Raw genomic sequence first — 69557 nt, forward strand, 5'->3', positions numbered from 1 at the left:
TAAAGTATTGTTTTTCACTCACTTACAACAGAAATGAAATTATTTTCCGTTGTACAATGAGGTGCCTTCCCACAGAGACTATAAGTTTATTTTTTAATATAGCGGGCAGAAATAGAAACATGGCGTATAGAAGTGAAAAGAATGTTGAAAGTTAAATAAATATATTAATAACTTATTATCTTAAATAACAGACTTAGGCAACATGTATGATTAATATTTATCTTAGCAAGTTATCCCAAAAAATTATCATTCATTTCTTGTCGATAGAAACGCGGCGTATAGAAGTGAAAAGAATGTTATAAATCAAATACGTCAAAATTATACATATTTATAATATTATGTATGAAATAAATTATATATATATATATATATATATATATATATATATATATATATATATATATATATATATATATATATATATATATAACCCCTCTATTTCTAGAGAAAATGTTTTGTGCTGTTCATGTAAATTGAAGATGATAAACATTTTTCTTCATATTGTTCAAAGTATGATCAATACAGATAGAAATGTTTAATGTGAACACATATATTAGTAATAATCCCATTAGGAAAATTGTCAATCCTACAAATATATCAGCTTCCAAAAGGATAAATTATGTTGTTTCTTGAAAAACTTCTTTGACCTCAGAAATTCAAAAGAAAGCCAACAATGACTACTTAGAAACATGTGAATATATTCTGCAGTTTTGTAGATTATGCTCATGTTTGATACTTTGTATATATTAATCTGTGTTTAGTTTTATGTTATTCATGATTTTTAAGTGAATTAATTTGAAATCAAATACATGTATTAATAACTTATTATGTTAAATAACAGAGGCAACTTTCATATTTTATATATGTATCTCAGCAAGTTATCCCAAAATTTATCTGTATTTCTTAACGATATATGTTTTAAATGTTTTGTTTAACAAATATCCTTAAAACATTTTTTTTTAAATTTAGAACGACAAGATAAATACATAAATATATGCACATGATAATGAATTACAATCACCGCTAAAAATATTCATATCCTTTCCGTATTGAGGAATTTGATTCCAAAATAAGCGAGCGTATTGACGTTTGTTTGACAACACTCAATATGATGACGTCAGAGAGACATATGTATGTGTTTTTGGATGATCTTTGTCCCGGGGCGCTAAGCCACCAAAAGTGCTGGAGATTCATTGACGTGTGTCTGTCAATCATTCATATATGACATTTAGAGAACGACCAATGAAACTTGGGTTCCGCCTTCTATCGCGTATATAAAAGAAAGGAGTAAAAATTGTTACAACACAAGAACCAATTAAGTTGGTTACAATTGACGAAAATATCAAACATGGTAAGAAAATTCTTTTTAAAAACTCAGATGAAAAGAAATAGGACAAAATACTTCGATTAAAATCATCTTCTTTCTTACTATTTCTAGTATATTTATTCATTTCAATGCACTAAAATAAAATTGCTTTTTGAAAACGTGAAAAATTTTCTAATTAAAAGAAATGTGTGTGGAATATGGTAAAAACCTATTAGTAAAGTAGCTAAATGATCATAACTACTTAATAAAATGTTTTATTAAGTTTACACTAGGAGTCTTCATTCGATAAAGTGGTTCCTCATCAACATAGACTGAGCATTAATACGGATATTTTTCTTTCAGATGTTTTACTTCTTTGTCCTTGCACTAGCTGCTACAGTGCAGTCCGTTATGTACGGCCCTGGAGCCCCTCTCTCTAGTGATCCACGACTGACAGGGGTCAACGCTAACCCTTTTGCAGATTTCATGAGGCTTCCCATCCAAATGAAGCAATGTAGAGCTACCACTCATTTCAACGCCGACGCCATTTTTGACCAGAGTTTTGTGTGTCCTAAGAACATTAAACGTCCACAGAACTGGCCAATCACAAGCACCGACAGATTCTTTATTCCAGATCCAGAACTTCAAGGTTACGCACAGTGAGTATGATATTCTATTACTTGTACCTACAATAAACATGTAGTAAATGAAATCAATTTATAAAGATTCATGAGAAAAATGATAAAATATCGAATATTAACCTATTTAAGAATGTTAAATTAATATTTATAATGAACTTAATGTTCAAAGCATTTATTTGATCAGGGAAATCCCTTTTTATCAGAATATCCTGCTTTTGTATTTTTGTCATTGTTATAAAAGATTTATACACCTTATATATATGTGCTTAAAACATTAGTTGTTTTCGTTAAGCAATTTGGTTCTCAATGTTGACACTAGTAATTTTTTGAAATTCAATCTTTTTAACTTGTATCGCAGACAACCCCTCTACAGAGCTTTTGCTAATCCACAAAACAATCCAGATGCCATGGCTTACTACAAACAGACATATGACGCCTTGGAGACATGGAAATACTCCGGACTGGAGCAGGAGTTCTCTCAGTGTTTCTCCGATCTCTACAGATACGAGTAAGTTTTTTTTCATTGCTTCATAACTATTTATACTCATTTTTTTTCACTGCTTCATAACTATTTATACTCACTGCATTAAGTCTCGATATAAAATTTCATATATATTTATATGAAAAAAGAAATTCAATTACAATTTTAATGATTAATCTTTTTTTTTACCAGAGATGCCGTCCAAATCACTAAATACAAGCTTGACCCTGTCTGTAAGACAACACTGGTCAATCTGACCGATGAGGCTATCTGGCACACTTATAACGGCAGAGATTACAAATGTTTCATCCCCTTCCCCCAGCAACTCACAGCCGTCAAGTGTACTCACCCGTAAGTAGACATACCCCATAAATTTCTTATTTCAAGGTTCGTTTATGAAAACTAATTGCGGAGCAATAACTACAGTTTTTCTAGTACAATGTTCAAAGCAGTCTGTAATTTGCATAAATATCAGTTTACTTACAAAGAAAAGTGACTTGGAAGTACAATGTGGTTATCTTTTTACAGGCGATACTCGAACATGGATAAGTGCCGACTTGGATATGGTGTCAGAAATGAATACAGATGCGCTCCAACCAACTTTGTCCGCAGGAAGGTCAATCTTGTTTGTCCAGAAATCCAGATGGTCTTTGTCCGATCCTTCGACGTCCCAACCGCCTGCAGCTGTAAACTTTGTTACGAATGTGATAATGTCATCCCTGACCCAAGAGCCTACTTGGGGTTTCCTAATGTTGGAAAAAAGTAAACCAATAAATCCGCCAAAAATTGTGATAACAGATGATGTAATGAAGAAAATGAAAACGGCTGAAGATACTTATTTGAGATAAGATGTATTGTAAGCCAGTTTCTATTTCTTTATTTTGTCATCTGTCTGATTTATAACAAATCTACACCAAGTGCCATAGTGTGCATAAATGAAATTGAAATATTGCGAGAAAGTGAATGCATATTACCACGTTCGGGCACGTGAAATGTTATGATTGTTTTTGTTTGGGTTATGATGTGTGCTTTGTACTCTTGTTATTATTGTATATGCCAAAATTTTGTTTTGCTATTTTGTATATCATCATCCTGTTGTTATTTGAAGTCCCTATTATGTTTTTGAGATATTTTTGCATTAAAAGTTTAAAAATTTACTCAACATCTTTTTATTACTCAAGTTGAGTTGCACTTTGTTTCTCTATAAGGTGTAATAACGAAAAATGGAGTTACAGTAATAATGCTAGTTGAATGAGGAGCAAAGTGTAAATATGTGTTATGACTTAATAGGTTTATATATATATATATATATATATATATATATATATATATATATATATATATATATATATATATATATATACAATTATGTCGACAATATCGATAAAACATTATGAAATGGACATACCTCTTTCTCGGAGAATAATATATACTCTACATTATGTAGAATAACATTAATGGGGAACTTAAAAAAACGACTATTTTTTTACCCTGAAGCAGGGCAGAAAAACGACAAAACGTAAAGGGTCTTTCCCTAGCCTAAAAATAAACCAATTATCTTGTCATATTGGTAACAATAAGATGAACAACCATGGAAGCGTTATCTTTATCTCTTGTCAGACTTCGTTTATAGTCATTTTTTTTTCCAGAGACCTTAGGCATTTTATCAAAATAAATGTCGAAGACAATTCATGATTCCAGAATAAAATATCTGTCCCATTTTGTGGAAATCTATAAAGATCACCGTAATTCCTTTAAATCAGACCAAACCTAATACATATTTGACATATCCTTTTTAAATATTTTGGTCTTGTGTTATCCCCTGTATAGACTGAGCATTTTTACTGACAGTTTACTATTTTTATGTACACAATTGTTATTTTATTTAGATTTCAACTCAAATGTTGAAAATGCTTTCATCGTCCTTGTGGACCAGGTCTTCAAATAATCTGTTGAGAATTCAGCCGACTTATTTATATATTCCTATGATGCAAAATTTATTAAACTATTTCTATATGCGTACCCATGTATGATGTTTCCGTGTCTGTGTCCGGGACACGGGGTCTGAATTTTTGCCCTGTTCACGATTCCTAATCTTTACTAGATATAGGAAATTGTCAACTGTTCGTTATCCTCACCTATTACATTAACACCACCTTCAATTCGACATTCAGGTATATCGAGGACATTTTATCTATCAAAAAATAATTTCATCCACATGATATCGACTTATATCGAAAATAAAGGATATCGCAGGATCTGCCACATCTGTTTCCCATTTGAATGTTTTACTGATTTTAGACGTTAATTGCCGTATGACAACTAACTATTTGACAACGAAATGATTTTCAATCGTCAACTTCTGCTATTCATGTAGTTATATTTCAAAATCGTATATGGTGTTTTGTCTTCAAACTAATTCGGTTCCGAGTACCCTGAAAAATAAGTTACTTACAAGGCTTTCAACAACCACAATTCAAAAGTTTAAATTTTGCTAATTGTTTGATCGTCATAATTTCCTTCTTTCAAAACGCAACTTATCTTGGGGACTATTTTGTCTGACATTTTTCATATCAATAATAAGTCCAATGTTTTCTTCTGATTTTAGAAACTGACTATTCTGTTCAATTGATCGATACATAGGGTTTGCTGCGATTGTGACCGGTCAAAATGGGATGTTATCATAGGCATTTAATCCCAACTCTGATGTTTTTCAGGAGTTCTTGTGTTTGCGATTTCTATGATTCGCAGTGTTTTCAGAATTTAGAAGATTGATCCCTATATGTTATCCTCGCCTTTTTCATGGTTAATTTTTGAAGAATTAATATAATTTGTCTTTGAATGAAAAAAGTCTCCTATGACTTTCACAATACATATTATTTTGTGTAAAGTCCCTTTAAACGATACAAATTATAAGAAGTGCCAAAACAGACCATTTAAAACAGAGATGGGATCAGATGCAATGAAAAAAATAAGCATCCTCTACTGACAGGTCAAACTCTTTGTCATTATCGGGTTAAGGGAAAAAGCATGAAAATATTGACCTAACAATAACTACAAAAAACATCAGTGTACATTCGACCTAACGACAGATAGTGAGTAACATTAAGGTTTATCGACCATAGAGTTTGCAAAAATAAAAAAATATAAATCTACAACTTTCACTTTTTTGCATGAAATTATCAAAGGTAGGCATTGTATTTTTTTTATAAGTAAATAATATTGAAATGAAAATATGCCTCAAGTGATGAATTGATAACGAAAAAATTATTACGAATTGATAACAAATTACTCCTCATTTCATGTGCTAGGAACAAATCAAAGGAATAAGTCAATCATAACACACTTGTTTCGTTCTTTGCGTCAAAATTAGATAGTTGAGGAAATGAGTTTAAAAATACATATGATATACGAATATGTATTTAGAGTGTTCTCTGCTCTTGATGAATAACAAGTGACAAAACACTTTCATTTTAAATGCAAATTGATAATAAAAAAATGACAAAACAGTCCATCAAGAAAAAATTATACATGTATTTAGATTCTGAAAACTCCCTACTTAATTTTGTTGACTATACTCCATCAAAGTTCCGTAGATTTACCAACAAAAATATTGCAAGCTATTTTTTACTATACAGTTAAACACGCTTATAACGAAGTGCTACGGGCGGAGATTTTGCTTCGTTATAAACATTATTCGTTAAATCCGTTAAGTTCACAATATATTTTAAAGCAGTGGAATAAAAATACTTTGCTATAAGCATCAATTCATTAAAAGCATGTTTTACTGTAATACGATGAAGTATATACAAAAGATGCTTTGCATGTTCTTCATGGAAATATCAGAGAGTGGTTCTTTTCTATACTGTAATGCAACTAAACAACTTTTTCTTGCATCTCTCCATCAAATAGATTATTGCAAGTAGTAATGATGCTAATTATCAAATCAAAAAATAAATACATGTACATGTAACATCATATCTAGCACCTATTTTGAGCACTAATTGTGCACCTTTAACTGTCGACCTGTTTTTATATTTCTCTGAAGCAAAATTCATTCAAAAAACTCTACATGAGAAACCATTGTTGTGGCCTTCAACTCGACATTCAGATATATCAATTAACAATAGTTACTTCCATTGATATGTCGACTCGATGTATCTCAGTGAGCTCGAAATAAGAGACACAGAATCTTTCACAACTGTTTCATATTTGAATGTTTACTGACTACAGACGATAAATGCCAATTAAAAACGTAGTAACATTTCGCTACCCCCAACATAGTTAGTTTATGTCTCCCAGCTTATACCATACTCAAGAGCCTGCTCAGGGTACGATAAGTTTTTAAACCGAGGCAGGCTACTGACAGATAGGTTGATGTTACAGGGATTCAACAATCTAGTTTAAACTCAACATTTCGTACATTCTATGGTATTTATAATGACTTTGTTAGTAAATATAGCCATTGGGTGCATTAAGACTGACATATTTCATACCTACTTGCTAGGCCTTTGTTTATATATACTAAATACGACATCGAAATATTCCGTCCACCGCGTCGATGCATAGGGCTCACGGCGTGTGCTTATACTCTTCCTAGGCATCTGATGCTATCTCTGGAATTGCCAGGGGTCCATGTTTTATACCCTTTTCACAGATTTGTATTGTTTGTATATATTTTTTTTTTTAGATCAATCACTCTTCGAACCCTTCTTTTTTTCATAAGTTTCGTGTTGTTGTTGTTGTTTTTTTTTTTTTTAAATATTATTATTTCCTATAGACAAATATTATTATATGCTTTATTACATATTTAATTTGTGCTTATTTACAATGTATTACACATTTAGGCATTCCCATAATAAATAGTGCTTAAAAGGAATTAAAAGAAATAAAATTTAAATGTTCAAATTGAGTATTGTTAAATAATTTCAAATGCCAAAATGCTATGTAAAACATTGCTTCGTTTAAAAGAAATCAATTTCTAAAGACAGATAGACCTCATTGCATTTGAATATTGTTTATTTTGTTATTTAAAAAAAAACCCAAAATGATCTGGTAGAGGGGACATTGTCTACGTATTTTTTTAAAAAGAGCCTCGTACAACGTTAAACAAAGATTGAACATTTGAGGATAATAAGTTTATAAATACTAATATAAAATAATTATAAAGTTTACATATGCATACTGTTAACCAAATTTTATTCGCGTGCTCGAAATATCGGTAAATTTGACCACCTCCTTTTACTTGCGAATGTTCTATAGTCGAGAACTAACAATTGATGTTACCTCAGTGGCGGAAAACAATAGTGGCGGATGGAATTCAGATGAATAGCGAATAAAAAGTGTCGGTTATAATGCATATAGTTAGCTAACAGTATCATAGTAAAATTTATGCATGCACATGAATTCATACATAGAGAAAGATATCTGAGATCTAGATATGTTTATATCGACTGAATATTTTCACCCTTTATATCTATGAAAATCACTCTCCTGAATCAATCCATGTACGTTTACTAGTTCATGGCAACTTAAGGTCACATGTGTGAAAGATTAAGCATTGCATGGGTTATTACAATAATGTACGGATAAGTAATATGATACATTGGGTACTTAAACCTTATTTATATGAAAAATTTATATAGTCATAAATAAAAAAAAAATGAAATGTCTATTTTTAATGCGGGATTAAGAGTTGCAACCATTTCAGAAAAAAAATTAATATAACTCGCATGAATAACCCGTGTACGTGGATTGTGTATTTTTCTGCAGTAGTTGCAACCATTAATTCCCATACTAACCAAAAAAGAAAGCATTTTATTTTTAAAAGACTTATCTTATTTCTGTATATTTCAGATTCCATTCTAAATAGGAACAACAAACACGGATTTCATTTCAAAGCAAAAACGTTTATTGCATAAAAATATTGCACATTAGAAATAACTCTCTCACGTCGGGCACTTGCATACAAATAACACAAATTGGATGATTGATGATGTACATATATAGGCAATGATTTGGCAACCTTGGATTTTGAAAGTCTGAGGTAGAATTTATAAGATATCATTTCCGATAAAACAATATACATAGCGAAATGTAAATATAATTTCTACCCCAGCAACAGACTTAACAACATAAACAAATTATAAACGTACAAAAATTATTTGAAATCCCTATTATCACAGATAAACACATCAAAAAATTGATGCTAGAATGTATGATTTCAACATTAAGAGATATCGATAAAAATAGCCTCAGATTCATTTCTAAAATAAAACAAAATTAACCTTATTTTTAAATGTCAAAATGCAAAACTTAGAAAACAATCAATTCTTATTCAATTTTTACATATGGATACAATTTCAGGATTTAAACAATTTGGGTTTTTGTCCAAAGAAAGAGGACTTCAGAATTTTTTTTTTTTTTTGAAATTGGATAAATTAGGAATGTTCTATTGTCACTGAAAGGCTTTATCCTTGTCTGAGGAGGAATGGGTTACGCTTGGGGATGGTGCTGACACACTTGACCTCCTGTAGACTACATGTTTGGGGGAGAGCGAAGGTCCGGGTCCGGCACTGGGGGACGATATCTGGGCAGTACATGATGACCTCTCTCTCCTGGATCATCTCTGGGAGGCACTGGTAGGCGGGACTCATCTTCACTGTCAGGGCAGGCAGTTTTCTGAGGAAACAAAGCATTGTTTTAAAAAAAATATTTGAAAAGTAAAATATCTTGGTGAAACTTTTTCTACTAGAGTATTCGATAAAAGGTTTTTTGACAAACTTCAAGGAATAACAAATGATTACTTGAATCTCATAGATGCCATTAACAGGAGCTTTAAATGATAACCGATGTTAATAAAAATTGCGAGGAACAAGCAAGAAAACAAAATAATATTTATTAATATAAACTTACTCTCCACAGGTGGTGTACCAGAGTCTCTGGGTGGGAGCCACGTAACAGCGGTAGGTACCGTTCATTCCATTGTGGTCCTCAATAGTGAGATAGGCCCCCAGTACTGGCACTCTCTTCTGGATGCATACATCCTTACATCCAAACTCATACTTATCGTGTTTAAAGTACCTGTTGAACAAAATGCATTGGTTATGATTCGGTTAAATTGTCATTTCTAAAACCTTCTTTGTCAATCAACATCATTCCTTAAAAATGCATACTCTTAGAAGAATTCTTAATATTAAAGTTGTAAGATATATCTATCTAGGTGGTAACTTTTGCACTCTCGAATTCAACTATTCTTACCCATATTCACTGTAGTCCAGTGGATTGTAGTATTGATTAAAGGCCTGAAGCCTGTTCCATTCTTCTGCGTTTGTTCTGACACTTTCCATAACTCTTCTTTCTTGTCTAAGTATAACAAATGATTGAATTAGATCTTTAAATAAGTAAACTAGGTAGTAAAGAAATAACAGTTAATTGATTGGAGGTACATGTGGGGGAAAATTGTAGTCAATTAACCTATTCACCTTATTACATATGACATACTTCAATGAAAATACAAGAAATTTGATTATTGTTTTATTTTTTTTTTTTTTTATTTTTTTATTTTTGGAAATAATAAAATTAAAAGGAGAAGGAAGAATTTAATACTTACTCTGGGTTCCATTCAGGGGTGATAAAATCCTCAGGTTTTACAATCTCAGCGTGACCAGAAGCCTCACATTGTTTTGGGGTAACAGGTCTACGCCCCCTGCCCCTCCCACGTCTCAGACTTTGGGTCAAAAACTGACTTCCGAAGGACTTGGGTTTGGAGATTGCGGCCTCAGCCAGAAGGGCCGCGAAACAAATGGCTGAGATTGATATCAAAAGCTTTGCAAGCTGGAAAAAAATTAAGAAGTGAGTATTTTTCTAGCTAACATCTATGACAGGAGATATTTAAAATTCATAGACATTCATGCAGTTCTGTAAAAACTTAAATAAAGAGTAATGGATATTATCAACCTATAATATTTTATTTTTACCAAATAGAATCAAAAAGAGTCAGTGTTTTTCATTCTATTTAACTATTGTCTAAATTTCAAGTCTTACCATTGTGTTTTCTGTGCTATTTCTGTTTGCTATAACTTTCCCTTGCAGGTATATTATTCAAGGTAAGCCACTCAAGCTTATATACCAGAATATCGCGGAAAAGACGTCCCAATCATAACCACTTCGACCAATCAAAATCATCGGGCTTGTACGCACGAGGAATGACGTATTCATGTCTTAATTTAGTGAATGATTACATTTACAAGTTCAAAGATTAAAGATGAATTTTGATTAGCAACTTAAGACACACCACAATATTAAATTTTCTATGTTTATATTTTATTAATTATACCTGATATTAATTAACTCTTGAAAACATGGAGGTGTAAAATTTCCATTTTGGCATTTTTGTTTTGTTAGATTGAAGACCACAGGGTAATGGTTGAAAATTTTAGAAAAATGTCTAAAATTTTAGAAAGATATTTACTGGGGAAAAACTCATTTATTTTCTGTCTCAGAAGCTTACTTTTTTTTTTTAATTTTGCACATATTTTTCTCTATTACATAGTACACTATTTCATACAAAATCTGCACATTCTGCACTTTCAAAGAAAATATTTTTTGTGTTCCACTTCCCTTGGGTATGACGTCAAACAGAGCTATTCCTGTTTTCTGAAACGAGCATTGTCCCTAGGTGGTTAGACACAGAGAATCGTAGATTTAATGACGTGTGTCTGTCACTCAGCCATGCATGAAATGACAAATGAACCGTTATTTCCACCTTCGAGAAGTATAAAAGCCGAGAATACACACTGTGTTGACATAAAATCCCAGCAAGTCATTACACGTGGTCAAAATTGCAAACATGGTAAGAAAAAAATATGTTTTAGAATCTGAAAAAAAAAATTAATTTAAATTTATACATACCTTTTTCTTGATTTTTCATTTAATGAAATATTATAATGATTCGGAACTTCAATTTAACAGGAATTGTAACAGGAATTGTTCTGAACAACTTTCTATTTAACGAATGAAAACTTACAAAGAATGAATCTTTTATTTTTAAATCATAATCTTTTGGAAACATAAAAATACAAAAAAAAAAAAAAAAAAAAAAAAAAAAAGGAAATAAAAACATTCACTATCTATACCTCAGGAAAATGTATATTTAAAATGGTGAGCACTAACCAAAATTGTTTATGCTTTCAGATGTTTTACTTCTTTGTCCTTGCACTAGCTGCTACAGTGCAGTCCGTTATGTACGGCCCTGGAGCTCCTCTCTCTAGCGACCCAAGACTGATAGGGGTCAACGCTAACCCCTTTGCAGATTTCATGAGACTTCCCATCCAAATGAAGCAATGTAGGGCCACCACTCATTTCAGCGCCGATGCCATTTTTGACCAGAGTTTTGTTTGTCCAAAGAACATTGAACGTCCTCAGAACTGGCCAATCACAAATACCGACAGATTCTTTATTCCAGATCCAGAACTTCAGGGTTATAATCAGTAAGTCTGAGATATGTATAATTTAGAATTAAAAAGATACACTTTTAAGCGGATTATTTGTTAGTAGATATACATGAAATAAGCAATAATTATTTATGGTTTTCTTTTATGGCATTATAGGCAACCCCATTATTTCTGAATTCTCTTTTTATTCACTAATAGGCAACCTCTCTACAAAGCTTTTGCTAATCCACAAAACAATCCAGATGCCATGGCTTACTACAAACAGACATATGACGCCTTGGAGACATGGAAATACTCCGGACTGGAGCAGGAGTTCTCTCAGTGTTTCTCCGATCTCTACAGATACGAGTAAGTTTTTATTTCATATATACCACTGCTTCCTGAGTATTAATATTCACTGCAACGAAGTCTTCCTATAAAATTTCATATATCTTTATATGAAACAATAAATTCAATAAAATTTTTATGATTAATCATTTTTCTTCACCAGAGATGCCGTCCAAATCACAAAATATAAACTTGATCCTGTCTGTAAGACAACACTGGTCAATCTGACCGATGAGGCTATCTGGCACAACTATAACGGGAGGGACTACAAGTGTTTCATCCCCTTCCCCCAGCAACTCACAGCCGTCAAGTGTACTCACCCGTAAGTAACTTTTCAAACAAGTTTATTTAGATTTTCATTGTAATGGTGCAAAAGATTTGTAGAAAATAGTCAGGAAAGATCAAAGGAGGAATTTGTTAGTGGTTTTAATACGTAATGAGCTAAAGGACATTTTATAACTTGAATGCAAATCTGATATTGTCATTTCTTCTTCTAGACGATACTCGAATATGGATAAGTGCCGACTTGGATATGGTGTCAGAAATGAATACAGATGCGCTCCAACCAACTTTGTCCGCAGGAAGGTTAATCTTGTTTGTCCAGAAATCCAGATGGTCTTTGTCCGATCCTTCGATGTCCCAACCGCCTGCAGCTGTAAACTGTGTTACGAATGTGATAATGTCATCCCTGATCCAAGAGCCTACTTGGGGTTTCCTAATGTTGGAAAAAAGTAAACTGAAGGCAATGCAGAACCAAATTAACTTAAGATGATCTTTACTAAGGGTTATCTTCTGTTAATAACTGTCTCTTTTCATTGCTATGAAACTGAAACAACCAAAGTGCCATAATGTGCGCATCTGAATTAAGGTCTTTCGAGAGTGAGTTTGTGTGTGTGTGTGTGTGTGTGTGTTTGTGTGTGTATAAATCACGTTCGGGCATGTGCAATTTCCTTATTTGGTATGTGATGTGTAATTTATTTTGTCTTTTTTGTAATTGTAAATGCCGAATTTTGTATTATCATCTTGTATATTATCATCCTTCGATTATTTGAAGTCCCTATTATACTGTTGAGATTTTTGGTGCAATAAAAACTTAAACCTTACTCCACGTCTTCTCTGATTATTTACATGTAGGACAAAGGATCATTATTTGTGGGCCTTTCACTGGTTAATGGTGACGTCTCTATATGAGTGAAAAATTCTCGAACAGGACGTAAAACAACATACAATCAATCAATCAATCATTATTTGTGGACTTTTCTAGATAAGTGAACACTGAACTTTAAAAAAATATATGAACTAAGAGGAAGTCCTGTATGGTCCATGTAAATATTTAATCAAAATTCTCAACTGATTTAATAACCTAGATTTTTTTCGTCTTCAAAATGATAATCTGGGCCTTTTTAAGAACTTTAAATTGATATGTATATCGATGATGTTTCAAAAATCACACTTGGTTGGAAGTTTGAATTTCTTTAATCCTTGAAATTAAATACTACGAACATCAAAACGCTAACCCTAACCCTGACGTTTTGGCCCATTCAAGATTTGATTGTTTGTATTAGATTCTAAATTTTAATATCTACCATGTTTAAACGTTGAAAAATTAAAGTTTAAAGTCAGTTCGGAAATATTAAAAGAGGAAAATTAAATTTGTTCATAGTAAAGTAAAAAAGTAAATTTTCTATCGAGAGATGGATTAAAAGCTCGAAATATAAATAAAGTGGTTTATGAAATTTTCAATTTACTACACTTTAAATACGAGTATAATATTATGATGATTTTGAAAAATGTATAGAAGTAAAAAAAAAAAAAAAAAAAGAAAAAGAAAAGATTTGTGACCAAAAATTTTGAATTATAAATAATAAAAGTCAAAAGTTTTCGTTCTTCAAAGATAAAATTTCGAACAAAAGTATCTAAATTCTAAAACTTTGAACAACTCTAGAAATTTTAAGTGTAAATGATACAAAGAATCCTCATCTTTTAAGTTTAAAACAAATTTTTGAAGTCTTTAAGGCTGCTTGGAATTGAAGCATTCAAACAATAACTGACATTTGAAAAAAAAAAAAAAAAAAAAAAAAAAAAAAAAAAAAAAACTTTACATAGACAAGATTTGATGTTTATAAAACATCCGTGAAAAATCACTACCTATGAGGACTTTTTTCTTGCTTAATTTTGTGTCGGTCAGAAAGACAGCGCAACGTTGCCTTTGCATAAAAAATATTTTAGTGTCCGGAACATATTACTTGTAGAAAATATACGGAGTTATCAGAACGTACCTGATAGAATAGGTCATCTTTTTGTTTTTGTAAAGGTCCTAAGAGCTACATATGTACGTTTTTTAAGTTCTTTTAAATCACATTATTGAATGATGTGTCAATTGATTTAAGAACAGGGCATATTTTTTCCACATCTTTTTCTCTGTAACTCACATATTATAGCCATTTGGCTATCTCTTTGAAGATGATAAGTCTCAAATGACAGCTTTAAGAATTTTTTTTTTTTTTGGTACAGGGAACTTTGATGATGAATAGTCATCTCTTATAAACATAGGAATAGATTATGATTTAATTTTTTTTTTCTGTGTCAAAAGCAATCTGAATCGTAATTTTTCATATGTAAATGCAGAAATCAAACAGCTTTAAAACCCTTTATAAGGAACATAAATGCTCTCATGACTTCAGTCGAATTTCTTTTGTCTACAACGTTTTCGACTTAAAATAACATATGTCGATGACCTTCATAGAGTTATAAATTGTACATGCATAAGTCTTTCAGTTTACAACTCATCACATGTTGGTATTTCTAAAATACAAAATAAAGAACACATAATCATGCAAAGAGTCTGATATTCAGTTCAAATGATATGATTTACAGAACATATTCTTTATAAACTGGGAAAGAGGAACTGATAAATAATGTCACTTATTGATTGAACAAAAATGATCTATCAAAGAATTAGTCATAAATCAACATGAGTGAGACGTGAGCAGCATATTTATTTTCCATATATACACATGTATAAAATCGAGTTGGTCTGTCTTACAAAACTACATATGTGTAATTCTCTTTCTTGAAATTTTCTTCATCGAATCATAAAATCAATTATATTAGCTTAAATGTTTATATATAATCTTACTAAGGCATAGTAAGAAATCCTGCACAGAATTAAGAGATTTTCATCATAATGACTAATATTTAGACGACATTCACTCATAAAGCAGAAAATTAACAGAGAATTTTAAAGGGCTTTCAGTTGCCTATAATTAAGACTGGTGATCAGTTTTAAATTAGGTTTCAATTTGAAACTCTTTAAAAGTTAAATTTTCTGTTATTTTTTAGTTTTCCAAACATGTGTTGCTACTTGAACTGATTTTCTGCAACTTGGAAAATCAAACATTGTACATGTAATATTCGATTTTGTAAATTTGTTTTATATTAATTTTCATTTGTATTGTATAATTATCCATTTTTATGGCATATCTTTTTTTCCATTTCTATTCTCCAACTTTTCATTTGTATTATATAAATTTCCATTTGTATAATTTTCCATTTTTATTGTATAATTTTCCATTTGTATTATATAATTTTCTAGATAGAAAAAATACAATACAAAATGGAAAATTACAGAATAAAAATTATAAAATACAAATATAAATTATACTATACAAATAAAAGTTATATATACAAATGAAATATTTTACATTGTAAATGTGAAATTATACAGAACAAATGGAGAAGATCAAATATTGCCATGTTTATCATACCTTTTATAGTTAGTTTTCATCAAAAGTAGAAATTCTCTCAATACACTTCGTGAAATTTTCAACATTGAAAATAAATGTCGAAATCTGACTTATATATAGATGACATTATGAAAAAATTAGAATTTCTTTTAATGAAACATGATATTAAATGAGTTTTTCGAGCAGATGGATTATAAAATTTTAATTATTTTATTAAATAAATGCCGTTGCTGAGCTCTTCCAGGTACATGTAATTATTTTGATTTTCACTGACGTCGGTGGTTTTTACCGTCAAAGGCCCAGCAAGACTATAATTATTCTAGTTCTTGTCAAATCAGGACACGGTTCATGTCTACTTCTATAGCTACACAAGGCAATCACTCGGCACACCTCGGCCGTTTCGTACCTCATCTCATTGATGAAGGCGATGGAATCATCCGAGGTTTGCCGAATGATAAGACAATGTCAATTTTCCTTGGTAAAAGACATAAACAGTTCTTTCTAATCTAGTTTACGGCGGACTGATTTGTTATTTGAATGACAACAATATTAAGTCAGAATAACATACAATTATAAGAGATTTACATTAATTTATACACCAAGAAGCGGTATTAACATAATTTATCTTTTAGTGTATTGAAGAAAGGCAATGATCTCGCTATTCCTGTTCAGTTCATTACTGAATGTTGAGCATGGCAACTTAATGTTTTCGAGGGTTTTTTTTATGTTTTAGAGATTTTATTGACAATATGGCAAAGGGATTGGACACAAATTTCAAAAACCAAGGTAGTCCTCATATATAAAATCTAAATAGCACTAAATAGTACAACATTTTAATTATTGAAAGACGCTTCGTTTTTTTTTTCCTTAAAGAGTAATGTACAATTTAAAAGTGTACTTAAAGTCAACATCTAGACAGTTTTTAAAGTAAACAAGAGTCTCCGGTCTTCATGTGTGACATGTGTCACATATTAAGTTAAAAAAAGTCCTTTTCATTTGTAAACTTCCAATCAGGGATTTTTTGGTTTCAATTAAAAGAAAAAAAGTGTTTTTATAAGCAAAATATTTATTGCATAAAAATATTGCACATTAGAAATAACTCTCTCACGTCGGGCACTCACATACAGGTTACATATTGGATGATGGGCGATGTACAGATATGGGCAATATGTATACACATATAGGCGAAGAATTTGGCACTTTGGATTTTTGCATATTTGAAGTAGGATTTTAAAAACACCCTTTCATGTTTACATTGTATGAACTGTGTTAAAAAATCCTATCTCAATAACAACATAAATTTTAAACATCAATAAATTACAAACATATATTAAATTACAAACATATAACAGTTATTTGAAGTCCCTATTATCACAGTCAATAATATCAACATATATTTATACTGATATACAGATCGTAGATCATTGAGATATATTGGCAACATTCAATACAGAACCGAAACAAATGAAAAATTCCAGTTCAAAACAACACAAAAGATTTTTAAAAAAATTAAGTTTGAATTACCGGTGGACAAAATTTCTCTTTAAGTATTACAAGAAAAAGAATATCTTAATACAGTAATTTTTTTTAAAAAATCAAAAAATTAGAAAGAAAAAAATCCGTGGTAAAAAACGTATTTTAACTAGTTCTGTAAATTAAAATTGGTAAATTATTTCACATGGTCATTTGAACGGTTTAGCCTCGTAGGAAAGGGTTACGTTTGGGTATGGTGCTGACACACTTGACCTCCTGTAGACTACATGTCTGTGGGAGAGCGAAGGTCCGGGTCCGGCACTGGGGGACGATATCTGGGCAGTACATGATGACCTCTCTCTCCTGGATCATCTCTGGGAGGCACTGGTAGGCGGGGCTCATCTTCACAGTCAGGGCAGGTAGTTTTCTATAGACAGGGACAAAACATAATTAACTTCTGATAATGCAATGATATGATATGAATATTTTTTGAGAAATAAAAATATGAATCTGCGACCAAATGCACTGTTCCTAGGTCGATAATGTTTAAAATTAATTATGAATGCAATCCATTCTTGTTTTAATGAAATGGATTTTTCGGAATACAATTTGAGGTAGGTTTAAAAATTCCCTCTTCATCATTAAATTGTACTTTATTTGAGCACCATTGAGACTGTTTAGCTCAGAAAACATGTTGAAGGGAAATAAAAATAAGCACAAAAACTTACTCTCCACAGGTGGTGTACCAGAGTCTCTGGGTGGGGGCCACGTAACAGCGGTAGGTACCGTTCATTCCATTGTGGTCCTCAATAGTGAGATAGGCTCCCAGAACTGGCACTCTCTTCTGGATGCACACGTCCTTACAACCAAACTCGTACTTATCGTGCTTAAAGTACCTGTATAACAACATACATTGGATTTAACTAAAGCTCAAGCAGAGTTACATGGTTGGTGAGCTAAGAGAATCAATTAAATCAGCTTTTATGGAAAAAAAATTAAACAGAAATATATTTATATTTGCCAAGCTTTGTAAACATAGAAGGCTACACCCTCATAACTAACCCTCATGTAGTCAATTTTGATATTCAACAGAAAGCTTTAAAATGTACATTTGAGGAATAGTATACTTCTATGTACTTATGTGGCTTATAATGATGTTGGAAACAGTGTTCATAATTCTTTCATTGTTCTTTTTTATATTTGTTTCATAAAAAGAGTTTCTGGTGCGTTTTCTTTGCTATATTCATAACAAGAACAAGAAGTATTATGTATCCTTATACAGAAAATATTCAAGATTAATAATCAATTTGGATTTTTATTGACGCATGCCATTATCTGGAAATGAGAACCCATGCTACAGTGCATTATTTACTTCTACCGTATTTTTAAGGAGAGAACCCTTACCCGTATTCACTGTAGTCCAGTGGGTTGTAGTATTGATTAAAGGCCTGAAGCCTGTTCCATTCTTCTGCGTTGGTTCTGACGCTTTCCATAACTCTTCTCTCTTGTCTAGATAAGAAAAAAAATCATTTAAATCTCATACATGTTAATAATGCTAGTGTGTCGTACATGAAGTAAATGTACCCATTACGATTAAGAATGAGGAATACTTTCATGTTAATTACCTTATCGGTTTTAAAAAATAAAATATTCCCAATAAAATCATTTTTTGTAACAGGAGTGAAATTTTACAATACCTTAAATAAAGACTTTCTAATGAAACTTTGTCTTATTAATTTATAGATTCTTTTAGTACGCTCTTTCAAATCATTCACTATTTATCAGAGTTACAACTATATGAGAAAAAATTTAAAACGTGAGAAAAATCCTAAATCCTTACTCTTCATTCCATTCTGGGGTGATGAAGTCCTCGGGTTTTACAATCTCAGCGTGGCCGGAAGCCTCACATTGTTTTGGGGTAACAGGTTTACGCCCCCTGCCCCTCCCACGTCTCAGACTCTGGGTCAAAAACTGACTTCCGAAGGACTTGGGTTTAGAGATGGCGGCCTCAGCTAGAAGGGCCGCGAGACAAACTACCCCTAGGGAAATAACAAGCTTGGCAAGCTGCAAGAGAAAAGGCCATGTATTTAAAATACAAAAAAATCTTTGAATTTTCAACATTTAAATCTATCGAATAATGAATTATAATTGAACGATTTAACAAATCTTAACATGCACATAACAACATTTTTTTTCAAATTACAAAAAAATTATTAAAAGAAAAAAAAGTAAATGTAGATTAATTTCATTCCAATTGTACGATGTAAATGTTGTCTTACCATTTTCTTGTCGTATTTTTTTTATTGCTATGGCTGTCTCAAGCCTGGATATGTTTGACGGAATCCTGTCTATACTTATATACAGACGTACCGCGGTAAGGACGTCCCACTTTATTCCGCCCCGCCCATTTCACACTCAGGGGCTGGTTCGTTCCAGGGGATGACGTATTCCTGTCTCGTTCTGCTTCGAGGGTCATAAAAGCCAAGAGTTCGCGCGACGTCACGCTTTGACGAATGGCTGACGTTTTTACTACCATGCTAATTACTACCCATTGTTTCAACTTGGCAAGGTCAAATAAAACGACACGATGACGTAAATAAAAATATACCAACATAAAAACAAATAGATTAAAATAAATTGTTAATTAATACCAATAGATTTGTAATAGATCCGTTTCCTTGTATAGGATTGCTAATCTGTCATTGGTATCCATGTTTTGATTTGTTGTGTTTGAATTGAGAGGGAATTCCCTAAAATGCATGCGTGTATCCGTTTCATGCTTTGTTCATAATGACAGAATTCTTACCAAAAGTGTTTCGATCTTGTCCCCGAGAATACAGCGATGCAAGAACAAGGTTTGGGGGTGGGGTAAAAACTGATAATGGCACACCAAATGAAAAATTGACCAACAACTAAATAATGTTTTTTTCGTATATATGGATATTTTACTTTGTAGTTATTCTAATGGACCCCCCCCCCCCCCCCCCAAAAAAAAGTTTATTTTATTCAATGCTTACGAATTAAACAAAATTGAAAAATGATTAATATTGACTTTAGAATTAATATTTACAATGTAAACACAAAAATCCATTATAAACATGTTTAGAAAAATTGTGAAATGTGAAGGACATTTCTCATTTCTGAAAATGCAAAAAATTAACATATCAGTCATGTTTGTTTTATTCTGTTTTAATGTGTTTTCAGCAAACATCTGAAAATGAAATAAAGTTAATGTTAATGTAATCTGATGGAAGAGAGGGCTTGTGAATAGACGGGCTGTAATTCACCTGAATATATCATCCATGATGGATCTATCTGTTAAGTGATTTGTACGCTTAATCATTGGAATTCCCGTAACTATAAAAGTTTATTCGAATACTAATTAAAAATTACGTAATTTAAATGCTTAAGATGTCAAATATTATTTACTTTTTTTGTGTTGAAACTGCATCTAGTCCGTATTAATTAATGAAGATCTGAAAAAGTGTCCTAAACTGAACTCAGCTGTAACATTTCTAATGACCAATATTTGACTTTGAATAAAAATATACTTTCTCTCGATAAAAGGTTTCTTATTTAAACAAATATATACACTTCATGCTCAGTCAATATGCTTTTCTGTGAAGTCGATATATTTATAAATCGACCTCATAAAAAGGCTTTATTTGTATAACATATAATAACCACTGATTATAAGTCAATCATAATTAGATATTGTGAGATGGTTAATGTTCACATTACTAACGCATGCGCTTTCTCGTTCAAATGTGTTGACACTACTTATTTTTTAATTTAAGTTAAAAAAATTATAAAATTCCCGAGTTCAAATATTCAACCAAGAAGGAGCTCAAGTTTAAAATATAAAATCAATATAGAAATTTATTACAAAATTTGATTATGTGGCTTAGTGATTAGTGCCCCCTTTTACAAAAAATCTTACGATTAATACAAAAATATTCCCATTCCTCAAGAGGTATCCAAGTTTTTGTAGGACACAAAAAAATCTTATATATCTATTATATTTAATTACATTATAGAAAATATTCAAGAAAATATAAATATTTATTTATTACAGAAAAAATACAGAGTTGTCAATTTTTTATCTTAATCGTAAGCTAGATGTTTTGAGAAAAGGGCCACTGGTCACCTAATTAGTCAGATAGCTGAAATATCGGCGATGTACTAAAGATGTTGATTTTGTTCTGTGAATCTATTACACCGGTGTCAGGAAGTCAGGGAGAGATTTTGACTCTCATTTAACTTCACTAAATGTAAGAAATTTGCTTATGAAGGAAAAAAGTACACTTATTTTCATTAAATCGCGTTTGGTGAACACACACACACACACACACACACACACAGATGTGTATCATACTCGTACAAAATAAAATGGAACAGTCCATAAAACATCATTTTTGATTCCGAACAGTTGACAGGCATAAATGTGCAATGTACAGATCCAGTTAAATGTGGAGGATATGTGCGGGGGGGGGGGGGAGATGGGGGTGGGGATGGGGTGGATAACATCCTTTTAACCCATACCTCACATAGCCTTTACACAAAATATTATGATGTGAACATAACATCATATGGCTAGCACTTGCGATAAAATAGTAGGATGAAATCAAGAATAAGGTAACAGGAGTTATTTTTCTTGACGAAAATTAGACACATTGGAAATGAAGGTAATGTTCTGAAGGGATTGTGGTACGTCACACAATTAAAAACATCAGTATAATTTACAAATTATGTCCACGAAATCTTTCTACCTGACCCCCTTTTTTACATTCAATAAAGTGCTACTCCTACAATTATAGAAATAAAGAAATTGTTTGAGAAAATCTGTTCAGTGTATCAGCTAATTTTTAATCATTATATTTATATAGATTTACATGTAGATACTTTTATAAATTCTCCAACTTAGTAATAAAATTGTGTATACAGGTATAGACATATTTTTGGTCTGTCTATTAAAAAATTAATATGAAAAATGTATAAATGAGAAAAAAATTAATTAATTAAATCTTTCACTTATTCAAAGTGTACCTACCGTCACTCATTTCCAATTTGGGCGACAAATACAAAATAGAGTTGACAGAGTTATCGTTCATTATCACTCCTCGCTTAACGTTTCACACAAAAGCAGGTCTCTCTCTTATGATGAATACATATCATAAAGTCGTTTTGATCTAATACGAAAAATGAAAAAGAACAAAAAAGATGTCTTTGATATTATACGGTAGAAATCAGCGTTGAAAAATAGTGTCCAAGATCTGATTGTCGACAAGCATAAATTCTGTTAAGTTTGATATTGCTCAGAATGAGCAGTGCTAAGATCAAGTAATATACTACTGAAATGTTCATTTAAAATCAGGAAAGATATATAAATCAAGAGAAAAAGGGAAGGGGGTGGGGGTACATTCTTACTGCAAAATGTTTTGCAATTGTCATAAATTACTAGTATCGATGTAGGTCGTTTATTATTTATAGCTTACACAAGTAATTATTTTACCTTATTTTTCAAAGTCATGTCTAATCTTGGCGTCCACGTATATTCTTCAATTTTTAATTCCAGTACTTTAAAATTACAATAAGCTGCAATGAAAAAAAAAAAAAACGTACTGAGAAAACAGTCTAGACAATGACGTCAGATGTAAAATTGATTATATTGTTAGGAGTTACATTTGATCTTTTATAATTTTATTTTTACTTTAATTACTTATTTTCAAATTAAGAATTACAAAAATATATGCACATAACATTTAGATTTACTTTTCAGTATACTAGACTTTGACCCGTGCATGCACGGGTTGACATTGTTATGAATGCATCCATGTGCATATCGGACATTTACAAAATAGATACATCGACACATTCATATTGTAAGGTACTTTTGAAATAAACAATGAATGTGAATATAATTCTGTTTGTTGTTGTTGTTTTTTTTTTTTTTTTGGTTCTTAAAATTGGTGCGTAACGGCGTAGCGCAGAATGGGTTTGACCCCAAGTTTAGCTATAAATCAAGCCATGAGTTCGAATGACGCCGGAGCTTACATAAATTTCACCTTTCCAAACAAATTTAATAAAAGAAATTATGGATATTTATTGAAAATATAACAACAAAGAGTTGAGCACTGCTGATACATATCAAGCAAAGTAATGAAAATGAAGAAATGTGCTAAGCTCACACCTTTTAGCTATTGAAACTGGGAGATATAATAAAACTAACAGAGCCCAGAGGAAATGTTTTTCGTGTCATACTTGTGTTGAGGATGAATATCATTTTATACTAGAATGTCCTGTTTATGCAGATTATCGAAACAAATTTATTAAAAAATATTTCTTTAAAAAACCATCCATGTTTAAATTATTGCAATTGTTCAATACAGAGAACTATAAGGATATGTGTAACCTTGGTAAATATATTTATTATAGTATGAGGCGAAGAGATCTTGTAATCCAATAATTGTAATATTTTACTTCTTTTTATTTTATTATTATTTATGTACGTACACATTGTTCTCCTGTAAATCATCCACTTCTGTACTGTATCCGATTGTACATTGTATTATATTGTATATACTGATAAGCTGTAAAGCTTAAAGTAATAATAAAGAAAGAAAGAAGCTGGTATTTTTACACAATCAGTTATTAAACTAAAGGTGTAATAAATTTTGTAACAATTTTAACACTGCAGGTCTCAACTTGTTCAAAATATGACCTCAACAATAAAAGAGTTATTAAGCACTGCTACTACATATACTTTATATATACACAGGTAATAGACATGTATATAATCTGTAAAAGCAGAAATGAAAATGGACACATGTGCTATACTGGTATTTCTACACAATTTAGCAGATGTGAAGCAGAACAGATTATCTTGCAACAAATACCCCCCCCCCCCCGAAAAAAAAAAAAAAAAAAAAAAAAAAAAAAAAAAAAAAAAACAAACAAACAAACAAACAAACAAACATACTGGTTGTTCAAGAGATCATAATAAAAATTAAGAATATCAAATGTACTTTATCAAATATATGATATAAGAAAATGCTCTCATGACTGTCTGTTTTGATAAAAATTAATGTAATATCCTTGAATTAGTAATATTTTGAATTGATTCGATTAAACCCAAACCTCGGTTTTTGAATAATTTTGATTCGATTTTTGGAAACAATATGTTTGCTTCAGTTGTGTTTAAACCTGTTATAGTTATTGAAAATTCGAAATAAATAGTAACCAATTTGAAAGTTTTTTTCATCTTTTATGATTCAACAAATGTAATGTGTTTTACTTTTTAGCTCACCTGAGCTGAAAGCTCAAGTAAGCTTTTCTGATCACATTTTGTCTGTCGTCAGTCTGTTCGTCTGTCTGTCCGTCTATCTGTAAACTTTTCACATTTTCGACTTCTTCTCCAAAACCACTGGGCCAATTTCAACCAAACTTGGCACAAAGCATCCTTGGGTGAAGGAGATTCAAAATTGCTAAAATGAACTACCATGCCCTTTTTCAAGGGGAGATAATTAAGAAATATTGAAATTTTTTGGTAAATCTTTAAAAATATTCTTCTCAAGAACCATTTGGCCAGGGAAGTTGAAACTAATGTGGAAGTATCCTCAGGTAGTGTAGATTCTAAATTGTAAATTTCATGACCCCAAGGGGTAGGGTGGGGCCTCAATGGGGGTTGAAATTTTTACATAGTAATATATAGGGAAAAACTTTAAAAATCTTCTCCTCAAGAACCTTTTGGCCAGGAATGTTGAAACTTATGTGGAAGCATTCTCAATTTTGTTTAAATCTTATCATGACCTTTCATGACCCTTGGGGATACGGTGGGGCCACAATGGGGGAGGGGTATCCATGGGAGTATTTATAGGAAATTTTTTTTATGAATTTTCTTTTTCAAACCTATTCGACCAGAGAGGTTTTCTGAAATGTAAATTCATATAATGTACATTCAGATTTGATGATGACGATCACAGGGGTCATGATAGGGTACAACCACACAGGGAGAGGGGAGAACAAAATATTTACTGTAAATTTTACATTTGAAAATCTTTGGAGAAAAAAGTTAGAATATGTTTCAAAAAATTAATATAAAAAACTAAATTTGTACAGATATTAATTTTCTGATTTGTTAAAGCTGTTTGGGTTAGAGTAATTGACCATTAAAATTAGTTGCTCAAGTGAGCGGCGTGGCCCATGGGCCTCTTGTTTATGCTAAGTATAAAATATATGGGATACAAAAATTATCATTATCTTAGATAAGCCAAGCAAGGGTATCCTAAGTAGGAAAGTAGGAACTTGAAAGTACTTCTTGTTGTAATAGTGAAGCCTTGTCCTGGGGGTGGGGTACAACTCTTTTTGGATCATACAGTATCATTTCCATTTTTTAATTGAAATCATACAATGTAATCAGAAACATTTTAAAATAAATGTTTCTGATTTAATTATTCAGAGCATAAATTTTTTCAAAATATTTAGTAAAGTCTGAGTTTAGCGCAAACTTAAAAGTTTACTGACCTTGACCGATTTTATTTTGGGACAGCCACTGAGAATGCATGGTTAACTCACCCTATATTTTACAAACGATCGATATTTTAGCAGCATTGATAGAATGAACTGTACGGGCCGCAAGGGCTGACTTCAGACTACCTATCAAGCGTAGTTACCATGACAACCTTTACATATTTTGAAGATCTAGCCTAGAACAGACTGTCCCTTCTATATAACATACTGAAGATCAATAACAATAATTTACATATTCCACCCACTTTTTTTTAAGTTAAAGAAATTTTTGGAGGTGAAGTTATAAATCTCAGCAGTGAAGGTAATAGTAAACATGGCGAACAAATTCAAGTTGCAATCATTTAGACACATTTCAAATTGAAAACATCGGTTGTATTGACGTTATTTAATTATTTCGATTTATTTCAAAGTTAAGAAATGAAAATAATGTTATTGTAATTTTTGGCGGAAAAAGAATGCCTACTTCACCAAAATGTGATTCTAGCTGCAGTTGTAACACACACACACACACACACACACCCTCACACACACACACACACACCCTTTTCCCCTCAAAAAAGCACAAAAGAAAGGAAGGATAAAATAAAATCGGGTAGTTACATTAATATTGCTTCTACGATCATGAGCTTTTTGCCTCCGTTGAGATGGCCAGAGACATAAATAACATAATTATAATAAATGTGTCTCCGAGATGGCGAATGAATACCCACGTGGCCACAATATCACATTTGCATGGATAAACTCAGAAACAATAATACAAATATGTGTAAATTTTCATTGGAAATTTGCTGTATATTTTGTTCATATATATTTATGATTTCTTATTAGAGAAATTATAAAATAACAAATATATATCTACTTAGTACAAATTACTTTTGTCTTCTCTGATTTGAACATGTTGAACACCGTGATTTATTGTGAATGTAATGCGCACGCGCAAGATTGTAAAATCCAAAAAATCCAGATGATTTCCGGAATTTTTTGAGGAATTTTCGTTGATTATTAATTAACGAAGCTTAATTGAGAAAAAAATAAAACAAATTGGTAATCTTCAAGTACCAATGATGTTTAAAATATATAAAACAAAAGACCGTACTCTTCCGATTTATCGGTATTAAAGGCCAAAAATTCGAGTCTATTATTTTAATATAGTAGTATAGATATAGTTACATTTGCCCCTTGTTAATTTGATTTTCACTTTAATTACTTATTTGCAAATTAAGAATTACAAAAATATATGCACATAACATTTAGATTTACCTTTCAGTATATATACTGTAATTAGAAATTGTTAATCCTTAGAATAGGCGCAATTAACCAGTTGGAATAATTATTTCTTTTTAAAATGTCACTTAAATAAAAACACTTTCAAGTATTCGTGAACTTTAAAAGATCATTTGGATATACATGTGATTTGATTTGTACATATTTTATTGTCTATAAACTTTACAAATGAGATTGGGCAAAAGTTCTTAAAAGTTAATAAGCCCTTTCCCTACATATGAATGTATATTATACCAAACATATTTACATAATATATGGGTTTCAGCTTGAAATGAACAAAGAAAGAAAGCATAATAATCAGAGGAACAAACATTCAATAGAATACATTCATTATATATTCTACTACGATTATTGCCGAGATCAAAGAAATGCCGCGGACATTATTCTCCAATAAATCACGAACGTCATCAAAAAAAAAAAAAAAATCAAATCAGAAACACATGTCAAATCTGTACAGTTATAATAAATATTTCACTGTATAATCTAATACTTATTTACACCACATCGGAGTGTAGTCTTCCGCAGTCTAAACGTGTGTATTGCCTGAAACAGCTGATAAATATCCGTTTTTATAGCCAAGTGGGGCTGTTCTACGGACCTCCCGAAAACATTTTCACTACCGTGATTTTACTGATAAATCAATGAAATAGACAACTGGTTTTGTTATTTTCCATTCATAAAATTTAATCAATATATGTAACAAGCAAATTTATAAATGATTAAAGGATATTTTTAATCCAACAAAAGCTGAAATCGTCTGCATTTTATGCAATCGATTGACCCTCTGGTGTTAAATGGAACAGCGAAATGCGACACGGTGACCTAATTCGTTTCTCTATAGAGAAAACGATCAACTGTTTTTTGAACCGTTAGTAGAATAGAAATAAAGTCCTTGTTGTCGTGAATGATGCAGGATAACCTCCTCGGTCTCGAAATGTTGTCTGAAATATAAAAGCCTCGGCTTTTATATTTCAGACAACATTTCTCGACCTCGGAGGTTATCCTGTAACATTCACGATAACGCAGACTTTATTTCTTAAGGTATGTCACTCGTCAGCCTTTTAGAAAATTTCAGTCAGAACCTCTTACTTAAAAACTATTTATTACAATTCAATCTTTATAACATATTTAAATTAAACAATGTAAAATGTTCAACATTCAATTAAAAAACTGCTCAAAAATTCACATAGAAGCAAGATTTATAAAGGACTATTTCTTCTGGCGGAAGGATATTTAGCAGAAAATTCTGCAAATCCACACATTTATTAAATTTAGTATCTTGGAACTTTAGCCTCACATACTTTTACTCAGAGAATATTTTCCGTTATGATATGCCTAGAATATTAAATTTAGGTCTCAATTTATATTTTTATAACAAAATTTACACCTTCGCTCAACAAACATTGCCAAGAAATGAAGATATATTAAGGAAGTCGAGAAAAATTTTACACAGTTTTTTGCCTGAAAATCGCATATTTTGACCAAAATATCAAAATTTACATCACTGACCCCAACTTTTTCTTTCATTATTTTAAACTACTCGATACTTTTGACCGATCAGCACTTAAGTCGTAAAAAGCTTGATACAAGAAAATATTTTATTGCCTATTTAGATTTTTAATACCCCAAATATGAAACTTTTTTAGTGCAAAAAGGTCACACAATTATTTACGCGCATTAATTTGCATGATTTGTTCAATGATAAATATTATTCAAACTATTTTACTTAAAATAAGATTATGTTTATTGCCATGGTTACATCTTATAAATTAGGAATGACTCTAATTCTTGGCCAAATTATTCGAGTATAACCTGGTTTGGGTCAGTTTACGCTTTATAATCCGCGAAGCGGATTATAAAACAGCGTAAACAGACCCAAACCAGGTTATACTCGAATAATTTGGCCAAGAATTAGAGTCATTCCTTATAATTTAATTTTAAAATCATTAAATAAATATGGGTGTAAAATTTCGTTGCTTTTTATTACTTCAAATTTGCCGCTCAATAATACAACCGTAGTAACGGAAGTAACGGAAGTGATGGGAAGCGAGGGGAGGTAAAAACTGATACATAGGCCTAGCAGCTTGTTTACATGTGGTAAGATCGAATTATTGTTTGAAGTTAAAGGTATATTTATTAAATCTGGAATTTTCCATGAATCCCGAGGACTGGAAATGAGAGGATTGTATGCATACAGATGATTCAGCTGGTTGTCAGGGGGGTGTGTCCCCATACCAAACCAGGTTATACAGAAATAATTTGTGTTCCTTTTTGGATATTAACCAATCAGAGGCTAGAATACAAACAAAATTAAATTATAATATGATAACGGTTAAAGTGATTAACCAAAGAGTTACAATTTAAGTGCAAAAAGGTCAACTTAATTGTACCGTAGCTCAGTTAGATGCACACTGATCCCCCATTTTCTCTGCGATTTTGAGTCATACTATATGAGTACTTGTCCAAAATATACTTCTCAAAAAATCCTTGATATGACAAATTTCACGAGTGACATACCTTAAATACACAAGCAAGAATAGAATTCGCAAGAAGTAATTATTGCTTCAACCAAAACGACCTAACTTTTTAATAAACGTTTGTACAATGGAAAATAGGTATTCATTTTCAACATCATTTAACGTTTCATCTCCCCAGAGTAATGTGTGAGTAACAATAATATGTAATTTTCCCATAAGCAGAATTATCGAAAAATTCTACATGTATCATATTCACAATTATTTCTAAGACCACTTTTATACTGGTCAAAGGACATCGTTACAGATACATGTTTCTATATACATGTACACTACAATACTGTGTCGCACACAATGCAGAGTGAAGACGGGTCACTTTTTCGTTTCCCAGTCTGTACGTGTCTTTCTAGCTGTCTGTACCTTATTCTCTATTTTTCAAAATGTACTCGATTTTTATCTCTGACCTTGAGAAATAGAGGTTTAAAATATATTTTGTGCAATTATTGCCTTTTTGACCACATTTGCGACTTTAACCTCCATCATTTTCAATCATTTTGTTCCATATCTTTTTTGGTTGTTTGTACTTTTTTTCAAAATATCTAAATTACACTCGATACCTCCATGTATCTCGGACCTTGAGAGAAGCAAAACGATTGTTTAAACGATTTGATCAATGGTAACATTATCAAAGAAGACTTGTATGAAAAGAAAAGTTTATACAAACAAAAATTTAAATTTGCACGAAATTAATTGTCGTAGGAAAGATATGAAAAAGAGATAACAATATCTAAGATCATATAATCCAAAACAATACTGAGAATACTATAAATTTCGACACACTAATAATGCTGTATTAGCTGTAATAATTGCTGTAATGTAGAATTGTCTGAATTATATATTTTTTATAAAGATTGTTGCAACATAAGAATAGACGGTGAAATTGACCTTGTTTAACTTGAAGTAGAATTAAAAATATTATCAATTTTAGAACTTTATAACAGTATAAATCATTCAATCACGCATGAAGAAATTACTAAATGTATATGTGCTCTGAAAAATAATAAGTCAAGTGACCATGGAACCATAGTTAACGAATACATAAAATCCACTGTAGGTACTATGTCTAGCTTTTATATCATATTATCTAAGAATTTTGTTTTACTCAGGAGTTGTACCTTCTCATTGGACATTTGGTAATATTATTCCATTATATAAAAACAAGGTGAGACTACAGATCCTAAAAATTAGAGGACCTGTTACTTTTAAAGGTTGCTTGGGTAAATTGTTCACATCCTTTCTGAGTGAGAGTCTGAACCAGCATGTAGATACAATCTAACTTATTTTAGAAAATCAAGCTCGTTTTAGAAAACAAAGAATTCTATTTTGGACCACATCTTTACTTTGTATGAATTGATTGAAATATCAAAATATCACGGAAAAGGATTGTACTGTGATTTTATTGATTTTTTTATAAATCTTTTGACTCTGTTTGGCGTTTATGATTTTGAACAAAATACCATTAAATAACAAAGATGGTAAATGCTTCAAAGTTATTTACACAGTTCTATAAAAGCTTTGAGTAAAGAGTCGTCTTAAATGGTCTATATTCGGACCTTTTTCCTTGTAGTGTTGGTATCAGATAAGGGGAAAATCTATCTCCATTTCTGTTTGCAATATAGCTAATGAACTTGAAGATTTTATCTACTCAAATAATGTAAAAGGTTTATCATTTATACCTTATATGCTGATGGCACAATTAACTATACATGTAACCTTTCTCTACACCGTACTTACATTGTAATGTCAGTTCATGAGAATAAATTGTGATCGTCATCGTCGAGGGAGACAAATGTTATCTGAAACACCGTAGCTTATGCTAGACACCTCTCTACAAATAAAATTATTAATTTTCATATTTGGATTTATCCTGATCGATTCCTTCTGAAATTACATTCAGGCATTTAAACAATAGGTAAGACCTACACCATCTTGTTGTTTGTCAGTCATAAATAGAAAATCCAAGCTATCGGCTGAAATATACTAAAGCCGCTGCTCACTCGAAAAGAAAGTAGACAACTGTTACAAAGGTAGTTCGTTTGAAAGGTAAATTACAGTCATGTAATTAATTATAGATCTGATCAGAAAAAAGGCCATCAAGTAATTGTGTAAAATATTTGTCGTCTGAAAATGTTTAAATTGTGCAGCTAAAAACTATTATTTCCTTAAGATTAATGTACTGATGCTTGGTCATTGAGTCAATCTACGTTTCGAAGAATGTGACTGATACAGAAATTACGTGTCGTTACACATAATGTACATTTTCGTATGTTTTCCTTGGTTTTCAATTGACATTGGTCAAATAAAAGACACTTTCTATGCCTTTTAAACAATTAATAACTTAATAAACATTTGAGGAAGAAATTAAACATCCTGGCGTTTATTGGAGACATCTGTTTTAGATTAGTGGTGGTCTCGGTATCTTCAAATGTCATGCCACGATTACATTAACACTATCTTTTATTTATGAACACAATGTGATATATTACACAAATCAACATTGTTTCTGAAATATATTGATTTCATAAACATGCAATATTTCTCGGACAAATTAGCATATTTTCAGATAAACTCGGTTAAATATCATCCCACATAATCTATTGGGAGAAATTTTCCAATAATCTATCATTTCAAACTAAAATGTTCACAAATGCAAAATGAAACAGGAACGAGGTCGAAGATCACGTGAAGCTGACAGATCGTTGTTTGTCACGTCTCTTCCGGTCGCCCTCATCTTCCTCACACGAAAGTTCAGTAATTGGATCAAATGTCCATCCAGGAAGCGGGGAATACCCCACAGAGGAGGATATCCTACGCGGCAGACTGCACGTGCTGGCGTAAACAAAGTCACTCCTGTCCGTGGCTGTGGATCGCCTACGTTCGTCCTCCTCCTGAAGCTCCGATAATCCGGGTTCTTTTGAGCAACACGTACCCGGCTCTGAAATTGTAGTTCACACATTAGAACAACGTAACACTCCTTTACTATAATTTCATTGGAAAACATGGACTTATGGAGTATGATTTGATTTACAAGTACTTATCTAACAGGCTCAAATAAAACATTGGCTACACTGCCTTTGAATGAATTCTTAGGATAGGTAATATTTCACAGGAGCGGCTAGAAAATCCAGGGGGGGGGGCTTTCTGAAAAGTTTAAGGACAACAGAAACCAATTGCAAGGACAGATTCACATATTTTTTTCCGACAGAATGGGGTGGGATGGGTGGGGTGTCTCTACCAAGTAAAAAAAAAAAATAAAAGATCAGGACAGAGGGTGGTGCGCCCTGATTCAAGAACAAAGGAGTCCGAGTCTTAGAATCATTTTCTATTTTGAAAATCTGTCTGTTTTTGCTCCAAAGTGAACGTCTTTAAAATATAAATTTTATAATTATAATAATTAAAATGAACACGAATAGAGGAATTCTGAGTTAAAATCTACACATCTTTCAAGAAAATTTTGATGATTTTGATACTTAAAAATACTATGCATGCAAAAGGAATTGAGAGTCCTAGAGCTCCCAGTTTCTTTTCCTGTATCAACATGATAACTATAGCATAGCAACCAGGGGTGAATACAGATATTTTTCCCAGGGATTGATAGTGGGGTCCCTACCATTAAAAAAATCTACTAAGAAAGAAATTGCACAAACAATAATATCATATCATATTAAATGAGGGAGGAAGGAGGTGTAGTTGGACACTTAGAAAATAGGTCCTTTGATCTTAGTAGATTTGAAAGGACATTAAAAGTTCAATATGCTAAAACGTGCCCAAATTGAAGAGTTAACAACCACGGTTGAAAAATTAAAACCAATACTGAAGTTTTCGCAGATGGAAGGACAAATAGGACTGCAAGCATTACCACCCCCCCCCCCCCCCCGCCCAATCGAGGGGGAAAAAGAACTTTATGAATTTTCTCTGGCACACAACTTTATTCTTTCGTCAGCACATCAATTATTTTTTTTTGGTGTTTGCTAATTGTCGATTTGTCAGAGAAATATCCGAGAGGACCTGAGTCTTCCGAGTTACTGGGGGTCCTCAAAGTTAAAGAAAACTGAATGCGTAAAAAAATGACATTTAGACAAAATGTAAGGTCAGCTACAAAAGTTTATTAAAAATAATTTTAGCAATATGGAAAATGAAATGATGATCCATATTAACTGAGAGTTGTAGAATGTATTATTAACTTTTATGTATTGGCCCTATCTATTTCGGCGTTTGTTATAAAACCACAATGCAACTTGTCAAATATACTTTGGTAGTTGTGGACAGGTGGTCTGGTGGAAGATGAATTGGAATTCCCCATTAGCTAATTTAACTTTTTTCTAGTTCTAAATCAATCCTTTAATTGGAAAGGGCGTAAAGAAATGCTAAAGCTAGCACTATGAACATTTTAGAACTGACTGAAAACATTCAAACAGAATCTGCACGTTGTGTTCCAGTTCCCAGAATTCCGAAATCAGATAGCACATTACCTTGCCATTATCGAAAAATGACCAAATTTGACTTGTCAAGAGCTAAAAGGAGGGAAAAAATTGCGGTTTCACATAAGAAAATTATTTCAATGATTAAAAAAAAACTTACACGTCTTACCCTCCTTTTACAAAAGGAGCCTTATTACAATGTAGATCGAAATTAAAAGGTATATAAAGATTTTTAAGGGTACGTACACTTCTATAAGAAATCTAACTGTGTTAGCCACCCAAGGCATTACCTCAAACTCTAATAACGGATGGAGATAGCAGGTCAATTAGGAATCAGTTCAAGTAAAGCATTAGTTTTTATTTTATTTGATTACTCAGTCTTTTAGATGTTATTTGATTAATCCTACCTGTGATGAGTACTTTACAATATGGCGTCACCTTACGCACATTCTTCCGTCTCTGTACTTCTCCAGAGGAATGTCGTCTGCTAAATAAAGGAAACAGGAAGTGTACTTCTAAGGCAAAAAACTAGACATGACCACTTTTCCTTAAACCGGAAATATCTGACATCAATCTCTTCCATATAATGATTTTTCCTAACGAGATAGGGAGTTTAAATTTATATTTTTTCAATGAAATGTAATTATATCAATTATATCACATATATATGGTGGCGATTTTCGATCTTAAATCATATTTCGATGTGGGACGGTAATAATATGAAGGAAGTCCATAGGTTGGGTAGCACGCATTGTACTCTCTTTTGAGAAGGGAACAGGCATAGCCTACATCAACACAGACCCTTATGTTCTGATTGGGGTAAACGTGTAAATGTCGACCCGGTGACGGTATACACTATAACTGACATTTCGACTGAATTTACTTAAGAATACTTAACACAAACAAAATTTTTAAGGCTGGGTTGATGTATATTTTTTGACCAATTTTGATTAGAAATGACACAAGTAATAAATCCCTAAAATATAAGATATCGTAAGTTTTCTTTGGTGCTTAGAAATGTGACTTTGTGTCGGTTTCTATGTAACTCCATATAAAATTTTGCACAACTTTTTGACCTTATGGCAAAATCTTATATAATTCTCCCACTATACCTGGCAAACATTATTCGGGCTACCAATTTAAAAATAAATTTATATATGAGAAAAATTGTTGATTTCTGAAAAAAGAGTTTGTGTTATTTATCCTTAACAGACATGTTGTTTCTATGACTTCTACATAAATTCACACAAAGCATGTCATAAGATGACCAGCCACTCACTCGTTGTTAATCCATTTTCTCAAGTATTCCATTTATACATCTATTTTTATCTGCCACAACTTATTAGAAAATATCGGAAATTCGGAAAAAAAAAAAATTGAACCCGCTTTTTGTTGTTAAAAAAATAATTTTTTGTCATTTACTTTTGATATATACATATAATTCTAAGTTGACGATAACAATTATATTCATTTCTTTTACTATTTCAATAAAATTTAAACGTAGAATCGAGCTTGATAATATACAACACATATTACTTCAGTCCGTTCTTTCAATTTTTTTCTTTATTCGTACACGATAATTTACTTATACCTTTCTAAAGAAAGGAGAAAAAGAATATTAAAACAAAGATCAAATGAATTTGAACGAAATTTAAAGAAATTCCCCCAATTAATCAGTAAAGATTTTGTCTCTTTTGTCTCTTTTTTAATTATTACTTTGTAAACTTTTTCCAGTTTATCGAAATTAGAGAAATTTTAATTTTTCAAGAGTTACTTGTTCATAATTTAAGTCCGGAATCGATGGAGTACATTAAAAGTGGATTAACAACGAGTATAGATGTGATTATAGATGTAAGTGTTGGTTTTCCTGTGACTGTTAAGTTCATTTATGTATAAGTTGTAGATATAACATGTCTATTGCATTGCGTAATTAATGGCATTTGAGTCAAAATATCAGTTGGAGCTCAGATCGTCAAACGGCCGGTTCGAAAAAAAGCGTGAAGATTTGCCAAGAGAAGTGGATGTAGGGTAAAAACCTATCGACTTCTTAAAGAGAAAACAGACATTGCAATCAACTGAAAAATGTTTGTGCCTACCTCAAGTAGTAAAAATTGTTTACTTTAAAGATTCTCCTTAATTATTTTTTTTTTTGATGTTGTATAAGGATGAAAGGGAAATAAAGGCGATACAAACAAAGACTGATATTTGTGCGAGTGGGAAATACTGAAGGCGAAATCAATATCAACAACATTTCATAATTACGTGAAAATGAGGTAGATGTAAGTATTCTCGAAATGAATTTCCATCACCTTGAATAATCCAAAACTAGACTAAATGAATACGGAGAAGGAATGCGAGAATGTAATTCAAACAGAGGCATTGATCTTAAACACATTTGCTTATAAATATACCAGTAATGCTAGTAATCATATTTAAAAATACCCATGGAAGCCAAAATGACGTAATAACCTGTAATTTTCTTCTTTAGAATTTTTCCTTTTCTTTTCCTCCCTCGACTTTTTCTTTTCATCGCACGAGTGCCGCCGCTGTTTTTCACTTTTTAACGATGACCTTCGCCGATCCCCGGACGTACATTCAGGTGGAGTGGTCCGAATTTTCTCTTCCTTTGTTGCAGATGACATTTTTCTTTCTTTATCTGAATATTTAAGAACTTTTTCTTCAAACGATAATTTCCTGACAATTTCTTTTCTTTCCTTTCCCCCCTTGTAGCCATCGTCTGCTAGGTAAGCGGATATGAGGCGCGAGCTTCTGGAATCGGTGTCGGGATCTTTCGAAGCTTGTTCTTCGCTCGAATTCCAGACTTCTCCAGTAATCGACACTTTCCTAATTGTTGAACTTTCTGAAAAAGGCAACAAATGATTATTAGCATCTTTTTAGTTATTTTATGTTAAATGATGACCGGAAGTGTAGAATATACTGTTTCTGCTTACTTTTTGAACTTCCAGTATTTTCCGCCTGTAAATATATAAAATCAAAAATCTTATTTTTGCATTTCTAGATATATAATAAGATTGTACAAAACAATTTTTATAAAGGAAATAGTGTTATTCAATTCAAATTAGAAATATTAATGTTAAAACACATACCATGAAGCATTTAAACATGTCTGTGACGTCACGCAGGGAGTATTCTTTGTCATCCTGGATATCTGTCGTCAGCGATATCTTTGAATAAAAAAAGACATATAAAAAATATCTCCCTCCAAAAAATCAGGATATCCAAATTCATTTCATTGTTCTCTTTTAAATCTCTAGTTCGCTCTCATTCCACTTGAAGTTCTATTTTGAATTTTCACGAGAAAGAGGTGAAGAAAAGTATAGTGTGGTTTTATGTATGCATGTGACCCAGAAAGTTTTTATCGAGGTACTGAAAGTCAGGCTCATTTTCTGAGCAGCGACCAAGAACCCTTTTACAGAAGCATAATAAAATGTAACAGCTCCTAGGAGAAGTTCCGAAACTGAAACAGTATATTACGAAAAAAAAAGAAAAATCAGGAGTCTAAAAGGCTTCAGTTGCATCTAACATTGCATTCAAACCATTTCTAAAGTTTAGAAATGAAATTCAAAATATAAGACGGTAAACAAGACGCCATATTTATTGTTTTTGACCTTATAACACGGTTCGAATTAATCTCACTCTGTCAAAATGACTAAAAAGTTCATGCAAACAGGCCCAGTCTAAAATTGATGATAAAACCTTACACATCTTTTTTTTTTTTTAAATAATCAATCAATCGACAAAATTATAAGGAATGTTTAGAAAAGCCCTTCAAGTATTTTCTATAGTTGTGTTGATTGCCCCAACACCAGTTGAAAGCATGAGGATGCTCTAAGACTTTGAGTACAAAATCATCTATAGCTAGAGTGACTGTAGACCAAAGAATTTTTTGTATATAGGTACATTAACTTCAAATGTTCAGTCATTTAATTTTCAAAATAACTATTATCATTTAACATTGTGAGAACCTAAATATTATTTTAACGACATGGGTCACGTTGTGTTTATAAATTCAATCATATTTATTATCATCGATTGTAAGAATGCTGACATTGGAGTGTTCCTACGCTTGTGACGTATTACCTGATCTTTGTAATGTAAGTTTACATGACATTCCTGAACTCTGAATCTTTTCGAACGTGCTAAAATTGTTGGCCCCTGTGTGATGATGTTTTGTTTACACATAAAGACCCTCCGTTAAATGTCTACGGATAATATATCTTATAAAAAGTAATCTACAAGATTTTTTTTTCATACATAAGATTATTTTGTTTTGCAAAAGGCTTTACCTTTTTTTGACCCAGCAGAAGTGCGTTAAGCGTGACCTTTTCGTTTTCTATCTGGCAGTTGAAGGACCTAGAGAGCACACCGTAGACCCGGGCTGTGCCATCAGATAGAGAAACTCGCCGAGGTACTGAAACAAGAAGTGTACAGGTTACCTAATTATAGATATAGACCCGGACCGTGCCATGAGATAGAGAAACTCGCCGAGGTACTGAAACATTAACTTAAGCAGATAATTTATAGATAAAGGGGGAAATATGCCGAGGTACTGACCAAGGAAGCGTACAAATTATGTAATTATAGAAATAGGAGGAAAAATGCAGAGGGACTGACACAGGAAGTATACAGATTATCTAATTATAGAAATATGAGGAACACGCTGAGGTACTGAAACAGGAAGTATATGGATAATCTAATTATAGACACGCGTCAAGACAGATTAAATCGGCTACGGAAATTAGCACTTGATTAAATAATACCACTTTGTTTCACCTTGTTGTGTAATATCCAAGCCGTCCCAGTCAATTTCCGGATCCATGATAACTTTTCGTGGTCCACGAGACTTTGCTGCCTTATCCACCACTACGCCTATCTCTACCATGATGACGGGTTTGTCCAGAATGAAGTCCACCAGCTGGGGACAGTCCCGGGGGTTAAGGAGGACAGCGGACAGGTGAATCAGATACACCTGGTGGGGGTTCTCGTCTGACGTCACAGACAGCTCGCTCCGGCGCTTGAACCTTGAGGTTTTTCGTGGCTAATTAAAATAAATTGAAATAATATCTAATAATCAAACTATATTCTCTCATCAACTGCTTATAAAAAGACCAATGATGTCAGTTGATGAAACTTAGCAATGTTTTTTTGTTTTTACTAGTAGCAGTTTGATAGAACTTCTTTCATCATTCTTTATTACCTTAAACTATGCACTGATGATATGCTGTTTAATCCGAGTATGAAATGATAATATTTTTTTCCCCACATTAAGTTTCAGGTGTGTAAAACATAATCACCATCATTCTGGGGAAAATTAAATCACTGGAAAAACCAAAATGTTAATGTACTATTAAAATACGACAGCATTGAATTGATCTTTAGAAATTCTAAAGGGTACTTTTTGTCTTTTGATGCCATTCATTCTGGAATTCAACAAATTAATTACCGATCTTTAATTTTAAATGTTACATCAATGCAGGTGGTATCATAATCTTAATTATGAATTCTCTTTTTTACCTAAAAAAAAATTACGTCAATTTTGAATAAAAATAGAATAAAATAGACTGAGATAATTGATTTAAACCTTGTCAATGGGCTAATGTAACATGTACTGTTAATCTCCCAGGGTCTGATATGTATTCGCTTATTTGTTGTATGAAATTCATGAACAATACTGCTGAGGGAGAATTACTATGTATAGATATGTTTATAATTCAGTATATTTGACGTGTTATAAAAGATTCGACTATGCTTAGGGTATATGAACAGTTTAAGTATTTGATACGCTTTTCTAATAGGGAAATGAGATTCATTTTTTTTTTAAATCACAAAATCGAATGTAGATTATAAGGCCAAATTAGTATTAAATTCTTGAGAAGAGGGTACAATCAGAAAAAAAATAAACAATCCCTCGAATGAAACATCAAAAACCGTAATCCCCAAGAGTCTTAGTAGTGACCTCCTAAAGAAAGCTACAGTAAGAAAGGACTGGTCGTGTAACTACACATAGTATAACAGCTGTCGTCTTGTAAAACTTTCTACAATGTAATACTTATCTTCCTACTGAAACGTCTTCTTATCGAATACATCAATGAAATATGGATGTTGACTTTAACCTTGGCCATAACTTTTGAAGGAGCTAGAGCTTTCAGATATATCACATTGGTATTCCTTGTGACAAGACAGTTCTTTGAGTACCAAACTTTGAGACCTTATGATCTTGATCTTTGAGTTTTACCAACATTTGTAAATTTTTAACCTTGCCTGTAACTTTTGCACGGTTGGCGCTAGGGCTTTTATATTTCAATTATGTGTTCTTTATGACAAGAATTTCCCTTTGGTACCAAAATTTTTCACCCCATGACCTTGACTTAGGAGCATGACCTACTTTTGAAAAACTTTAGCCATTACCATATTTTCTGAATGTTTTATGCTAGGGCTTTCATATTTCTCACGTGTATTCCTTGTGAAAAGCCCTTTCTTTGGATACCAGCATTTTTGAACTCCTGACCTCGACCTTGGAGTTTGACCTACATTTGCAAAACTTTAATCTTGGCATTGAGCTGCCATACGGGAGCATCCAAGTTTCACAAACACACCTTGTTTATCTTTTCTTTTCAACCTGTGATAAAAAGCTTATACTGATAGAAATTTAATTGTAATCGCTTGCAATACAGTTGATGACAATGTAACAATTTGCATGCAAAACACACAGGACTACGTGTATAGTTTGTTTGATGTGGGGGCTGGCAGCTTAAAATTTTCATCGTATGTTATGCAAAGAACTTATACAATTATAAGGTGGCGTGGTGTGTAAAAGCACGTTTTCTCAATGGAATTTGGTCCATTTTCTGAAACGAAATCACACTATTTGTAGTTTTGGGGAGAACAATTTAGCCTTTAGTGTTTCGAGTACATTAACTAATTAACAAAAACCTCCAATACTCTAAAAGATAGTATGATTTTTGATTGATTAATTGATTGTTTGTTGTTTAACGTCCCTCTTGAGATTTTTTCACTCATATGGAGACGCCACCACTTGCCGGTGGAGGGCTGCAAATTCTGACCTATACTCGACACTTACGGCCATTGAGCAGTGAGGGATCTTTTTCGTGCCAGCACCTACTGCGACACGGGACCTCGGTTTATACGGTCTCATCCGAAGGACCGGTCTCCACGTCCCACAGTGGGATTCGAACCCGCGACATAAGGATCAAGTATGATTTTTGAGGGTCGAATTCTAAACTACATTGAAGTCTGAAAGTTTCTTCCAGTTTCAAGCAACAACACAGACTTGGCCACTGTAAGAATTTATTTCCTCACATCAATACAGTCCTGGACAATTGTAAAAATTTAGTGCCCCACAGTATATAAACCAGTGTCTTAGGTCCCCTCCTCTTCCATCGTAACAAATTTGTCCCTTACTGTATTAATTTAGACCCCAAGCAATACACACCTGAACCTTTGTTGTTTGTTCCTCTATTTCTGGAGATCCCTCCTTAATCACTGTTTTAGTTTCCATGACAACTGGTGAAACTGTAGCTATAAAAGTCAAATCAAATTTATAGAATTAACCCCTACTTCAAGTCTGTTTATGTAAATTATTTATCAGAAATCGTATTAGCATCCTTTCAGATCCTTAAGATGATCAAAGCCCGAGTCCCCATATACATGATGTTGGTGTACCCCTCTATTTTTACAACAGATATGGGAAGAAGACAATTATGTATGAAAACGAATCAGTTCCTGAACATGGAAGCAGGTAGATCAACTAACAATGGATAAATAAACTTCAAAAGCATTCACAGCTATGAAATATCTTTTGCATGAAAGGAAATGAATTGTTTATTACGACAGAAATTTTGACGAGCTTAATTTGACATGAGCCTCGAGTTCATCAAAACTCAGTGAAACGATATGCAAGAAAAAAATTATTGTCACAGGGAAAATGTATTGGTGGGCTGTACATACACTTTCATCATACAGATTCACGCTTTATTACATTTATGAAATACAATTTAATGAAACAAAGAAAAGAAATTCATCGCTCTGATAATTGATGTAAGAAAAAGCTAGCACAGCAGAAGCGTAAAACTGATTGTTTTAAATAATTAAAAAAAAAAAAATTAAATCATACAATACCATAGCACGTGCATGAAGCTCCCATATTCCTCTGAAATTAACGACGTTTATAACAACAATAAAAGAAAAGCTAATAATAAATACATAATACCACCGCTAGAATGATTACGTCAGACAAAATGGTAGGCACTCAACTATGTTGAGCAGTTTGGTATTTTCAAAATGTCATAAAATATCTGACGTCTTTAAGTGTAATAAACGTATATTAACACAATGTCTGAGACAATTATTTATAATTAATCAGTAAAATTATTGTATACACATGTTACACATGATAATTATTTAGCTACATGTTCGATATTAAGTGAAGGCATTCAAATATTGCTAAATGAAGAATTCTATTCTTTTATAATTAGGATATTTTTATACGTGTGCTTTTTAATAAATACATTTAAAAGATAAATGAAAATTAATGTATGATCTACAAAAGCCCAGAAGGTTCATTAGAAATACGAGATTCGAGTTTCAAGATCTAAATCAATCAATCAATCAATCAGAAGGTGCATTCAAGATTCGATTACTCCCCTTTGATAGGTTTCGATTGGCAAAAAAACCGTTGTATACATTTATATTTAACAGGCTGTTTGATTATAAATTGATACAAGATAGAATGTTTCATGTACCATAGCGAAATAAAAATGAAGTTTGGAATTAGTTGAGCAAAGTATGCTAAAATTCTCATTAAAGCATGTGAAGCAAAACAATGGATTAATACAAAGAATATTATATTATGGTATGGCCATATCTATATAAGAGTAGTGAATTTATTTACATAGATGATTTATTGAGAGAACGAACAGTATTCATGCTCAAATATCTATTGAAACAATACAAATTTGGAGCAGAGCAAACATGGACCTCTAAAAAGCATAAGAGGTGGGATCAAGTGCCGTGGACGAGTAAACATCCCTTGTCGACCGGTCACAACCGGCGTGTGCTCCCTGTCATGATCGCAATATATGAAAGCAAATTTTATTCTATAAAGAATTTCTATATTCAACGCGACTGTAAATAATATTAATCTGGATATGTGAACTATAAGAATATCTTTGGACGTTGAAGTTTGAAACGTACAGTAGACGTATTTTTTGGAACCTTACTGACTTTCACCCTCAAAGAACAACACAGCATACTTTGTTACATAAATGTCATATACCTTGCGATTCTGCTTTTCTTCTATCCAAGATGCCAAAGACTAATGTTTTCATTTTAAGATTGGTATAATACATGTTTGTGTTCTGTTCAACCAATGATATGTATCCTTTCACAGCAGAACTACCTAGGGCAGTGTTCCTCTCGAAAAACCGTAGCCGTCAAAAATGAGTTTTTTCTATGATTCCAGCTTCTGAAGAAACTTTTGGAAAGTTTTTGTTGTCTTCTACATGAAATGTCTGGAAAGTATAGTTATCTGTTTGTTACTGAGTGGCGTATTTCTGGACGTCAGTAGGAATAAAGGTCGGACAAAGACCTGCTGCAAACTTTTTTGCATGGCTTCTTATCTCGTGTTTGACACCTCCTATTACATGAGGTAGGTCATACGATACGATGTAATACAGTTTAAGCACCTGAGAAAGCAATGCACACACGGCCAATAACCCAGAAACAAGCTAGGAGGACTATGAATCTCAACATGATAAGCGAAAGTGTCTGGTAAAAATGCAACCTTATACTGTAAATGAGACTTGAAGGGTTGAAAGTTTGACGATTTTGATATTATAAAAATATGGTAAGTGAAAACTTTTACGATTTATTAGACTTAAACAGTGCTGTTTAACAAGAATGTGAAAGTTTACGAGTGGAAACGTTGACAATTTTCTGTTATTCGTCAATTTCGTCACTGTTACAACTCGTCAAAGTTTCCACTTTTACAGTATGTAACAATAAAAATAAGAAAACGTTGCTGGTATAGATAGCAGGAAATCTCGTCTTGAAACACATGATGAAGAAAAACAGGTTAAACTACGCAAATAGGGGATACCCTAAATGCGGGAAGCATTTCAAATTATTTATACTCGCCAAGATGTCACAACACACGCCAGACTTGGAAAGGAAATAAAGTGATTAAATTCATTGGCAGTGATTTCGGACACACGTAGATGTAATGTTTATAAGCGAGATACCTAAGTAATGATTTCTGTTTCTTTCCTCTGCACAATAAATGGTAAGTATGGTAAGTCCAATCGAGACATGCACCATGTTTTATTCACTGCATTCACGCCGTTAAACAGCTGTTTAAGTTTTGTTTTCTAGGCTTTGTGATTACTTTAGGAATGACTCTAATTCTTGGCCAAATTATTCGAGTATAACCTGGTTTGGGTCAGTTTACGCTTTATAATCCGCGAAGCGGATTATAAAACAGCGTAAGCTGACCCAAACCAGGTTATACTCGAATAATTTGGCCAAGAGTTAGAGTCATTCCTTATAATTTAATTCTAAAATCATTAAACAACTGTGGGTGTAAAATTTCGTTGCTTTTTATTAGTTCAAATTTGCCGCTCAATAATACAACGGAAGTGATGGGAAGCGAGGGGAGGTAAAAACTTATACATAGTCCTAGCAGCCATGTTGTTTTGTTTACATGTGGTAAGATCCAAGTAACTGTTTGAAGTTAAAGGTACATTTATTAAATCTGGAATTTTCCATGAATCCCGAGGACTGGAAATGAGAGGATTGCATGGATACAGACGATTCAGCTGGTTGTCAGGAGGGTGTGTCCCCATACCAAACCAGGTTATACAGAAATAATTTGTGTTCCTTTTTGGATTTTTACCAATCAGAGGCTAGAATACAAACAAAATTAAATTATATTTCATTAATTCTGGATACTTGAAAACTAAAAGGAACTTTTAGCAAATTTGAAATCACAAAATTTTACCAAAATCATTAACATCAAAACGGGAAACTTTTCAACACTTTATACAACCATTCACCACGACAAATCCCAGTCTAGGGTTTTTGACATTATAGGCAGCTACTTTTCAATAAAAATTGAACTCGTAAACTCCCTTACCTTGTCATATTGGTCATATGTAAAATTATTTTGCTAACAACATTCTGAATGTACACACTGGTACTCCAAAGTTGATCGTAAAAAGATGCTTTAGGTTCTGATTGAAAATATGGATTTAGTTTTTGGAGATCAACAATCTGTTGGAATTCCCATGGGTAGGTATTGTGCTCCCATATAAGCAGACCTATTTTTATATTCATATGAAGCAGAATTAAAAAAAACTTCTGAATGAAAAGAAGAGGTCTCTTGCTGTGATCTTCAATTTGATATTTAGATATATTGAAGACTTGATTCGATATATTCCTTTGAACGCGAAATAAAAGACACATCTGTTTCATGCTTGGGTATTTGACACATATGTTTTTTATTTGAATATTTTACTAGAAAAAGACCTTAGCAACCGAACAACAAAACGTTATGATAAGGGTAATGACTCCAATCAATTCTTGGACCAGTTATTTTTAATATTTTTATTAATGCTATTTTCTATTTTGTAAAAAAATCAGATTTGTACAACTATGTAGATGACAACACCTTATCCCATTCAGATCCTATCTTAAAAAAATGTTATTGCTACACTTGAAAAAGAAAGTGGTATTCTCATCGACTGGTTTTCGGCTAATAAAATGCAGGCAAAACCCAGAAAAAGTTCAAGCAATAGCTCTGGGAAAAAAGACGCATGATTAAAACATTACTTTAACTTAAATGGTACAACTCTTGCCTGTGAGCAAGAAGTGAAACTGCTTGGTGTTACTTTTGATTTTAACTTAAACTTCAATTCTCATATATCAAATATTTGTAAGAAAGCAGCTCGACAATTAAATGTGTTAAAACGTGTTGGGAAACATCTCTGTAAACTTGGTTAACTTACTATCTATTATCTATCATTCTTCTAAAATGTCAAACTTTAGTTATTGCTCTCTGGTGTGGCATTTCAGTAGTGAACAGAATTGTAAAAAAAAAAAAAAAAAAAAAAAAAAAAAAAAAAAAAAAAGTAGAAAAAATTCAAGAGCGAGCATTAAGATTTATTGTAATGACTACACTAGCAGTTATGACCAGCTACTAGAAAAATCAAACCTCCCTCACTGAAAATCAGGCGTATGTTAACTTTGTTAATTTCTTAAAATTTCCAATAATAAGGATCCTGGGGACTGAAACTTCTGGAGTAACATCCTACGATGGCAGAGGTGTATTAAGCTCTTCAGGATCCTTTTTTTTTTTAATTCTCTTTTAATTTCTTTTTTTACCTCACAACAATACAGACCTTGCAAATGTTTGTAGGGACTGACCCAATCACTAGGCAGGATGTGTGTTGGTGAGGAACGTAAATTATTTTTGCTTTTAATTTTGGCTATATGCTATACCTGCTTGAAGTTTCTAAGCTAGCTATATTTTCTATTATTACTACAACTAGTGCTTTTTTAATCTGATTGTTTTATGTTTAATGTAGTGCTTAATCTAATTTGCTATTATGATGAGTATTATTATCTATTTATTTATTTTTATTTTAATGGAAACATTATGCATTACGATTTCCGTTTCTTTTCAAATAGTCACTGGGCTTCTTTGTTTTATTTACCATGTGTGTGTAATGTATGTACATGTGTTTTTGCATGCATAATTATGTTGTATATTATTATTCCTGCGATATTTTTAGCTGTGATAGTCGGTTTAAGAGCTCTACAGAGATCATGTTAATTGTTATACTATGTACAAAATGCCGACTTTAAATAAAATTTACTTACTGAATTACTTACTTTAATGAAACGTCATTTGGCAACTTCTGAATAAAAGTGGATGGATTTTGAATCTTTCATCGCTAATTAAAGACGATCAATGCGTAAAATTGTCAAGAATGGCACAATTGAGACTAAAATGTTATTTGAAAGTAATTAACACATACAATATAGTATTGAAATTGTCCAATTTTATTTAAAAATATTTTTAAAAAAAGAAAAAAAAGAAAAAAAGAATTGAGCTAGGATTCTGTCACCAACAAAAATTAGCATGCTGTATTTCATAAATTCGATTTACATACACAAGAAAATACGACGGCATTGTTTTACTATTCACGAGGAAAACCTACAGACATCATCCTGTGTATATGAGTAGGTATATACAAGCCAGCTTGGTTCCCTCGAGGCTTTACGACGGCTTCAATTATGCCCCATCCCATACCAAACTTACAAGAGGAAATCCAACCGGTTTAAAACCTCGTCCTTTAAACAGTTAAACTGTTAAATACAAATAACCGTCATTTCTCAATCCAGTGCATTATTTCTTAAAATAACTTATGCTCCTTTAATTATTCTATTTCTTAAAATAACTAAGTGACTTAAAATCCAATGACATCGAGGACAAAAATTCAGTAATAAGACTGAAAATTTGGATCTATTAGAGTAAAAAAAAATCTCGAATGGGACGAAAATAAAAGAAAATTTGAACAGTTCTGTGATGCCTTCATTTAGAATTCCTCTCGGAATTTATGTTTCCACGCAGGTCAGTTGCATCGGAATTCGTAATATCCATTGTAGAAGGCTGTTGATCATAACCCTTGGTTAATTTTTCATATTAATCTTCATTCGAGAGAAGTTTTTTCATAGTCTCTGCTAGTTCTTTGTCAGACATTTTAGAGGTGTCACCAAGAGAATTGGTCAACTGGATTTCATCTGAGATGCATCTTTTCATAATATTTTCTATATCATTACGCTCTTTCTCTGACATTTCTTTGAAAGAAGGTTCAACCGATTCCATCATTTCTGTGGCAATTTTCAGCAATACATCAACGTTAGCTACAAAAAAGCAACACAATTTCTATGTATTTATTTTATCATTTATGAAATCTTTTTGCTTTTAGCCCAACTGAGCCAAACGCTCACGTGAACTTTTCTGATTGAAGATTATCCGGCGTCCGTATGTCGTCCGTCGTTTGTCATCAGCCTTGTGTCGTCTGTAAACTTGTAACATTTTCAACTTTTTTCTCAAAAAATAGTACGCCAATTTCAACCATAATCGCCACGAAGCATAAATGTATAAAGAGGATTCAAGATATTTTCAAATGAAGAGCCATGTCTACTTTCAAGGGGAAATAAGAAAAAGTGAAAAATTAATGGTATTTAAAAAAGAAACTCTTCCTTTCAAGAATAACTGGGCCAGAAAAGATGACACCGAAAGCTTCATTTCATACTGAAAATTCCAATTTCTTTAAAACATCATCCTGGGCGGTGCCACATTAGGCGAACAAAGTTTTGCATAGGAATATATAGAAAAAAAAATCTTTCTTAGCACAACAAAACTATGATTAGTCATATTTATGTGAGAGCATCCTCAGGTAGTGTGAATTCAAATTTGTTCCAATCATGACCCCCGGGGGCTAGGGTGGGACCAAATAGGCAATCAAAGTTTTGCATAGGAATACATGTATATAAATAAAAAAGAATCTTCAGAACAGCAAAACTATGATAATTTATATTTAAATGGAAGCACCCTTAGGTAATGTAGACTCCAGTTTGCTCAAATCATACCCACCCTCCTCGCGCTAGGGAAGGGCCACAGTATGAGTTAAAAGTATTAAAAAAATCTTTTGGATAACAGCAAATGAAGGAATAAGTTTTAGTCATTATAATATATGAGAACATCCTCAGGTAGTGTAGATTCAAGTTCGTTCTATCATTAGGGGTCGGGCTACGATTTATTTCATGAGCCCTGGCTTTAGAGTTTAGCCAAACTCAGAGATCAAAATTGTACATAATCTATGTGTCCAGGGAAAAAATTCTCCAAAACAACAGAACCATATCCATCGTATTAATTTTTAAGCATCCCGATGTCCTGTTCATTTAACTGTGAATAAATCAAGACTTTTTTAGGTCCCAAATCTGGTCGAACATCATAGAGATAGAGGTATTTATGAAATTAAAGAGGGGGATTTCAAAAAAGGAAATCATTTTTTGGGCAAACTTTAAGTGACTCAGGTTAGCTTTTGGCCTCTTGTATTTTTTAAGTAAATATTGATAAAATTTTCTTAGATTTCTGTCTATTATCTTTACACTTTATAAAGCGTATCTATTCAATTAAAATTGTAGAAACATTTTCGTTATTTGATCTAAGGACAAACATTTTTCTTTCGAAAAAAAAAAAAGCAGCTGTATTATATAGATATTGCATGTAGTTAAGTGTAACATTGAAAATTTTCACCCCAAGAAAACCATTGTCAACCGAGGTTGGCAATGGTTTTCGAAGGGTGAAAATTTTCAATGTTACACTCACCTACATGCAATATTTATTATATTATACTGATTGTTTTATACAAATACATATAACAGTTAACCGTGCGCGCATAAATTATGCGCAGTCACTATGTTTTGGAATATCACCCGTCGTCAAGCACTGTTGACTGTTGCTAGAGGCCTAGGGCGTGGCTTCATCATTCAGCGGTTAATAGTGATTTTTAACAAATGTTTCTCGACGAATCAGATTCAATTAATTTACATGAAAGCATAATATATTAAAATATAGATAATAATTTAAATAGTGTTTATTAGTGGACGTGTGGAAAGTTAGCAATATTTTGCAATAATGTCATAAAATGAGTACAAATGTTTGTATGGATTAATTTATGAAGTGGCATAAAGTCGCATATTTAAAGACTAAAACAAACTTACTATTTCTTTCTTCTTAATGTTTTAAGAATTTGTATTCTTAATCAATCAAAATGTACATCAATGCCTGCATTATTTTTATTTTGTTTGTGTTATTTATTGCAAAGTTCAATATATACTATGTTTCTCTTAAAAAAAAAGAAAAGAAAGAAGGAATGCAATTGTACATGTACACTAGAGAACATACCTTTTACTGGTTCAGCCATTTTGTTATTTCGATATTAGGAACCTAAATTTAGAAAAAAACAAAGAATATTTTTTTTCACAAACAACCACACCCTTTCGTAGAAATTTCAGAATTGACTTTCTAGACAACCATATATTAAGTATACAATAAACGTCTACATACATGCTGTCTAGCCGCGTATTAGTTTTGAAAATTCATTCCTTAAACATTTATCTCCTCTCCTCTCCCCCCCCCCTCTCTCTCTCTCTTTTTGGAGATGGTCGTTACTTGAAGACTAGTTTACCATACGTGGATAAAATATATAAGTCTGTAAGGTATTTGATAAAAGAACATATGTAATATTTTTGAAGATAAGCACACTTGATTTCCTTTGTAGTAACCCTGACAAAATTTTACTATAATCAACTATAGTTTTCTATAGTGAATACTTTGACCCTTTAATTTACTATGACACTATACACTAAAACTTTTTTGTGCGATTTCAAAGCTTAACAGCTCTGAAAATCAATATTTTAGATGTAAAATGTGGAAATAATTTGTAAACATGCAAGTAAAATTTCCTTTAAAAAATCCAAATTTTGCATGTATGAATTGAAGAACATGAAATATAACAATTTGAATTTCATAGTGAAAATACTTTGTTTAACGTTATTCTTTGATTTAATTATGCAGTAAAAACTTTGATACTGTAGTAAAATATAGTTAACTATAATACATATACTTTTTTTGTTAGGAAAACTCTTCTAATTAATATTTCTCATATGATGTTATGTTCAGAGTAAAACCGCACGATTTTAGTTTTATATTGTATGTATGAAACTAATATCAAAGATCCATAAAAGAAGTAAATACTAAATTCAGAGAAAATTACATACCGTATTAATAACAATTGAAGCGTGAGGTTTCTTTCAGATCTAGAGTGTTAGATGTTTCACGGGAACGGATGTTTATAGTTATAGAAACATACAACTGCGTGATCAAGGAACTATATACAGGATTTAATTATTAACAATGTAACCTCTTATAAAGAGCTGAAAATTTTAAGGACCTCCTTTGTATAATGTCACCGTACCCAATAACGGCACCCAATGAATGTACAAAACGTACAATAAAAATAATCAAAAAAGTACAAGGAGGAAAAAAAAGATTATCGTATATACAGAAAAAAACATGAAATGGATTAAAAATATATTTAGAATGGTCATTTAATTTTTTTCTCCTTCTCTCGATAGAGATATAACTAGACTACAGAATTCAAGCAAATTCACACTGTAAAAGAATTATGAACATACACGTATACCTAGTATGAACAAATATGCGTTGTTTGGGAATTTAGCAACAATAAAAAAATCTTGGTTAAAAGATAAATTTTATTTTAATAACGAAGACACAAATTTAAAGGATAGTTTAAATGAAAATTATATATATTGTTATATACTGTTATTTTTCAGCACAGGCTCTTTAAGCAGTTTCCACGTGAGTCAAAAGATAATACATCTTATTCAACCTGTCAGTTCCCTAAAATTAATTTTGCCAACAAAGAAATAGATATTGTAAACATATTATATATTGTAAACATATAAGTATCATTCTTAACCATTTAAAGTTCAGTATTTGAAGTTGAAATCTACACCTTGAATTTCTTACAGATTTTCCCCAAATGTTTCAATTATATAAGCATGCCTTATAGTGCCTAGATGTTAAGCACCTAAAAATAAAGATTTTTTGCTCGCGTCCTTCTTTCAACTATTGTCAGACCGTTCACGGTAGCTCAGTCGGTAGAGCGCTCGCTCCGTGATCGGGAGGTCGTGAGTTCGAATCTCGGCCACGACTGACCAAAGTCGATAAAAATGGGTGGCAACTGTTCCTTCGCCATGCGCTCGGTACTTTGAAGTGAAAGTTGCGGGTCCTTCGGATGAGACGTTAAAAACCGAAGCCCCGTGTCACGGCAGGCGTTGGCACGATAAAGATCCCTCACTGCTCAATGGGCTGAGTGCCGAGTAAAGGTCAAAATTTGAAGCCCTTCACCGGTGTATGGTGACATCTTTATATGAGTGAAAAATTCTCGAATGGGACATTAAACAATATACAATCAATCAACTATTGTCCCGCAGGACACGTCGTAACTGATGATCTTAATAAAGTTGAAAAATGATGACCTAAAACTAATCATTTAATTAGGTGGGCTTGGACACAGATTTGAAGTTAATATTTTCTAAAATTCCTAATATATCATGACTTACCTAATACTAGAGGATTTCACGCACAATTAATATAAAAAATAAGAAACTTCTTTTACAGAGAAAAATCGAATTAAAATCGGTTTATTTGTCGAGTGATTTTCCCAGAATTCCTTTCCTACCAGCATTCCACGAGATAATGGTGAATACAACAGACCCGCAGTTATCGAAAGTATTAAATTGTTGCAGAGAGCATAAAAGAAAAAAAAATTCATCTACTTTACAAAATCTTTTGTTACAAAAATGCTCTTGGCCTATTTAGACTCCGTTATGGAAATGTTAGTTACATACAACGTCATGTGAAGTCACATTTAAGAATGTGCAGTTTGAAGTTTGAAGAGGCGGTTCAAATTTACAAGTGTAAGCTAGCTGTGAAAAGGCTTTTGATGGTATAACTGCGCTCGCCCTATCGGTTCCATAGTAAAACTTAATTTGAAATAGGTGATCCAAAAATACCTACAAACAATACTTATCTGTAAACAGCACACAAAACATGGACCCCTGGAAATTCAAGAGAGTAGATCAGGTGACTAGGAAGAGTAAACATCCCCTATCGACCAGTCACATTAGCCCTAATTGATCAAGTAGACGGAACAATCCGTATATAAATTCCGAATAAAAATAAATGCCTAACAATAGGTTTGAAATAAGCAAGTCAAAATTACCCTGAACATCACAAAATGATTTGTTATGCTTACTTTTATCAATGATTTTTTTTTGTAAATGTCGAAAACATTGTATATATAGAGGATATTCAATGTTTTGTAGTTGGATATGGAATTTATTTCACGAGTGGACAGGATTTTTTTTTATATTTTCACGAGTGCGAAGCATTAATTCTGTTATAGGACATATAACCTGCACAGCCATACTGAAAGGAATTATTTAAAAAATGACATTTGTTTCAAAATGTTGGTAGAGCAAAACTTACTTTGCCGACCCAGTTCAACATTTTATCGGAATGATAATTCATTCAAATAAAATTCTAGGATGATATCATTCTACAAAAATATTAATTCGTCTTACCCCAGATTGTTTTTGTTTAAATTAAGAATGAGGAACTGGTTTTTAGCAGGACTAATTGTTTGTTTTTATTTTTGTTTTGCGGATAAGAAAAATGTTATTGTCAATCTAGCTTGTCATTTGTAATCAATATCCGAAAAAAAAAGGGGGTAAAACTCGTCATGCTAAAAAACCAGAGTTTCTCAATAAATAGAGACGTTATTGATATTTATTGAGCAAGAAACAGATGAACAGGAATTACAAAGTAAGAATTGTGAAGTAAAAATGTAGATTAACAGTTTCCAACGAAAATAACTAATATGACCTTTTTAAACACCTTAATTAATTGATAATCAAATAATTTATCAAATCAGTTACAATGGGTATTGACAGAATTTATTTTTGTTAATGATTTTTCCCCCTAAAATCTCAATTTATTTACCATGCATGAATAATATTAGGCGTCTTAATTATTTATAATAAATTAGTTTTTTGTACTGTTTATGGTAATTAAAGATAATATATATCCTACACTTCTTTCCTAAAAATGTCAGGAAGGAAAAAAAGGAAATATGAAATTTGATTTGAAAAGAAATATAGGCCACACTATAGTAAACGGAAATAAAGTTTGAAGTTTACCAGAAATTTGGTGTACATAAAAAAAAAGAGTTAAGGAGGAGGGGGAATAATTCAAACATACGCGAACTATACGCGATTACACTATATCTGAGATTGTATTGAATATAAATTGTGAAAATTATCATCTTTACATTATGTCATTTCTTTACCTATGATATCAAGTTACTATAAATGTTCAACAAGTCGTCATTGGTAGTCTCCTATGGTCTTTTGATATTCATTTGATAAATAAATGATATTCATGATAAGTATTAGTTTTATAATTAAAAAAAGTTAAATCATTTAAATATGTAGAATATTGAAATATTGATTGCATTTCTGAAGCATTACATTATTCTACAGAATCGGGAAAGAATTGCTGAGTTTCGTATGATGAGACAAGTCTATCATTTTTATGAACGGCCTTATACGTGTCTTTCATTATTATAGACAGAATGCGATCATAAGTGTGCTTCCTTCTTTGTACACGTGCATAATACCAAAAGTACGGACGTAAACATGGATAAAAAATGTGTATGTTATTGGTATGTTATTGACAGTGTACTCGATGCTAGTATTTTAAATGGAGCAAAGATGCTTGGTAAATATTCATCCAACAATTACCTGTACATAAGTCTTCTTTAAAAAAGTAACTTTCTCTTGAGAAATTCAATTTTAAACAGAAATCAGACATACATGTGGCTGAAGTGTGCTACAAATCATGCCTATTCGAAAGAAAAATATACATGCGTATTATCTTATTCATAGACAAATTATGCACGTGTAATATCTATACCGAAGACTCTTAGAATGCACGCGTACTGTCTACACAATTTTTATTTAGCATCCATGTGTATTGCCTCTACCGAAGACAAATAAGGGAGGCGTTCGGTTAAAAGACACTAATGCACGCGTACTGTCTATAACATAAGCACCTATAAGGCATGCGTTTTGTCTACCAAAAACAAAAACAAAAAAAACAAAAACAAAAAAAACAAAACAAAACAAATATTATGCAGATTATAAAAAAACAATAGCCCATAGGTAAATAGATAAAATTCGCACCTGATTCATTCTTCCCATTTCTGTATGATAAGGGAATGAATTCAGTTATTTCAATATTTTAAATATATCCTTCTGTCTTCAGTAATTTTGAAGTGAAAAAAAGAATTAGATAGATTACTCTCCATATGTACTGGTCCGAGTTGACAAAGCAGGTAAGAACATTGTCTTTGTTTGTAAGGCTCATTATTTTAATTGCATTTAAGAGGAACTGGGATTTAATTCTACAAATGGTAATCCAACTTATACCCATAGCTCCCTTTCTAAGGAGGAAATTCTTCAAAATCACATGTCAGTTTTAATATTTTTAAAGCCATCACGGTAGCTCAGTCGGTAGAGCGCTCGCTCCATGATTGGAAGGTCGTGTGTTCGAATCACGGCCGCGACAGACCTAAGTCAGTAAAAAAATAGGTTGCAATGAAACATATGGAGATAACGAACGGTATTCAAGCTCAAAAGTCCATTAAATAATGCAAATTATGGAGCAGAGCAAACACGGACCTCTAAGACATCAGAGGTGGGATCAAGTGCCATGGAGGAGTGAGCATCCCCTGCCGACCGGTCACACCCGCCGTGTGCTCCTTGTCATGATTGGGGAACAACGGAAAAATCCGTTGACAACTTAGTGTGTAAAAAATGGCCTATAAATTAGTATGAACAACGTCAGTTAGCATTTGACCTAATGATAAATTGTATTTGCTGACAAGGTTATTGTTTTGACCATAGAACTTACAAAATGACGACTTTAAACGAGACTGCTGATATTCTTGTGTTATCAACTTGTTTGTGAACTGTTCCTTCGCAAAGAACTTTGAAGTGAAAGTTGCGGGTTCTTCGAATGAGACCTTATAAATAAAGGCCCCGTGTCACGGTAGGCTTTGGCATGATAAAGAATTCTCATTGCTCAAAATTAAAGTATTGAGTGCCGAGTAAAGGTCTAAATTTGAAGCCCTTCACTGGTATATGGTGATGTCTCTACTCTATCTGCTGCCTATATCTATTGTTTGACATCTTTAGATGATGACTCAGATGATAAAGGCATTAGTTGATAATAAAATTTAATTTTAAGGCTTTTAATAAATGTTTGAAATTTGACGAGTAAACGGGGACCACAGATAAGCCTTATTGAGACTTCTTCTTTACGTGCCTTGTCATTGGTCATTTGCAGAATTATTTTGTTAAAACATTCTGATTGTATACACAAGTACTCTGAAGTTGATATTAAAAAGATGCTTGAATTTCTATTGACAATATCTAAGTAGTTTTTGGAGATCAATTCTCATTCTTGGAATGAATTTATCGAGAAATTGCACGAGACCTGGTAACCGTTTCTCTCCCTATTTGTCACTCATTGATGGTATTTCTTGAAACGATGGAACCGTCTTTGATCTTGATGGAAACTGTCTATTGTTATTATGTAGTTATAATAAGATACACTAGACTGTATTTCTTTGCATTTCTCAAAGTTTAGGTTGAAGTTGTACTCAGTTGCGTGTTCAATTAATGTGCATAAATTGTAGTCATAATATGTTGCGTCTTGTCAAGTAACAAAGATATCATCCAGTATGGCAAGAGCTCCATCTTTGCCGTCTAACATCTCATTCCTGATTCTTTGGTATATAGATTATCTCAAATTAATGCCAGAGGGTAGTATGAGCCAAGCGGCAGCATATCATATCTTGTAAGAAAAAAAAGATTCCCCATCCATTCCGCCTTCGAGAAATCCTGAAATCGGTTTTACATCTAGTACCAAAAATGTGTTTTGAATTACTTCAACAAAATCTTTTGTTCCATAAGATGGCATTCGCTTAGAATGAATTCATTTAGATCTTTTAGATCTACGCATATGAGACCTTTGCTGTTCATTGTGATGACAACCATTGAGGTGACCAAAGATGTGTAGACTTATTCACAGGAGTTATGAATCCATTTCCCTTAACATCTTTCTGTTTTAATGAACTGAATTATGCAGGCTGTCTCCTGACTGAGTGAACAACTACATCGGCCTGAGGTCCAATCTTGATCTTGTACTTCTGCCAGTTTTTTTTTTCCAGGTCTTGGAAATCGATGGATTTACAGTCCCTGAAACGTTCTACTTTCCCATTTTTCCGTTCACTCACCGTTCGTTAAGCGTGCGTTCACCGTTCGTTCAGCATGCGTTCACCGTTCGCTCTCCGTTCACAGTTTTGCGTTCAGCGTTCATCGTGCGCTCACAAAGCGTTCACCGTTCGCTCTGCGTTCGTTCACCTTGCGTTCACCTTGGGTTCAGAGTTCACTTATCGTTCAGTCTTCATTGTCATTTGGAACTCAAAAGTGAAAGGATTTATCTTTTTAAAGGGAAAAAGAGCGTGAAAGTAAGGGTTAACTGGTTTAAAGTACAGTTGTATAATTATTTTCTGGGAAAAAATTATTGCCATCATTTATATTATTTTTTAACTTAACTGTTGATTATTTATTAAATTAATTTTTAAAAATAAATGTTGTTGGAAGTATATTCTTTTAGTACGATGCTTCAAGATTAAATTTAAATATGGCAACATACATGTACGGATTTGGCGCTGCAACATCTTGATATTATGACAAACACCAAAAATCATTGATAGAGAGATAATAATCCAGGTCGCTTTATTAACCAACTGCTGAATAATTACTAAAATATTTATTTCTAACACTTTTTCCCCTCGTTTTGTTACTATAGAAATACACGTACATGTTATAACCATTTCTGAGAATTATAGATGGTATTACGGATTAAGGACAGTATCTACGGAGTCGTGTACATTGATGGTGTGGTTAAAAAATTATTCATTTTAATTGTAATACACTAAAATATAAATAATAAAAACAGCAAGTTTTTGGTGGAGCTGGAAGGTATAAGGTTTTCTTCCTTACAAATATAGTCAAAGTCTACGCTATTGTAAGAGAGGAAAAAAATCCTTCATCAATGTATCTGTATGTATATTTACATTTACCATTCGATATAGTTAAGAGACACACCCCACACCCCCTTCCCGAATCTGCCACTTCATCAGTATTCAGTATATTTTAGTTCATATTAAAAAGGAGGTCAATGCATATTGTGACATAAAAATTTCAGTTTATAAATGTTCATACATCTAAGATAGTCATTAAGCAATGGTGGTTTAAAATACACGTGCCGACGGTCGTATTTGAATTAGATCAAATTCATGCGGCTTAATTATTCCAAGTGTTTATGTCCAATGCATTTCATTTATTTATTTATTGATTGAGCAATGTTTTGAATCAGATCTAGAAATGATCATAAAAGTGTTTTAAACTCCTTGGCCTTGGGCGTGACGAGACTTTTACAGCAGCACATTGTCAACTGATTTTGATTGACAGGACAAGCACGTGGACTTCGTGTGAACTTGAAGCAGGAAAAAAAAACGATTAGGTATGACTGCCAAGCAAATTGATTTGTTGATAAAGAATTGTTGTTTTGACTGCCTGATATTTTTTTTTAAATTAAAACTTAGGAATCTTTGCTTGATACAGATACATGCATTAGGGGGTGGGGGTGGGGGGTGGCTAAGACGGAATTCTCTCTCTCTCTGTATAATTTTCTGTTTATATATAAGTAACGGCAGCATATTACTAAAATATCAATTACTGAATTTCAAATATTAATCTATAACAAATAATATGAATGCCTCTTTGTATCCTCTTGTCCACATGTCATGATGGGGAGGGGGTATCTAAAGTAGAAGTCTGCTAAAAAAAAATCGTTAAAACTAAAAATGTCACATAAAGATATAATTGCATGAAAATTTTAGAATACCTGTGTATTTATGTAACACAGCCACAGACGTTTGTAAAATATTTTTAATTGTGATTTTTTTATTATTTTCATTTTACATGGAATCGCCTCTGTATGGAAACACACGTATCCTTGTAATTTTCTTAACTTTGACTACAGAGTTTCGTATCAATAACAATGTTTAACAACGATAAATATTTTGTGACTAAACAGTTTAATTTAAACGTAGTATATATGTGCAGAAAATATTGTAAGAAACACAATTAATAGGCGTACTTAATGTGCATTTTCTTACGATAATGTGGAAACGTTTATTCATTTAATATTTATTTGTTCTGGAAGTGTTCAGAACAATTTAACAAAATAATGTTTCTTTTTCCACAAGTAGAAGTTACACATATTTTATAGTTTAATTTGTAACGGAACCCATGTACATGCTTGCTTTAGTTACATTTACGTCTGTTTTTGAATGGAAAGCTACTGAAAAATAAGTTGATGTTACAGAAATTTCAACAACCTCGTTTAAAGTCAGCATTTCGTAAATTCTATGATCGCTATAATGACATTGTTAGCAAATGTAACCCATCACTGGGTCGTATTTTTACTGCCATATTTCATAGCAATAGTAAGGACTCTTTTTATACTAAATGTGACTACGGAATATTCCGTCTATCTGATCAATATATAGGGCGCACGGCGGGTGTTAATAGTCAACAGTGGATGCTTACTCCTTATAGGCACTTGATCCGGCCTCTGAAATTTACGGCGGACCATGTTTTATGCCCTATTCAAAGAGTTGTATTGTTTGTATTTTTGTTTTAGATTAATAACTGTTCGTAATCTTCACCGTTTTATGATATCTTGCTTCTCTGACACTCAGAATGGCGTACCCCTCTACTCCCATATCTATTCTTAAGTTCATGTCTCATATCCATTGCGTGTGACAAGCAACTTTTCTGTTTTTTTTTTTTTTATTATTTTTAGTTCACCTGAGTCACCCAGCTGAATTATTGCTATTTGCTTTCGTCCGTCGTCGTGCGTTGTGCATTAATAACCTTTGAACATTTTCAGCTTTATATCTAAAACCACTAAAGTAATTTCAACTAATTCTTGCATACTGCATATATGTGTAAAGGAAAACTACATCAGTTGTTCATGGTCGCTGCTCTGCTGGGGCCTGAGGGGTGAGGCCAAAACCATCAAAATTAATGCAATTTTCAAAACACTTTTTTATACTCATGTGAATTCAAGCAGTCACACTGTTGCCCTATTATATTAAGAAGTAAAGCCTTCTGCATGAATTGTGAAAAAAAGCTGCGAACGATAGCATTGTCCTTCGCCTAACTCCAAGTCAATTTTCAAGTTAACATATTTGAATGTACTGAAAAAGCATTTAGATACAATTTGATCACTATTATATAAGTACACAAACATTTACACAAATTGGGAAAGCATTGTCTTATCTAAACAGTTGGGGTCAAAAACGGAATTCCCTCATGTGTATGACCTTATCTATTGTTATGGTAACGTAGCATAAACATGGCATACAGTTTATCGATGGAGGTGAAAAGATTTCTTATTCTAACAATATTTGCAGTATTTCTTACGACGGGTGAGAATCTTTTTTGTCAGTCACCTATCAAAGATAGAATCAAAGGTAATTGTAAAAAATGACAAAAGTTTTATACCGTCATTGCATTACATTGTAGAAGTTTACTGTGAATGTCCAGTTGGATGGATCCCTTACGAATCAAGCTGTTATTTGTTTTATCAACATGGAAAGCAATGGACGGCAGCTGAGGTATAAATTTTGTGCATTCTAAAACCACTTACAAAGACAAATCGTCCTATTGTCTTCAACTTCTGGTAGAAAATCATGTTGACAGGGAAGAATTTTAAAAATACCAAATATATAGATGTTTAATTTGTCTTGGAACAGTTTACCTGTTCATAAGGTACTTTATAGTTTATAATGCATTAAGTGTCCTTAACCTGGGATATACTCTTAAATACATTTTAAACACTTTAATTAGCCTAACACGAACAAGTAAAAATACTTTACATCCTGTTTTGTTTCATTTACAGGACTATTGCAGAAGCCTGCATTCCTATCTCACCAATATTAACGATGAATCTGAAAACCAGTTTCTTCAAAAACAACTAAATTTACACGGAGATACGGGTTTTGACACTTTATAAAATGTTTTTTAACATTATACAATTAAGGCAAACTAACATGTTTGAAGCACGAAATTGGTTAGCAGAAGAAGATATACAAAAGCCAGAAATACAACTACTTTTTTAAAAAAAAAAATTAGGAATTCTATCGATGAAAATTAAGAATGTTTTCCATGTCTAGAGAAGAACAATTCTGACATTTTGTAGCTGATTTTTGGGTTGGAGCAACTGATGCCATTAACGAAGGTGGATGGAGATGGATGCCAGATTTTGATCCTATAGGATATGATGACTGGATTCCTGGACAACCCAATGATGACCATGATCAGGACTGCATGCAGCTCTATCACAGATATCAATATCATTGGGATGATGACCATTGTAATAAAGCAAATTCTTTCATTTGTGAAATGAAGTCAGTATCACTATTGTACTATTCCACGATGTTTTTATACGTGAACACTTCCTTAATAAAAAGGCTTCCATATTAAATGCAATTTCAGAAATGTTTAACTCATGCCCCGGGTATATAGTGGGGCCACGACTGGACATCAAAGTCTTACACAAGAATGATGAGAAAGAAATCTTTAAAAGCCTTATTTAGGAATTTTGTTTATGGCCATGATTAGGCATGGTAAAATGGTAAATGGTAAAATGATTTTTTTTATTGAATCAGAGGCCTCGATTAGAAACCAAATCATAGTCCCACGGCATAGAAAAGACCCCAATAAGGATTCAAGTATTACCGCTGAATATGATTGATTGTATGTTATTTTAAGTCACGTTCGAGAATTTTCACTCAAATAGAGACGTCACAATGAACCAGTGAAGGGCTTCAAATTCAGGTCTTTACTCGCACATAGGACCATTGAGCAGTGAGAGATCTTTATCGTGGCAACGCCTGCCTTGACACGGGGCCTTGGCTTTTTGAGGTCTCATTCGAAGGACCCTCAACTTTCACTTCGAAGTGCCGAGCGCTTGGTGAAGGAACAGTTGTTACCTATTTTTTTTTAAATTGACTTAGGTCAATCGCGGATGGAGTTCGAACCCACGACCCTCCGAGCACTGAGCGAGCGCTGTACCTGATGAATATGCAGAAAGGAATTATTTTTTAAGAAGAGCAGATGAATGATTAGTTATCTTCTTAAGCAAGCACTGTGGCAACGCACTTTGAAAAAATTACGCACTTTGAAAAATTTTTTCAAAGTGCGTTAATTTTGGGACCAAATCAACGCACTTTGAAAAATTTTTTCAAAGTGCGGTGAATTTGGGACCAAATCAACGCACTTTGAAAATTTTTTTCAAAGTGCGTTAAGAGTGTACATCGTAATTTTTAACCATGTACACACTTAACGCACTTTGAAAAAATATGTATAAAACAAAAATTTTGGACTTAAATTTTAGTAATAGGCAACATTATTATCCCCTCGCAACGTTTGAGGGGATATAGTAACGCGATTGTATGTTAGTGTCGATGTCAAATGCTGCCTTGATTTATAGAATATGCTTTTGGGGAAGGAATGTTCCGCTTTGCGGTGCCCTTGTTTTGTTGTATTTCTGTCTAAAAACTGATGAATTGATCAACCCTCATCGACAACGAAAAAAAGACAGGTTGAAGATCTCTCAGCTCAACTCTTTATCATTCCTACCCAGATATATTTATTTACATAACTCGTACATCTTAAGGTCATATTTGAAGAAAAAAATGGAACATTCTAAATACAGTAAAAAGCAATGTATAAGGAAGTCTTTAGTTAATCGAAATTTAGTTCTTTTAAAACTGAAAGTCTATTTATGTTCATTTTCAGAAAAATCAAATTAGCTCAAACTCCTAGGTCAAGGTTAAAAGTTCAGATATGTTCTTACCCAAAGAAAGGTCACAAGAAATACGCATGTGGGACATGAGAGTCAAAGTTCCGCCCAATCAAAAGTTATGGACAAGGTTAAATTTTTTTGCGGACAAACAGACAAACAGCTAGACAGACAGACGGACGGACAGGGCAAATATTATATACCAGAATCTTAGATTTTTTTTTTAATTTGATATATATCTAGCCTTATTATGATATCAAAAATTTAAGAGTTCCAGTCGAATGAGTATTGTGGCTAATGTTTTATCTCTATAAGACCTTTTTCCCTTTTATAACATTTACGAGAACTGTCGGGAAGAAAACAACCCCTGAAAATCTTTAAAACTCTATATCTCAGATCCTGAAGTGACATTATCACTGAAAAAGTATTAAACTAGGTTCAAATAATTATTTTTCATACCTAAAATTTGCAAGAATATTAACCAAGCCGTGCACATTTTTTTTTCAAAGTGCGTTAATATGGTCGATATTAACGCACTTTGAAAAAAAAGTAAAATTTTTCAAAGTGCGTTAACGTGGTCCCAAAATTAACGCACTTTGAAAAATTTTTTCAAAGTGCGTAATTTTTCAAAGTGCGTTGTAACAAAGCACTCTCAGAAAAAAAAAACAACAACATTTGTTTAAATCATGACCGGCGGACCACAGGAAGAGCAGAATTCGATAAACTTGTATTTGATAGTGTATTCAATGCATATGAATACATTGTATAACGTTTCTTAAATTCTTTCCTTAGAAATCCAGGAGAGGAACACCAGATAATTGGATAATTCTTTAACCATTTGGTGTAATAAGATTTCATAAGAAATCAATAAAAGACTAAATTACTTCTTTGTAATGCTTATTTAAACATGTTATCAATTTAATGGAACAACAACAGTAAACTTTACAATAAATATGTTTTTTTTTAATTTAGTGTAAGACAAATTAGTTTAATATAACCAAGGATTATTATTGGGGACATCTGCAAATTTCATGGCCCCTAAATAAGATATATGGCTTATACTTGTTTTCTATTAATAAAGTTAAAAACCCTGGAAGACAAAAAATGCTAGTTCTTACCGAGTATTTAGAGTTTAGGATGAGAGTAAAGAGTAAAGGAAGGATATTCCTACAGAAAGTGTAACAAAATATGTCTGAAATGACAATAGCTTTTTAAACTTTAAAGCAATATGAGCTGCAACTTTGATGTCGGAAAACTTTGATGCAATATTGTAATTAACTATTTCAATAACAGAAAAAAAGAACGTTTATAAACTTCTGTTGTATATATTTGCGATGGAAGAACTATTTTTAAGCTTTGATTAAAGCAAAATTACAATATTGATTTCGTATATAATACTATGAACTCCACTGTACAGAAATCTTTCTTCTGGAAAAATTTAATACAATATTTGCGATGGAAGAACTATTTATATATAGTATATATTATATATATAGTATATATAGTTATATTATAAATTACATATTCTCGCCATGTACAATATTGATTTCGTATATACATGTAATACTATGAATTCCACTGTACAGAAATCTTTCTTCTGGAAAAATTTAATACTTTATTTCTGTCTAATTGATCATAATTTTATATATATTCATACTTCTAAAATACTTAAATATCCTGATAAACAATATACATAGCAAGTTTCAGTAAATGTTCTACCAAATCACAAAATTTTATCAAAATCAATAAAATCAAAGATGTCTTTCAACAATGTATACAAATATTCCCTATGATAAATTAAAGTCCCGGCTTTTTGACATGAATCAAATGAATTAAATGAATTAAATGCATTTTTATTTCCTCTTACAAGAGTAATAGGTGATTGGATAGAGATAAAAAAGATCAAATATGGAAGCAAATATAGTGAGAGCAAAGACTCTATCAGTGAATTACAGGTAACGGAAAACACACAAAGTGAACGCCGAGGATTGTTCACTCAGGGAGCGAGCAATCTGACCAACTGTAAACACCCATGTCTACACTGGCCGGATATAAATAAAGTGCAAGATACTTCATGTCCCACCTCATTCAATATTAAAAACAGATTTTTATCAAAATTCAATGAGTCTTCAATGAAAAAGTGAAAATAATGAATAATGATCGACCTCAAAAGATCTATAAAAATACAAAAATGTGAAGAGGCATAAAACAAGGACCCCTGGAAAATCCGGAGGTGGGATCAGGTGCCCAGGAGGAGAAAGCACAACCTGTTGACCGGTCACACTAGCCATGAGCCCTTAGTATTGATCAGGTAGACAGAAATTCTGTAGTCAAATACAGTATAAAAACAAAGGCCTTACAATCTGTATGAAACAACTCGGCCAATCTACAACCAGATGAAGAGTTATGTTTGCTAACAAGGTCATTATAACGACCATAGAATTTACGAAATGCTGACTTTTAACTAGATTGTTGAAATCCCTGTAGCATCAAATTATCTGTCAGTAGCTTGCCTCGGTTTATAAACTGATCGTTATCGGAGCAGCCTGCTCTTGAGAATTGACAGGTAACGCGTGATGTTGGTGACGTATAGTTACGCTTCAATATCGCTACGGAAGTATTGACGTAACGCTTCTAATAGTGATACTAGCTTGACTGGTGCCATATCGCTATCTTCTTGTACTTGAAATATGAGTAAAAAAAAGTTATAGATTACTTGTTATGAAACGAATGAACAAAAAGGGCGACTTCGATCTGTTTATGATTAAGATAATTGTAAAATAATCAAATCACTCCTAAATGAAATTTGTGCATTACATTAAAGCAAAAACAATTACGTGTCAAGAACGTCCACTGGACAAATATGTTGAACCTCCTAAATGTTGCGTAAAATATTAATTAACTGAGTAAATTTATCAATCTGACATTCATACTGACCGTTTGAACACTCCGGACGTTTTTGTTGAACTTGTAATCCATTTATTCGCAGCTAAGCATACAACCTTTAAGCATTTGATACCACCCTAAATGAAATATTTCAAATCTATAAGAAAAACACAATATTTTGATATAATGGGTTTCTTTTTAAACTTTTTGTCATTGAAAAGTTTAATTTTTATATTCATGAGAACTTTTTCAATTACTTGTGTTATATTCGTTCCCGTAAAAAATATCGCTTTCTTTTTCTTGCCACCCTTGAATGCAAAATCGTTAACGACTGACAAACGACATGGATTGTTCTTGTTTTGTGAGAAAAATGAGAGCTGTAGATTTATTTTGTAATATTCTACCAAAGAAAAACACGTGCTTTCTGTTTAAAAATGTAACGCATTACATTGTTCAAGCTTTGAATATTTTTAATATGCGCTGTAAAATTCTGTTTTGCGTGAAATTTATTTAAATGTTATTTTCTGATTGGAGTCAGATAGTTATATTCAAAACCTACTGATTCATCTAAAAATCACTCATTTTTGGAGTAATATTTTTAAAATTACCAATGGGATTAATACGTCTTGGTTTAAATTTGAATAAGTTGGAAGATGTAAACACCATATGCAAGTGATAGCGGAATATTACTACATAAATTACAAAAGTTGACAATAAAAAAGTTGAAGTCATCTCGTTTGTCACACAATTTAGTTGATAGTTGGCCCATAGCGTCTATAGTCAAAAAAAAAAAACATCAAAATATGAAACTGATGTGGCAGACTCTGTGGTGTCTTTTATTTCAAAGTAACTGGGAAATATCGAGTCGACATATGAATGAAAGTAGCTTTTGTTAATTTATTATATATATATCTTAATGTCTAGTTGAATGCCAGAACCATTTTTTTTCCTTCTCATGTAGAAGGTTTTATTTTAAATAAACTTTGCCACAGGAGTATAAAACAGGTCGACTAATAAAAGAGCACTATTTTGTCGTAAGTCCATCAGTATGCTAATACACCTGGTCTCCGAAGGCTACATAAATGTTGTCAATGAGGAACGCCAACATCCTTTTAATATCAACATCAGAATACCTGTATGTATAATCAGTGATTTTTAATTTCGTTTAACATCAATAATACGTATATGTTAAGTTAACCCCTATCATCTTGCTTATGTTAACATCAATCTTTTTTTTATTTTCATCTTTAAATATGATTGCGTGTTAGCCAAACATTTTTGGAAGTCATGTAAAGATGCGAAGTCTTTGTAGTGTATTGTAGGGTCATTGGCCGTGTGTGCATTGGTTTTCCGTCCGTCTAAAATATTCCAGTCATTACCGTATAATCTAACCGATCAAACAATAGTAACTGTTAAATAGTAAACCACAATCCATGCCAAAGTAATTTTAAGCATATTTTGTGTGGTCTTTATTCCTATTGACGTCCAGTAGCGAATTGTATTGGAATCCAAAACGAAGTTGTTCCTCATAAGACATTACAATAACTTTTATGGTATTTCTGGGGACATTTTTGTCATTGAAAACACCCATTCCTACAATTCTAGAGAGATACCCTGACCTAGGATTTTTGATTTTGAAACTATACAGTTAGTTGGTGTAAAACGACTCAAGTTCTTTAATTTTAAGATGAAAAGCGCAAGTCTTTTAGTTTGAAATTCAGGTGAGTCGAAGGTGCATGACGATAATATGATGAATATAATTTCTAAAATGTAGCAAATCATGTGATGGCATATGACATTTAGTATAGGCAATTGCAGAAAAAAACTTGACTGTTAGAGCGTTTCCAAGATCTGAATACTAAATCTATTCTCTTTTTTGAGGGGATGGGAATGTTTTGAGTGGGGTTAATATTTCGACTCATCTTACATTAAGGTTGACATGCGCTTTTCTGATCGTCCGTCGTTTGTATGTCCGTCCGTCTTCCTGTCAGTCTGTCAACATTTTAATTTTTCGTCTTCTTCTCCAAAACCACATTGTCAATTTCAATTAAACTTGCCAAAAAGCACCCTTGTGGGAAGTCGATTCCAATTTGTAAAAAAAAAAAAATGACCAAGCCCTCTTTCAAGAAAAAAGAAAGAAAAGGGTAGGTATCGTAAAACTCTTTTTCTCAAGATCCAGTGAGCCAGATAGTAAAGTTCCTTCACAAATGAAAATTCAGTTTTGTACAATTCATGACCCCCAAGGGTAGGTGTATCCACAATTGGCGATCGAATTTTTACATAAATATATGTTGGAAAAAAGACTAAAAAATCTTTTCAAGAACGACAAAGCCATGATTATTTATATTTTTATATGGAAACGCCGTCATGAAGTAAGTTGTTGAAAACGCGAGTCTTTGAGGTAAGTTGGGGCCAATATGGATGATCAAAGATTTTCAAAGGTATACAGAAGATTAGGAGATTGGTGAGCTCCTATTTTTTTTTTCATTAAATATATAACATCGTTTTACAAATGAAATATAAGGTTTCTTTAATAAAATTTTTTATGTCGAATATTGTACTATAAGACAAAAATGACAGTCCTTAACAAAAAAAAAAAAAAATAGAGTGTTCCAAGGAACGCAAATGTCGCCTGCTTCATAACTTCATTAAAATAAAAATTTATGGAAAGATGGCCATTCATGAACAACTAGCATAATCACGATTTATCATAACACAGAAAAAAATCCACAAATATTTAGACAGATATCATTTATCAGATTGCATTTATAAACAGATAAAATCTGACATTCAAACATAGGGACTTGTCTTCCGGATAGTTAAATGTAAAATAAATTAATTAGATTTTGAATTTACTTTAAATACACTTAAAACATTGTTTCAATAAAAGATACTGACAATTGCAGACAAGAAATACCATGTTTTAAAACGCACCAAACCTATATACATAAACTCTACAAGGGATGAAAGCTGTCATCTTGTGAAAAATACCCCCACCCCTTCAGCATCTGTTCTGGACTCTACAACAATAATTTATTTCGTAATCATGGTTCTATTCCCTACATTTATGATGACATAAGAGGCCCCACAACTATAGTTGTAATGTTCTAATTCAATATCAAATTAAAAAAAAAAAACAAAAGCGAGTTAAAGATAAGTATAGACCTGACGTTTTTATGCAAATGAAATAATTAAAACGCAGACGGTCTATACTTATTATACACCAAAGGTTAAAACTTATATTTTAATACAAACTTGGTACCCACGACATGTGTTCATCATTTCATAGTAGTAAGCAGGATTATTATAACTATGTAAAAACTGGTTCAAATACATAACTCTAAAACTGAAAATTCCAAATTAATTGTTACTTTATAGATATGCATAAATTGTGAATATCAGGGAAACCAATTTACATTCGAAATTAGATAAAGAAAATGCCTAAATGAGGATACATGAGGAGTTATTAAACTTAGAACCATGTTTTAAATATTAAATAACAAATTAAATAAAGCAAATATTTAATTTTTAATGATCTTGACTTTCAGATATTCAAGATTTATAAATACATTCCCTTCCTATAACTTCATTAATATTCGTAGAATAAAATATGTAGATAACGAACAGTAATCAAGTTCAAAAGTCCATTGAAATAATAAAAATCAGGAATAGAGTAAACACGGACCTCCAAAAAACATCAGAGGTGGGATCAGGTGCCATGGAGGAGCAAGCATACCTACCGGCCATACCAGCAGTGCACTCCCTGTCA

General features: G+C 32.3%; 6 protein-coding genes across 6 annotated transcripts; 3 read left to right on the plus strand and 3 right to left on the minus strand.

Moving 5' to 3' along the window:
* The first annotated feature begins 1315 nt into the window (after window positions 1-1315).
* LOC133180834 (uncharacterized) lies at window positions 1316-3585 on the plus strand. Its single transcript, XM_061315290.1, has 5 exons — window positions 1316-1351; window positions 1670-1965; window positions 2306-2455; window positions 2621-2779; window positions 2957-3585. Exons 1-5 carry the CDS (start codon window positions 1349-1351, stop codon window positions 3192-3194), a joined length of 846 nt encoding a protein of 281 aa, XP_061171274.1. The 5' UTR covers window positions 1316-1348; the 3' UTR covers window positions 3195-3585.
* Window positions 3586-8316: 4731 nt separating this feature from the next.
* LOC133180724 (uncharacterized) lies at window positions 8317-10509 on the minus strand. Its single transcript, XM_061315193.1, has 5 exons — window positions 10475-10509; window positions 10041-10264; window positions 9689-9793; window positions 9344-9511; window positions 8317-9109 (listed from the first exon to the last, which is right to left on the minus strand). The coding sequence occupies exons 1-5, from the start codon at window positions 10475-10477 to the stop codon at window positions 8899-8901; spliced, it is 711 nt and encodes a 236-aa protein (XP_061171177.1). The 5' UTR covers window positions 10478-10509; the 3' UTR covers window positions 8317-8898.
* A 745-nt stretch (window positions 10510-11254) lies between these two features.
* LOC133180835 (uncharacterized) lies at window positions 11255-13313 on the plus strand. Its single transcript, XM_061315291.1, has 5 exons — window positions 11255-11282; window positions 11624-11919; window positions 12082-12231; window positions 12374-12532; window positions 12708-13313. Exons 1-5 carry the CDS (start codon window positions 11280-11282, stop codon window positions 12943-12945), a joined length of 846 nt encoding a protein of 281 aa, XP_061171275.1. The 5' UTR covers window positions 11255-11279; the 3' UTR covers window positions 12946-13313.
* Window positions 13314-17004: 3691 nt separating this feature from the next.
* On the minus strand, window positions 17005-19746 carry LOC133180725 (uncharacterized). The gene is made up of 5 exons (XM_061315194.1): window positions 19709-19746; window positions 19270-19493; window positions 18834-18938; window positions 18158-18325; window positions 17005-17856 (listed from the first exon to the last, which is right to left on the minus strand). Exons 1-5 carry the CDS (start codon window positions 19709-19711, stop codon window positions 17652-17654), a joined length of 705 nt encoding a protein of 234 aa, XP_061171178.1. The 5' UTR covers window positions 19712-19746; the 3' UTR covers window positions 17005-17651.
* Window positions 19747-36845: 17099 nt separating this feature from the next.
* Window positions 36846-42382, minus strand: LOC133180609 (uncharacterized; the record flags this gene model as incomplete). Its single annotated transcript, XM_061315082.1, has 7 exons — window positions 42358-42382; window positions 41672-41757; window positions 38992-39256; window positions 38505-38629; window positions 37305-37382; window positions 37149-37173; window positions 36846-37057 (listed from the first exon to the last, which is right to left on the minus strand). Coding segments are annotated over exons 1-7 (816 nt in total), but the record flags the coding sequence as incomplete, so codon positions are not given.
* An 18069-nt stretch (window positions 42383-60451) lies between these two features.
* On the plus strand, window positions 60452-63736 carry LOC133180610 (perlucin-like protein). The gene is made up of 5 exons (XM_061315083.1): window positions 60452-60524; window positions 60622-60713; window positions 60998-61094; window positions 61298-61505; window positions 63695-63736. Exons 1-5 carry the CDS (start codon window positions 60452-60454, stop codon window positions 63726-63728), a joined length of 504 nt encoding a protein of 167 aa, XP_061171067.1. The 3' UTR covers window positions 63729-63736.
* Window positions 63737-69557: the final 5821 nt, after the last annotated feature.

This window comes from Saccostrea echinata, unplaced genomic scaffold (assembly GCF_033153115.1).
Source record: "Saccostrea echinata isolate AGI-Se365-2 ecotype Australia unplaced genomic scaffold, CSIRO_AGI_Sech_v1 ptg000007l, whole genome shotgun sequence".
Classification (NCBI taxonomy): Eukaryota; Metazoa; Mollusca; class Bivalvia; order Ostreida; family Ostreidae; genus Saccostrea; species Saccostrea echinata.

Coding starts and splice junctions, on each gene's coding strand:
- LOC133180725 (XM_061315194.1), bottom strand. Junction 18,939..19,269: donor ACCCCAGAATGGAATGAAGA/GTAAGGATTTAG, acceptor TTTCTTATCTAG/ACAAGAGAGAAGAGTTATGG. Junction 17,857..18,157: donor TGGTACACCACCTGTGGAGA/GTAAGTTTTTGT, acceptor CCCTGTCTATAG/AAAACTACCTGCCCTGACTG.
- LOC133180835 (XM_061315291.1), top strand. Junction 11,920..12,081: donor GAACTTCAGGGTTATAATCA/GTAAGTCTGAGA, acceptor ATTCACTAATAG/GCAACCTCTCTACAAAGCTT. Junction 12,533..12,707: donor GCCGTCAAGTGTACTCACCC/GTAAGTAACTTT, acceptor TTCTTCTTCTAG/ACGATACTCGAATATGGATA.
- LOC133180610 (XM_061315083.1), top strand. CDS start 60,452: ATGGCATACAGTTTATCGATGGAGGTGAAAAGATTTCTTATTCTAACA. Junction 60,714..60,997: donor AGCAATGGACGGCAGCTGAG/GTATAAATTTTG, acceptor TTTCATTTACAG/GACTATTGCAGAAGCCTGCA. Junction 61,506..63,694: donor TCTTTCATTTGTGAAATGAA/GTCAGTATCACT, acceptor TTCTTTCCTTAG/AAATCCAGGAGAGGAACACC.
- LOC133180724 (XM_061315193.1), bottom strand. Junction 9,512..9,688: donor CTGGACTACAGTGAATATGG/GTAAGAATAGTT, acceptor TTTGTTCAACAG/GTACTTTAAACACGATAAGT. Junction 9,110..9,343: donor TGGTACACCACCTGTGGAGA/GTAAGTTTATAT, acceptor TTGTTTCCTCAG/AAAACTGCCTGCCCTGACAG.
- LOC133180834 (XM_061315290.1), top strand. Junction 1,966..2,305: donor GAACTTCAAGGTTACGCACA/GTGAGTATGATA, acceptor CTTGTATCGCAG/ACAACCCCTCTACAGAGCTT. Junction 2,456..2,620: donor TCCGATCTCTACAGATACGA/GTAAGTTTTTTT, acceptor TTTTTTTACCAG/AGATGCCGTCCAAATCACTA.